The 72,089-nt window shown below is 39.1% G+C and overlaps 1 pseudogene; it reads right to left on the reverse strand.

The window, feature by feature from the left end:
- Positions 1-31,297: 31,297 nt before the first annotated feature.
- On the reverse strand, positions 31,298-57,046 carry LOC133752483 (ADP/ATP translocase 2-like; annotated as a pseudogene).
- Between the last annotated feature and the right edge of the window lie 15,043 nt (positions 57,047-72,089).

Here is a 72,089-nt window from a genome sequence, read left to right on the forward strand (position 1 = left end):
TGGATGCCAGCACTGCAAGTGGCGGTTTTATCCTCTATTCCACAGTGCCGGCCCCCCTGCAGTTTCTCTTGATGCCAGATGTTATTCTAGTCTTTTTCTAACAAATATAATAAATTTTATTTAATCTAAGTTGAATTCCTGTCATTTACAAACCCAAAACATGAACTAATATGATTACTAAATAAAATGTGTAAAAATTAAAAAATATATATACCAATGAATAGGTAAGACTGGGAACAATTCTATAGCTTATCAAAAGAGAACATGTGAAATAAGCTATGGCATGTACATTCCCACTGTATATAGGATGCATATCAGCTATAAGAATGAGGACACTTCCATTATACTGACCTAGAAAGTCTCCAAGTTCACTATTAAAGTAAAAAGCACATGCTACAGAACAGTATATGTAGTATGTCATTGTTTGTGTGATATATACTATGTTTGTGTATATCCATCCCATTCTTTCTTTTTTTTTTTTTTGACAGCCAGAGTGGATAGTGAGAGAGAGAGAGACAGAGCGAAAGGTCTTCATTTTGACGTTGGTTCACCCTCCAATGGCCGCCGCGACCGGCGCACTGTGGCCGGCGCATTGTGCTGATCCGAAGCCAGGAGCCAGGTGCTTCTCCTGGTCTCCCATGTGGGTGCAGGGCCCAAGGACTTAGGCTATCCTCCACTGCCCTCCTGGGCCATAGCAGAGAGCTGGCCTGGAAGAGGGACAACGGGGACAGAATCCGGCGCCCCGACTGGGACTAGAACCCGGTGTGCTGGCGCCGCAGGCGGAGGATTAGCCTATTGAGCCGCGGCACCAGCCTCCATCCCATTCTTATACAGCAACATACTGTATATTTACATTCATATGTTCTTGCATTTTCATAATGAATCACAGCCTATGGGGGAAAGGCGAGGGTAAAGGGTACTATGGGTGAGAATAATACTTTCATGTGGATCCCTTATTCTAACACTTTGACTTTTGAACCATATAAATAGGTTATCTATTCAAAACTATAATCATATCAAATTTATTCACAGATTCAAAGTTAGAGTTCTGTTTCCAACGATCTAGGAAATACATCCTCCTTGTACTTTACCCTAACATTCTTTTCTGCGGTCTATGTTTAGCACTTGGTATTTTTTTTTTTTTTAATTTTACAACTGAACATGGTTATCCACCTGAGAATGGCCAGGGAAGCTGGAAGCCTCAACAGGTTTTTCTCTTCTGAGAAATATTTGAATAAAACCATCCAGAAAGTAAATTATGTATGTTTTCAACCTTTTAGTTGGATTAGAGTATTTAGATAAAATTTGAATCCCACTATTCCAGTTATTATAGGAATAGTAGTACTAAATCTTTGGTTATGACATTTGAATAGGAAGAAGATACCTAAATATATTTCTACACTAAATCAACATTCCTGAAATAAGATAGATAATGGTTAAGTCTAAGTCACCTGTCATTATTTTGACATTACTCTTCTAGTTTTGTTGATCACTCAATATTTAAATGTTATGGATAAATCTTGTTTTGTTAATGATACCCCAGATCCAAATTTTACAATATTTTTATTCATCTGAATCTTTGAATTTCTCAACAGTAAGGACTCTCAACTTACAATTCATAGATATAATTCAGAGGAGCTATTAATTTGGATAGGTTTAAAAAATGACATATTTATTTCTACTAAGCTCTAAGTGAAATATGGCAGTTCTTTTCCATATGGTACAAATAATGGGCCAAATAACATCAGCAGCACCTGTGACTCAGTTACCAACAGAAATCACAAATCTTTTCAAGTCATATTCGATTTGTTATAGATATCTCCAAAATCATTAAATCTCCAGAATCACCACTATTTCAAAATTGCAGCAGCTACTAAACCCAATACTAGATATTGTTTACAAAGTTCATTAATACATACAAGCAAGTATACTTCAAAAAGTTCATGGAAAGATGGAACTGAAAGAGAAGCTTATTTTGGTACAAAAATATTTTTTTAAATTTTTTTAACTTTTATTTAAAGAATATAAATTTCCAGTGTACAGCTTATGGATTACAATGGCTTCCCCCTCCCATAACTTCCCTCCCACCCGCAACCCTCCCCACTCCCGCTCCCTCTCCCCTTCCATTCACATCAAGATTCATTTTCAATTCTCTTTATATACAGAAGATCAATTTAGTATAAAGATTTCAATAGTTTGCACCTACATAGAAACACAAAGTGAAACATACTGTTTGAGTACTAGTTATAGCATTAAATCAAAATGTACAGCACATTAAGGACAGAGATCCCACATGAGGAGCAAGTGCACAGTGACTCCTGTTGTTGACCCAACAAATTGACACTCTAGTTTATGGCGCCAGTAACCACCCTAGACTCTTGTCATGAGTTGCCAAGGCTATGGAAGCCTTCCAAGTTCGCTGACTCTGATCATATTTAGATAAGGTCATAAAAGACAGGGTGAGGATAGTAACCAATGATCCTAAGAGTGGCATTTACCAGGTTAGAACAATTATACAGCATTAAGTGGGGAAGAGGACCATCAGTACACACAGGTTGGGAGTAGAGCCATTGGTGGTAGAGTAGAGGTTATGATTACAAAGGAATGAGGCCCAAGTGCGCTAGACAGGGTCTAGAACAAAGGACAGAGTCATTAGAAGAGGAGCTAAGAAAGGTGCTGTCTAAGCTACAATTAAGTTTTCTGATTGAGAGGCAAATAGAACCTGACAGAAGGGGCTTGATAATAATCTGGTGGGCTTTAGGCCTTGTAAATTCAGAGGCCCAGGCCTATCTATCTCTTCACATGGGGTATATCCTAAGGGAGGTGTGAACCTCCTAGGGGAAGGCACTCTGTTGACTTTCATTACTTGGCTGGCCTGGGAGGAGAGCTGGCCAGGTAAAGGCAGGGGGCATCTCTAACAAGAAATTTACAGTTCTGCCTGCAATGTTGCTGACCCTACTTGGCTGTCCCCTCAGCTGCAGTGGTCACTTTGGAAGTTGGGCTGAGTGAAGGGCTTTTCAGCTTAGAGCCAATAAGATCTGTGGCTCTGACCTGGGCATCCTTCGACTCCAGGGCAGGTCCATTTCCAGTGATTCAACTCTTGGCAGAGCTGCCAGGGCTCTTCACAAGCTGACTTCTGCTGAAGCCCAGGCTTACCATATTGAAAGCCACTGCAGTGGACTGGCCTGATGGGTCTCCTTTAGGGCAGATCACTGTACAGATCAGCCATTAATAGGCCTGCCACCCATTGCTTCTGATGCCTAGCTTTCTTTTCCTCCTGGTTTGTGTTAAAGCAGACCAGAGGATGCAAGTCAAGGGAGTACCCAAGTCCCATCTCTAATCTTCAGTGGCCTGAACAACAAGTCCATAGTCACAGGCATGAAAAATATTTTTTTTGAAAGCCATGCATACAAGGAGTTTTCAAAGGGTACATAGGAAATGCATATTATGAAAACATTATTAATGGATTTCAAACATTTGTGGATCAAAATAAACTTATTCTGCTTTGCATAATTTTTTTAAAGTATCCTAACATATATCAAATACTTGGATGACTTTTTCCATGTCTGTCTCCTTGTTAATCCTATGTATTAATTATTTTAGACAATTAATTTTATTTTGATAAGGGATCCATAGGCCTCACGAGACTGCCAAAGTAGTGTCTACCATAAAAAGAGGCTAAGAAGCTCTATTAGTTTTCTCTTGGTGCATAACAAATTACCAAAACTTAAGGGCTTAAAACAATACAAAATTATTGGCTCACAGTTTCTGTGCTTCTCACAGTTTCCACTTTAGCTGGGTTGCCTGAACGTCGTCCCACAGGCTGAGACCCATGTGCTGACTGGAGCTATGGTCTCATCTGAGGCTTGAGGATCTCTTGAAAGCAAATACAGTTGTTGTCAGACTTCATTTCCTGTATGGTCAGCAACAGAGATAGCTCTTTTGTTTCTAGCCTCTAGATCTTTTCTTTTTTTTCATTTTGTTATCATTTTTAAAAATTAATTAGTTTTTAACAGTTCAATATCTTTATAGATACAATTCTTTTTTAAAACTTTTATTTAATAAATATAAATTTCCAAAGTACAGCTTTCGGATTACAGTGGCTTTCCCCTCCAGCCATAACTTCCCTCCCACTCGCAACCCTCCCATCTCCCGCTCCCTCTCCCATTCCATTCACATCAAGATTCATTTTCAATTATATAGATACAATTCTAAGAACATAATGATATTCTCTTTCTCCTTCCCTGCCTCCCTCCTTCTTCCTTTCTCCCTCCCACCCTCTATTCTTCTCCCTTTCTGTCTTTCTGTAGTTTTTGAGATAACATATTTTAAATATACATTGTAGTAAAAAGACTTAATATTTCACCAAATAAGAAGTTCAACTAGTAGACAGCAAGAAGATCCTAGTTTAGTGGGAATATAGACAACAGCTATAAACAATAATGACAACTGCAAAATTCCTTTACCTTTGATACATAAAGTAATATAATCATGGGAATGATATTCCATCACTTTCGCCATTTATATTGGCAAGAAGCAAGTCAGAGTTCCCACCTACATTCAAAGGGATGGAATTAAACAAGGGTATGACTCACTGGGGGACATTTTAGAATTCCTGATCTCCATGAAGGCAGCCTGGTAGAGAGGAAAGATACAGCCCATTAGAGACATGACTTGGGTTCCAACTGCTCCCATATAATGGGCACCTACTGTGCAAAGCACTCTGCCAGGTTCTGGACATATCTCTAAATCTCAGCGTAAGTCCTTAATAAGGTAGGCATTTTAAGCTGTTGCTTACAGTAAGGGAAATGGACATTTAGAGAGGTTAAATGATTCATCCCGGGTTACGTAACCAACAAAGACATAAGGCCAATTTTGAATCCAGGTTAGAAAACAGTACACGAAATTTCACATACAATTCTAATAGGTTGAAAGTTCTGAAATTCATCTATGCATCCTAGGTTAATACTTAAAGAAAGATGCAATTATGTGTATAGCCAAAAGGAAAGAGGAGAAGGGAATGGTAAAGAAAAAATAGAGTTAAGGGCACAGACTCTGTAGTGAGACTGAGTTAGCACAGTCAGATCCCAGCTTTGTCACTTACTAGTTTTTAAGATTTTGGACAATGGGGCCGTTGTTGTGGTATAATGGGTAAAGCCACCACCTGTGACGCTGGTGTCTCATAAAGGCACTGGTTCAATTCTGGGCTGCTCCACTTCAAATCTAGGTCCCTGTTAATGACCTGGGTAAGCAATGGAGGATGGGCTAAGTGCTTGGGCTCCTGTAAGCAAGTCAGAGACCTGGAAGAAGCTCCTGGTTCCTGGCTTTAGCCCAGGCCAACCCTGGCTGTTGTGGCCATCTAGGGAGTGAACCAGCAGATGGAAGACCCACCCCCCCCCCCCCCCAACATAACTGTCTTTAAAATAAATCTTTAAAAAAAGACTTTGGACAAGTCACCCCATCTCTTTGTTACTCAGTCTCATCATTTGTAAAATAGGAGTTGTCATAATAGTAATCTGATATAAATCTCTTAGAGCAAATAAATGTATTATTACATATGAAACATTTAGAACAGCATCATATACCTAAAAAATACTAGATAAATATAGATAACCTTTATTATCTGCAATAGACTTAATGTTTGTGTTGCCCTAATATTCAAATTTTGAAACCCTAATCACAATGTGATGGCATTAGGATGTGAGGTCTTTGGAAGGTAATAAGGTTATGAGGACGGAGCCCTCATGAATGGGATTAGCACCACTGTAAGAGGAAGTGAGAGTAACTCTCTACCATATAAGTATTTAGCAGAATTTGACAAGTCTGCATCTGGGAAGAGGTCTTTGTGGTCTTTTAATTCAGTTTATATGCACCCATCTGGGTCCAAGGGCAGTCTTCATGTAGGCAGTAAAAGATGGATACCTGATTCCATAGGTAGCAAAAGAAAACTTGTGCCAAGGAATACTTTTCTCACCGAGGTTTTCACAAAATAATAATGCAAATGTATTTCCTTCTCCCTCACACCCAGTTTGAAAATGTTTCAGGGAAGAATGTCTTCATGGGGGACACTTTCTGAAAATCCTGAAATACAAATGAACAAGTTGCTACAATCTGGGGTAAAAATTAACAGAACAGGGGCTGGCACTGTGGCGCAGCGGGTTAAAGCCCTGGCCTGAAGCGCCGACATCCTATATGGGCACCGGTTCTAGTCCTGGCTGCTCCTCTTCCTATCCAGCTCTCTGCTATGGCCTGGGAAAGCAGTAGAAGATGGCCCAAGTCCTTGGGCCCCTGAACCCACGTGGGAGACCTGGAAGAAGCTCCTGGCTCCTGGCTTTGGATGGGCACAGCTCCGGCCATTGCAGCCAATTGGGGAGTGAACCATCGGATGGAAGACTCTCTCTCTCTCTCTTTCTCTCTCTCTCTCTCTGCCTCTCCTTCTCTCTCTGTGCAACTCTGACTTTCAAATAAATAAATAATTCTTTAAAAAAAGAAAAGAAAATATGTTATGTGAAAAATGCCAGTCAAAAAGCTACATACCATTCTACTTGCAGGATAGGCATGTGTATAGAGACAGAAAATAGATGAATGGTTTCCTAGGACTGAGACAGGGTGAGAGTATGGGGATTTACTAATGAGACAAAGTGCTAATTGCTAATGAGTACAAAGTTTCTTTGGGGAATCGTGATACTATTTATAATAAAATAATGTTGATTCTTGCACATCAGTATAAATATACCAAAAAAACACTTATTGTATACTTTAAACAGGTGAACATTATGGTATGTAAAATATACATGAATTTTTTTTAACAAAACTAGAAAGCAAAATGAAAAAGTGTCATTATTTCCTGATGCTTTGGCTGTGATCAGGAAAGTTCAAGAAAACTAAAGGAAAAAAAATAGTATTAGAATGAATGAATACCAAAATAATGTATAAAAATAAATAAATTACTATATATAAGCAACAATCTCTTGGAAAGCATAGAGGAAATATGGATTTATTAATAAAAGAAGAAATGCAATATGACCTATGCATGATATTATCAAATAAAATGCAATATTTAGATGAAAAAATTATAAATGCTAGTACATAAAGGAATCTTTAAAATGGAAAGATACACTGTATTCTTGGTTCAGGAGAATCAATAATATAAAAATATCAATCCTCCCTAAATTTATCACTATAATTAAATCTCAATAAAGACACAAACAGGGGGCCTGTGCTATGGCATAGTGAGCTAAACCTCTGCCAGTGGTGCTGGCATTCCATATGGGCTGCTGTTTCGAGTTCCAGCTGCCCCTCTTCCGATCCAGCTCTCTAGTATAGCCTGGGAAAGCAGTAGAAGATGGTCCAAGTGCTTGGCCTCAGAACTCATGTGGGAGACCCAGAAGAAACTCCTGGCTCCTGGCTTTGGATCAGCCCAGCTCTGGCTGTGGTGGCTATCTAGAGAGTGAACCAGCAGATGGAAGACCTTTCTCTCTCTCTCTATCTCTCTCTCTCTCTCTCTCTCTCTCTCTGCCTCTGCCTGTCTGTAACTCTGCCTTTCAAATAAATACATTAATCTTTTTTAAAAAAATACACAAACAGGATTTGGGGATAAGAATGAACATGTGATGCTAAGTTTCTTACAAAAATTCAGATTCAGTAATAGCCCAAAGAATTCTGAAGAACAGTAATATGAGGGGGACCAATCTAGCTCCTACTAACACATATTACAAAGCTTTAGTAACTTAAGTTGTTTGGAACAGGCACATAATTAGATAGACAAATCCATGGAGAACAAACAGATTCAAGTATGTATGGGAACTGAGAAAACAATGTATTTATTATAAAAATCAAATATTTAGGAAAAAAGGTAACCAAATAAGTGAAAGATCTCTACAATGAAAATTATGAAATACTTATGATAGAAATCATCAAGGACATCCAAAACATGGAAAAATATTCCTTGTTCACAGATTAGAAGAATTAATATTGTTAAAATGTCCATACTGACTAAAGCAATCTACAGATTCAAAGAAATTCCTATCAATTATCTATTTAAAGAACCAGAAAACAATCCTAAAATTCATGTAGAACCACAAAAGGCTCACAACAGTCAAAGTGATTCTGAGAAATCAAGCTAGAGACATCATAATACCTGATTTCAGAGCTAACTACAAAGCTATAGTCATTAAAACAGCAAGGTATTGGTATAAAAATCAACACATAGATCAGTGAAACAGAACAGAGAACCCAGCAATTAATTTATGGAGATACACTCAGCTGACTTTTAAAAAGATTTATTTATTAACTTGGAAGGCAGAGTGACAGACACACACACACACACGTGTGTGTGCGCACACAGATATATATATATATATATATATATATATATATATATATATGGAGAGAGAGAGAGAGAGAGAGAGAGAGTGCACTACCTGCTGGCTTACACCCTAAATGCCTGCAAAAATTGGTGCTGAGCAGACTGAAACCAGGAGCCAAGAACTCCATCTGGGTTTTCCACATGGGAGACAGGAACCCAAGTACTTGGACCATCATCTGCTGCCTCCCAGGTTCATTAGCAGGAAGCTGGATTAGAAGCATATTGTTGCCAGAACTCAAAGAACTTTGATATCAAATCCAAGTATCTGTGCCAAGCAACAAGTTTATCTGCTGTGATACAATGCCTGCTCCACAGCCAAGAACACACATTGGAGGAAAGATAATCTTTTCAATAAATGGTGCTGGCAAAACTGGATATCTGAAAGAATGAAATTAGATCCCTACTTTTCTATACAAAAATCAACTTAAGATTGAATACCCAAATGTAAGACCTCAAACTATGAATTTGTTAGAAGAAAACATAGGGGAAATACTTCAAGACACTTGTGTAGGCAATGACTTGTTTTTCAAATGGGATTATATAAAACTCAGAAAGCTTCTGCATAGCAATGGAAGTAATCAATATAGTGAAGAGACATCTGACAGAATGGGAAAAACTATTTGCAGGCTACTTATCTGACAAATGATTAATATCCAGAACATATCAGGAATTAAAAAAACTCAACAGATTAAAATAAAAAAAACTGATCTAGATAAGAAATTGGCAAAGGATCTGGATAGTTCCCAAAAGAAGAAATACAAATGGTGAATAAAAATGTAAAAAAAATTCTCAGTAACACTATACATCAAGAAAAGACAAATCAAAATCATAATGAGATGTCACCTCTCTTCTGTTAGAATGGCTATTATCCAAAAGAGAGAAAGTAATAATTGCAGGTGAGGATGTAGAGAAGGGGAACACTTACCTACTATTCGTGGGAATGTAAATTAGTACAGCCACTATTAAGAGTATTATGGCGATTTCTTAAAAAACTAGTAATAGAACTGACATATCAAAGAGATGCTTGCTCCATCATGTTTAATATAGCACTGTTCACAATAGCAGCTATGGAATCAATCAAGGTATTAAACACTTTTAGCCAGTATATTGGGGTTAATAACTATATCTAATTCATAGCACTTACTACTCTGTTCCATGTATTAGTACTTTACAAATATTAACTCATTTAATCCCCACAATGAGCCTATAAGGTAATTAAATATATAATCTCCATTTTGCATATGCGTAAACTGAGGCACAAAGAAATCAACTAACTTTCATAAAACTACACAGCTATTCAGTGCAGAGCAAGAGTCCATATACTTTTTCTTTTTTAAAGATTTATTTATTTATTTGACAGGCAGAGTTACAGAGAGAGGTAGAGACAGAGAGAGAGGTCTTCCATCTGCTGATTCACTCCTTGGATAGCCACAACTGCCAGAGCTGTGCCGATCTGAAGCCAGGAGCCAGGTGCTTCTCCTGGTCTCCCACGTGGGTTCAGGGGCCCAAGGACTTGGGCCATCTTCTACTGCTTTCCCAGGCCATAGCAGAGAGCTGGATCGGAAGAGGAGCAGCTGGGACTAGAACTGGCACCCATATGGGATGTTGGTGCTTCAGGCCAGGGTGTTAACCCACTGAACCACAGCGCTGGCCCCATGAGTCCACACACTTGAATACTTTGTTATACCACTGAACAAACATTCATAGGTATTTATTTAAAAAGATTTATTGATTTATTTCAAAGTCAGAGTTAGAATGAGGAAGAGACAGAGATCTTCCATCTCTTGTTCACTCCCCAGATGTTGTGACCAGGCCAAAGCCAGGAGCCAGGAGCTTCTTCCAGATCCCCCACGAGGGTTGCAGGGGCCCAAGCACTTGGACCATCTGCAGTTTTTCCCAGGCCATTAGCAGGGAGCTGGATCAGAAGTGGAACAACACAAACCAGCACCCATATGGGATGCTGGTATTGTAAGCTGTAGCTTCACCTGCTATGCCAAAATGCTGGCCCCGTTTTACAGGTATTTTTAAAGAAAGTATAAACGAGTAGCACCTCACTGGAGGAAAAATTTTTAAGTACCAATAACAATTTAAATGAATTTTTGCATTTCCACCAGCAACGAATGAGAGTTCTGTTGTACCACATCCTCATTAGTGTTAGTTGTTGTCAGTGTTTTGTATTTAAGCTATTCTTCTCATTTTAACTTGTAGTTCCCTTAAGACAAATGATGTTGAATATCTTTTCATATGATTTTCCCATTTTTAATTGGGTTGTTTGTTTTCTTACTGTCAAGTTTTAAGACATTTTTTGTATATTCTGGGTACCAGTTCTTTATTAGATATGTATTTGGAAAATATTTTCTATAAGTCTGTTGATTGTCATTTCAATCTCTTAATAGTCTTTCAAGAGCAGAAGTTTATAATTTTTTAAAACAGTCCAATGTATCAATATTTCATAAATGGATTGTATTTATGATGTTGTATCTAAAGTGCTATTGTCAACCCCACAGTCACTTAAGAGTTTTCTCCTATGTTGTTTTCTAGAAGTTCTATGGTTTAGTGTTTTTCCTTTAAGTCTATGTTGCATTCAGAGTTAATTTTTTAAAATATTTTACTTATCTATTTGAGAGGTAGAGCTAGAGAGAGAGAGAGAGAGAGAGATCTTCCTTCCATTGGTTCACTCCCCAAATGGCCGCAATGGCCAAAGCTGTGCCCATCCAAAGCCAGGAGCCAGGAGCTTCTGCGCTGTTTAGATTACCCACTGAAGAACATTTAGGTTCTTTCAAGCGGCTGCAGGGGCCCAAGGACTTGGACCATCTTCTACTGCTTTCCCAGATCATAGCAGAGAGCTGGATAGGAAGAGGAGCAGCTGGGACTAGAACCGGTGCCCATATGGGATGCTGGCGCCGCAGGCAGAGGATTAACCTACCGCACCACGGTGCCGGCCATGCAGTTAATTTTTATGTAGGGTGTAAGGTCTGTGTCTACATGAAGATAATGATTATGAGGATGTCCAGTTGTTCCAGCACCATTTGTTGAAAAGATTATCTTTTGTGAATGCAATTTTCTTTGCTCCTTTGTCAAAGATCAGTTGGCTATATTCACATGGGTCTATTTCTGGACTATTTTGTTCCACTGATCTATTTGTCTATTTTTTACCCACACTGTACTGGGTGAATACCATATAATATCACACTGTAGTGATTATTATAGTTTTATAGTAAAACTTGATATCAGGTGGTTGTGGCCATATGACAAAATGTTCACAAAGTAACTTGATAAGATTATGATTAGAACTGTGTTCAGTCTATAGGTCATGATGGAAAAGATTGACACCTCAATGATACTGAGTCTTTCTATCCATGTACAATGATAACTTTATTTATTTAGAATCTTCTTTGATTTGTTTTATTAGAGTTTTATAGTAGATCTTATTTGAATTTTAAACCAAATTATATTTCTGTTTTTCATGGTGTCCCACTTCAAAACCTTGGAAATGACTTCAGTGTTTCTCATTCAGTCCTTAGGTCATTAGCTACCAAGTCCTGTATACACTCGTTCCTAAATAATTTGAATGCATCTAATTTTCTCCATCCTCACTTTAAACATATTAATTAAGACCACCGTCATGTCATGTGGAGGACTTTGACAGCCTTCTTACTTGTGTTTCTCTTTCCATTCATGGCATTTTCAAATCAATGTCTCTTGTGGTAAACAAAGTAATCACGTTTCTAAATTGAAATTTTCTGTTGAAATAATTGTTTCCCATGGATTTCTTACACAGAGATCTAATATATCCACTACCTAGGTTTTTTCCAAATGTAACATATACAAAACTGTAATATGATACCTCAACCAGGATATTGATATTGGTACAATCTACCAATCTTATTCAGATTTATCCAGTTTGACAATGCTCATTTGTGTATATAATTTAGTTATGTACAATTTTATCACCTGTAAGTTAGTGTACACACCACCATAATCAAGATAATGGATAGTCTTATTCCTTGTGGTGCCATTTAGTAATCACATCCACCTCTTTTTCTGCCTATCCCCCTCACTCCTAGACATTGGAATCACTAATCTGTTTTTCATTTCTAAAATTTTACCAATTCAAGAGCATCCTATAAACACACTGTTTCCTTTGGGATTGGCCTTTTTCACTTAGTGCAAACCCCTGGAGATTCATCTAAGTTGTGGTGTACATCAATAATTTATTCCTGTTTATTGCTTAGTAGTTTTCCATGGTATGAAATACCACAGTTTGTTTAGATTACCCACTGAAGAACATTTAGGTTCTTTCAAGTTTTTGGCTATTATGAATAAAGCTTCTGTAATCTTTTGTGTATAGGTATTGATGTGCATGAAAGATTTTTGTTTCTCTGGGATAAACCCTTAAGAGTCTTATTGTGTGCCACATGGTTTACATTTGAAAAAAAAATTTACAAACTGTTTTAAAGAGGTGCTGTACCATTTTAAAGTCCCAATAGCAATGAATGAAGTAGCTAGGTTATCCACATCCTCCCTAGAAACTGGTGTTGTCATTATTTTTTCTGTTTTAGTCATTTTGACAGGTGTGTAGAGATACTGAACTGTGGTTTGAATTTGCATTTCTTTCTTTTTTCAAAGATTCATTTATTTATTTGAAAGTCAGAGTTACACAGAGAGAGAGGAGAGGCAGAGAGAGAGCTCTTCCATCTGTTGGCTCACTCCCCAGTTGGCCACAACGGCCAGAGCTGTGCCGTTCCGAAGCCAGGAGCCAGGGGCTTCCTACGGGTCTCCCACATGGGTGCAGGGGCCCAAGGACTTGGGCCATCCTCCACTCCTATCCCAGGCCATAGCAGAGAGCTGGATTGGAAGAGGAGCAGCTGGGACTAGAACCGGCGCTCAAATGGGATGCCAGCGCTTCAGGCCTGGGCGTTAACCTGCTGTGCTACACGGCCACCCCCTGAATTTGCATTTCTTAAAGGCTAGAGATGTTCTCATGTGCTTTTTTGGGCTATCTGTATATCCTCTTCAGTGAAATGTTTCTTGCTCATTATCTAATTGCATTGTTCATATTTTTACTGTTGAGATTTGAGAGTTCTTTATATATTCTAGATGCATCCTTTGCTTGATAAGTGGTTTGAAAATATTTTCTCACAGATTGTAGTTCCCCTTTTTATTTTCTTAACAGGATATTCACAGAGACAAATTTTAAAAGTTTAATGAAGTCCGGGTCTCCCATGTGGGTGGCAGGGGTGCAAACACTTGGGCCATCATCTGCTGCTTCTCCAGGTGCATTAACAGGGAGCTGAATCAGAAGTGGAGAAGTCAGGACCTGAACTGATGCCCATATGGGATGCCAGCATTGCAGGCAGAGGCTTAACCCACTATACCACAATATCATCCCCTATCACTGTTTACTTTTAGAGATGGTATTTTTGGTTTCAAATCTAAGAATTCTTCACCAAGTTCTATTCCCAAAGATTTTTCTCCTATGTTTTCTTCTGAGATTGTGATAGTTTTACATTGTACCTTTAAATCTATGATCCTTTTTGAGTTAATCTTTGTATAATGTGTAAGGTTCAGATTGAAGTTTATTTTCTTTTCATTTGTCTATGACTGTCACATTTTTCTGGCATGATTTATCAAAAAGACTATCCTTCCTCTTTTGAAATGTGTATATCTGTATGACTCTATTTTTAGGTTTCTTATTCCCGTCCATTAATTTATATGCCTATCATTCTGTCAATCATGACAGTGTCATGATTTCTCTAACTATACAATGAACCTTAATATATGAGGTAGAATGATTTTGTCTATTTCTTCTTTTCCAAGGTCGTTTTAACTATTTAGGGACTGTGACTTTTCATATACATTTTTGAATAAGTAGATCTATGTCTACAATAAAATTTCACTGGGGTTTTGTTAGGAATTGCATTAAACCTTTAGATGAATCTAGGGGAAGTTAACATCTTTACAATGTTGAGACTTCCAATCCATAAATATAATGTATTCTTTCATTTATTTGTTCTTTTGATATATTCATTAGCATTTTGTAATGTTCAGTATATGGATCCTGTGTGTGTTTTGTTAAGTGTTTATGTAGTATTTCATTTTGTTTGGAGTGATTATATATGGTATTGTGTTTTCAATTTTAGCTTCCACATATTCAGTGTTAGCATTTAGAAATGTGATTGCTTTTTTCAAAAATTTTTATTTATTTATTTTATTTTAAAGTTAGAGAGAAAGAGAGGAGGAGATAGGGACTTGGGGCCGGCGCTGTGGCGCAGTGGGTTAATGCCCTGGCCTGAAGCGCCGGCATCCCATATGGGCACCGGTTCGAGACCCGGCTGCTCCACTTCCAATCCAGCTCTCTGCTATGGCCTGGGAAAGCAGAAGATGGCCCAAGTCCTTGGGCCTCTACACCCATGTGGGAGACCTGGAAGAAGCTCCTGGCTCCTGGCTTTGGATGGGCACAGCTCTGGCTGTTGCGGCCGTTTGGGGAGTGAACCAGCAGATGGAAGAGCTCTCTCTCTCTGCCTCTCCTCTCTCTCTGTGTAACTCTGAGTTTCAAATAAAAATAAATAAATCTTAAAAAAAGAAGAAGGATATAAGGACAGACAGAGAGAATGCTATTTTGCATCACTCCCCAAATGCCCTCAACAGACAGGACTGAGCCAGGCCCAAGTCAGGAGCCTGGAACATAATCCAGAGAGCTCACCTAAGTGGCAGGAACCAACTACTTGGGTCATCACCTGCTGTCTCCCCGGATGTGCCTCAGTAGGAAGCTGAAATTTGGAGTGGAGCTGAGATCATGAGCCCAGGCACTCTGATATACAATACAGGCATCCCAAGCAATGTTTTAACTAAGCTCTGCCTTTCAAGTAAATAAATCTTTTAAAAGAGGAAAAAACTCTTACCAAAAGCCATTCAGTGTAAAGAAGTCAGAATTTAAAGCCAAACATTTAAAAAGAAATACTAATAATAATAGTAAATAAAAAAGGGTGAGAAGAAACTTTTGGAGGCAATCAATATCTTTCTGGCATTGATTGAAATGATAGTTTCAGGGTGTATATCTTTCTCCAAACTCATCAAGTGATACACATTAAGTATGTACCATATTTTTTATGTCAACCATACCTCAATAAAGTGATTTTTTTAAATAGAGCCAAGCACTTGTAATTTCTATTGTCAGACTCTGAATACACATCACTACCTGTTAAGGTCAATATGTCTAAAACAAACATCCCCTCTAAATCCCACCAATTATTCCTCTATCTTCTCATATTTCTGCTCATGATGCCTTCATTGTCCCATTGGCCATACTGGATTTTGAAGTTATATGCAAATTCTTTCTTTTCTTCTCCATCAATGTCCAACCAGTGATCCTGTCTGGTATTGCCTTTACATTTTGTCTCACCTGCTCTTTTTCTTTGCAGATCAACTTCTGTCACCCTAATCTAAACATTGTAGTTTGCTACTGAAATAATATTCTGTTCTTTAGTCTCACCTTCCATCTTCACTGTCCAATCCATTTATTCATCTTCCTTTAAGACAAGTTTCATCAACCTCTAGCTTCTGTTACTTCATCTATAAATGAAAAGATTGAATGTATTACAACAGAAGCTTCTGACATTTTAATCACTGAAGACACTTTCTGTTTTGCTTTTGACCTGTGGGACCCTTGATTAGAAATTTTTTAATGTTAAAATTTTCCTTTGTTGAGGAAGAATCAACTTGTCTTCCTCTTCAAAAAAATCAGACTCCCAGAATTTCAAGTCTTGTAATCTAATCAATGACCCAGTTTGTTTAATCCTAGTCCAAAGCAAATAATATTGACGTAGTAGTTTATCTGTATACCCTTATTTTGGAGAAATGTGTGATTCTCTTTTGGCTTTCTGAAATCCTCACAATCCTTCAAGTACCCTCAGCTCCCTAGATGCTGACCACTGGGTGAGTAATCTCTAAGGAATCTTTTAGCCCTGCCAATCTGTGATTCCTAAAGTATAGCACTGATCATGTAACTCCCCGTTGATTATTCTGTAAGGGCTCCCCATTGCCTCCTAAATTAACTATAAACTGCTTAGCCTGGAATTCAAAGCCTGCCACGCTCCAGCCCTAACATAATGTGTTTTTTTTCCAAATTGTGAGCTGACAGCCGTGCTTGCATGAGCAACAAACTATTAAGCCCAAGCATACATGCAGAGTTTAGTGTTATAATCACAAATAAAACTGACAACAAAGTTAATCTGACACATACTTAATGATATACCTAATGGTTATTGTGTTGGGTGGTAATTAGTCATAAATGGTAAGCAGTTCGCATAAATGATTGTAATTAGTATTACTTCTCTACACTCAGACCAATTTTTCTAGTTTCCTTCCTTACTATTAGTTCTTCAGCATCCCTAATCAGCATCAGTCCTGACAATTTTCGCTGATACCATGTACCATTTAATCATCATCATCACATACATGCACACACTCTTCCATACATTATGAGACAAAAGGTCTTGGCTCTTCCTCTCTAGCAGCTGAGGTTTTTCTATGCCCCCACCCCCACTGCCTCCTGCTGCCTGGGACTGAGGCCCCCCATAATGTGTCGCATGTTTTGTCTCTTTCCTCTTGCCCAGCCCCCTCTTCTACTCATCCCTGTACTTGAAGGTACTCCAAGCAGCTCATCCTTATTCTAGTACCAGAAAGCTCAAGGTTATAGAAATTCAATCCCTTATGGGATTGTTTCAGAGAGATGAGTTATGGATGGTCATTGGGTAGCGTTGGGGAATCAGTAAGACAAGGGTCTTTCACGGTGGTCAATACTAGATAGAAAGTGTTATAAAGGGAAGGCAGACACAGGGAGGCCGAGGTCTCAGAAAGAGGAGGTATGAGTCCATTGCAATATGATCATGACTAAGATTTTATAATTCCAAACATAGGTATTCAAATGACTGTAACTAAGATCCCAATTAGGCAGTTGTCTGAAAGTATTCAAGTGATTTTTTTTTAAAGTCACTACTCATATTTGTTTTATTATATTTGTAGCCTCCTTCTTGAACCAGAAGTTAGAAAAAAAAAAGAGCATGGTCCTGAGCATATTTCTCTTTACCGGCCCATTGTGCTACAGTGCACAAGCAAATGGCTTTTCCATTTTTGCATCTGTAAATGGGTTTTAATCCCAATCATGGTGCTTTTTGCCCAGTCTCAAAACTCAGGAAATGTCATCAATGACTGTAACCAACTCTTATTTTCATTGACTATCAAGTCCTATACAAAGTGGCTCCTAAATGACAAATTCCTTTGCCTCTCTCTATCCCTTCTGCTGGTACTTTAATTCAGGCTACCATTATCTTTCTTCTGGACCACTGTGGTAGCCTTCTAATTGAACTTATTTCCATTTACATGATTTTTAAACCCATTCTTCTCATGGCAGCTAGGCTGATTCCTTTATTAATTGATGCAAAATTCACATAAACATTTTAAATGTGCAATTCAAAGGCATTCAGTACACTCTTGATGCTGTGAAACCATCACTTCTATTTAATTTCAAAATATTTTCATCAGTTCAAAAGAAAACATCATATATTAACAATCACTATCTAACGCCTCCTTTCCCACCAACCTCTGGAAACCACTAATCTGCTTTTTGTCTCTAAGTATTTGTCTATTCTAGATATTTTATATAAATGGAATGATATAACATGTGACCTTTACTGTCTGGTTTCATTTACTTAGTATAATGTTTTCAATGTTCATTCATGTTGTAACACGTATCAGTACATAAATATTTTTCATGCATGATTAATACACCACTGTTTTATTCCACATTTTGTTTATTCATCATTTAATAGACATTTAGTTTTTTCCACCTTAAGGCTTATGTGAATAGTGCTGCTATGAACATTCACATGCACATATCTGTTTAAAGAGCTGATTTAAATTTTGGCAGCTATATAGCTTAGTTTTGCTAAGTCTGTATGTTTAACTCTTTTTGTGGAAATGCCAAAATGCTTTTTTTTCTTTTTTTTAAGATTTATTTATTTTACTTGAAAGTCACAGTTACACAGAGAGACAAGGAGCTCTTTCATCCGCTGGTTCACTCCCCAGATGGCCGTAATGGACGGAGCTGCACCGATCCAAAGCCAGAAATCAGGGACTTCCTCCAGGTCTCCCACGTAAGTGCAGGGGCCCAAGAACTTGGGCCATCCTCTACTGCTTTCCCAGGCCATAGCAGAGAGCTGGATCAGAAGTGGAGCAGCTGGGACTTGAACTGGCACCCATATGGGATGCTGGCACTGCAGGTGGTGGCTTTACCTGCTACGCCACATCACTGGCCCCCAAAGTGTTTTCTAAAGTGGCTGTACCTTTTTACACCCCCCACTATCAACTTGTTGGCCATTTATATATATATATATATATATATATATATATATATATATATATTCTTTTCCTTCCCTCCCTGCCTGCCCCTCCCTCCCTTCTTTTTCACCTCCCTCCCTCTCTCTCTTCCTCCTTTCCTTCCTTCCTTCCTTCCTTCCTTTCTTCCTTCCTTCCTTCCTTCCACATATTGTTTGAAAGACAGAGAGACAGATAGAGAAACAGGGAGCGTTCTTCTATCCACTGGTTCACTCCCCACAAAAAAACCACAACAGCCAGGGCTGCATTGGACCAAAGCCATGAGCCTGGAACCCAGTCCAGGTCTCCCACATGAGTTGCAGGGACTCAGGTTCTTGAGCCATCACCTGCTGCCTCCCAGGATAAGCATTAGCTGTACTCAAACCCAGGCACTCTGACATGGGATGGGGTGTCACAAGTGGCATTTTAACCAGCACACTAAATGCCCATGTCAACTACTATTTAATTTTAAATCAGTTTGGTTAATTTTTTGCCTCCTAAGAATTTGTCCATTTCATATATGTTATATAATTTGTTGATATACAAGCATCATAGTATTCTTTTATAATTATTTTTGTTTCTTTAACATGTGTAGTAATAATGACACTTCTATTTTTCCTTTTACTAACTTGAATCTTCTTTTTTTATCCTGGTCAGTCAAGCCAGGGAAATTTACAGAAGATTCACACTAGTCTTTCTTAAACTCTTCCAATATATAGAAGTCATTCCAAACTCATTTTCTAAAACCAACATCACCTTGACACCAAAAGTAGGCCAAGACAATAGAAGAAAGCAAGATATAGGCTAACGTCCCTGAAAAACATAGATGTAAAAATATTTAATAAAATACTAGTAAGTCAAATTAAACAGCACATTTAAAGGATCATACACCCTGGAGAGTGGAATTTATTCTAGGAATGCAAGAATGGTCATTTCACATAAGTCAATCAACATAATAAAACAACACATTAACAAAATGAAAGGAAAAGCATATTATCATCTGTATTGTCTTATATCCTCTATTATTATCTACACTCTATCATTTCTTTTTTTATTTTTAAAGATTTTATTTATTTGAGAGGTAGAGTTACAGACAGTGAGAGGGAGAGACAGAAAGAAAGGTCGTCCTTCTGTTGGTTCACTCCCCAATGGCCTCAATGGCCAGAGCTGCACTGATCTGAAGCCAGGAGCCAGGAGCTAGGTGCTTCTTCGTGGTCTCCCATGTGGGTGAACAGGCCCAAGGACTTGGGCCATCCTCCACTGCCCTCCCTGGCCACAGCAGAGAGCCGGATTGGAAGAGGAGCAGCCGGGACTAGAACCGGCACCCATATAGGATGCCAACGCCGCAGGCGGATGATTAACCTACTGTGCCACAGCGCCAGCCCCTCTATTATTTTTTTCCTTTTCAATAACACACTCAACTTACTTTATAACCACAGACTTAATGCAACATTAACTATAATGTTCAACAAGCAAAAAGTAGAAAGACCACTTCACTGATTTGGCAAAATATTGTTTTCTTGCTTTCCTTCAGTTCATTTTCCATGGCTTCTTTTAGATCTTTGAGTATATTTAAGATAGTTAATTTAAAATCTTTATGTAGAAATTTAAATATTGGCCTTCTTCAGGGACAGTATCTTTTAATTTATTTTTTCCTGTAAATATAACCAGTAATCTGTTCATTTCCAAAATTTTATATTAATAATGGATTCATTGAAAATAGAACCTTTTATAAATGGTTTTTTACTTATTGGTTTTGTACTAAATAACTCGTCATTTTATATTATAATTCCCCAGAGAGTTATTCAAGTTTTCTATGTATTGGGAGTTTGTTATTATTTATTGTTGAGTTGTATTCCATATAATAGAATGAAAGAATTTTAAATCACAGGTTAAAGGATATCTTATGTCTCCCCAATTTTTTGCTATCATGAGTAAAGGTACTAGAAACTTTTGTAAATAGGTGTTTTGTGGATATAAGTTTTCATTCTCTGAGATAAATATTCAAGAATATAATTATGGATCATATGGTTTATGGGTTCTAGGAGTTCCTGAAGGCATGGAGAGGAAGAAAGGATTAGAAGGCATTTTCAGTGAGATAGTAGCAGAAAATTTCCCAGGTTTGGAGAAGGACAGAGGCATCTTAGTATAGGAAGCTTATAGAACCCCTAATAAACATGACCAAAAGAGATCCTCAACACGATATGTTGTAATCAAACTCATCACAGTGAAACATAAAGAAAAGATCCTAAAATGTGCAAGAGAGAAACGTCAGATTACTCTCAGAGGATCTCCAATTAGACTCACAGCAGACTTCTCATCAGAAACCCTACAAGCTAGAAGGGAATGGCAAGACATAGCCCAGGTACTAAGAGAGAAAAACTGCCAGCCCAGAATATTATATCCTGCAAAGCTCTCATTTGTGAATGAAGGTGAAATTAAGACTTTTCATAGCAAACAGAAACTGAAAGAATTTGTTGCCACTCATCCTGCCCTGCAAAAGATGCTTAAAGATGTGTTACACACAGACACACAGAAACATGGTCATCAATATGAAAGAAGGTAAAGGAAGGAAACCTCACAGCAAAAGATCACAGGAAGCTCAATTTCTCTTTGACATAGAATTAAACTCTGATGCTCTGTTAAAGCAATGTGTTAAAGTAATCTATTATGTTCTCTTGATGTCTGTTAAATTCTAATTGTTCAAAAACAGCTGAATTTTTATTAAGAGCTATGGGTTATTTAAATATGTGCTTATTTTCAAAGATTTGAATAATCACCTTGTAACAATGATCAGATTTGGTCTATGTTATGTCATGATTTTAAGGAATCTTATTTCAACCAGATATTTTGGATTCTGAGCCTTCTTGGCATTCTTGACAGGCATTCAAAAAATCAAAGTTTCAAACAATCTGGACTCTAAAATTTCCAGTAAATCCTGGACTTTGGTTTTTCCAGTTTGGGCCCAACTGAAAAAATCGAAGGACCTATGTCTCTCATCTTATAGAGACACCAACTAATCAGGCTATTTGGATTATATTAGAAGTACTGTCAAGATGTGATGTGGTACCAAACTTTAAGTTTCTATAATGGAAAATGCTATTAATACAAATGTTTGAAAATTAAAATGTCTAATGATTTTGTGTTACTAGACATGATAGTTATCTTAATGAGAAAGCCCCAGAGGCCTAAAGGGTTAAATACTTGTAAAATCCTACAGGTGCTTTCAAAAATACTGTGAAGTAAGCAAGTGCCTCTTGTTGGTTGATGAGTTTATAATTTTAAACATGGCGACTTAAAGTCTTTTGTCATCCATAGTTATATATGATTTGCTGCTCATAAAACTAAAGTGTTGTTGGTTCTGTGTTTAGCTGTCCTCCTATAGGTTCCTATGGACTTTTTTCCAGCCACTGCTATTGCATTCAGTACTTTGGGATGGCTCTGTAAACAGATGAAGCCAATAATGTATTAACAGTACCAACTGAGAGAAAGTATGGTTAACTGAGGTTACTAAAAACAAAAAGCAATTCAAATCAATGGGCAATCTACAAAAAGAGTTAAAGATTTTAAAAGCTATTATTAAAATTGCTATATTGGTCTATTAGGCTATGTTATATGTGTGTACATATTGTATGTCCACATGGGGAAATTTTATTAAGAGTTTTATTTTAAATGGCTTATTGATAAGATTGTCCATAAATTTAAGCTGTTAAAATCAATCAAAGATACATTTTAATTTGTGTGACCTGAATCTGTGTATCATATGTTTTAAACTTGTTGGTAGAAAGAAACTAAAAACATTTTATATGGTTGTGCTTAAGTTTACTGGTTAAACAAACTATACCATGTTAGATATTTAAGAGGTGTTTCCAAATACATGATTCTTAAAATTTATAGAAGGCATTGGACCTTCTGGTAAATGTTTTCTTAAGTTGTTATCTAATGGTTGAAACGGTTTGCTAAGTATTCATGTAATATTGCTATTGTCAGCAAGCGATCTAGGACTTGCTCCCTCATTTCTCTATTCTAAGCCCAACTTGTTCTTTCATTTCTCTATTCTCTTCAAGGTATGAAACTAATTCTATCATGAAGGAATCTGTAGGACGCACAATTTAATCTTTAGACCTTATAAAAGAGATGGCTAACATTTTTCTGTAATAGCATAGCCAAAATAAGAGCTTAAATAATAATCTCATAGCTAGATTCACTTCGCCATCAGCGAAGTATACAGTAAGTAGAACAAACCTCCCTTTCAGACCAAAGGGAAAGAAAGTTTTAAAGTGAGAATATAATTTTCCTCATGGGCATTGTCTACCTTAGAAAAACTACTACAGAACATGCCTGTGACTATAGACTTGTAGTTCAGGCCACCGAAGATTAGTGATGGGACTTGGGTACTCCCTTGACTTGCATCCTCTGGTCTGCTTTAACACAAACCAGGAGGAAAAGAAAGCTAGGCATCAGAAGCAATGGGTGGCAGGCCTATTAATGGCTGATCTGTACAGTGATCTGCCCTCAAGGAGACCCAACAGGCCAGTGCACTGCAGTGGCTTTCAATGTGGTAAGCCTGGGCTTCAGCAGAAGTCAGCTTGTGAAGAGCCCTGGCAGCTCTGCCAAGAGTTGGACCACTGGAAATGGACCTGCCCTGGAGTCGAAGGATGCCCAGGTCAGAGCCACAGATCTTATTGGCTCCAAGCTGAAAAGCCCTTCACTCAGCCCAACTTCCAAAGTGACCACTGCAGCTGAGGGGATGGTCAAGTAGGGTCAGCAACATTGCAGGCAGAACTGTAAATTTCTTGTTAGAGATGCCCCCTGCCTTTACCTGGCCAGCTCTCCTCCCAGGCCAGCCAAGTAATGAAAGTCAACAGAGTGCCTTCCCCTAGGAGGTTCACACCTCCCTTAGGATATACCCCATGTGAAGAGATAGATAGGTCTGGGCCTCTTAACTTACAAGGCCTAAAGCCCAACAGATTATTATCAAGCCCCTTCTATCAGGTTCTATTTGCCTCTCAATCAGAAAACTTAATTGTAGCTTAGACAGCACCTTTCTTAGCTCCTCTAATAATGACTCTGTCCTTTGTTCTAGACCCTGTCTAGCACACTTGGGCCTCATTCCTTTGTAATCATAACCTCTACTCTACCACCAATGGCTCTACTCCCAACCTGTGTGTACTGATGGTCCTCTTCCCCACTTAATGCTGTATAATTGTTCTGACCTGGTAAATGCCACTCTTAGGATCATTGGTTACTATCCTCACTCTGTCTTTTATGACCTTGTCTAAATATGGCAGAGTTGGCAAACTTGGAAGGCTTCCATAACCTTGGCAACTCATGACGGCAGCCTAGGGTGGTTACTGGCACCATAAACTAGAGAGTCAATTTGTTGGGTCAACAACAGGAGCCACTGTGCACTTGCTCCTCATGTGGGATCTCTGTCCTTAAAAAAAAAAAAGAAATAAAAAATATCACAAGCCATAATAAGGAGATGCCACTTCACATGCACTAGGTATGATGAAAAGAAACAGATAATGATGGCAAGTTTTGGCAAGGATGTGGAGAAATTGGAACACTTAAATATTTCTGATGGAAATGTAAAATGTTGTAATCATGTGAAAAACCTTTCTTTTTTGATTGATTGATTTATTCAAAAGTCAGAGTTACAGAGAGGAAGAGACAGAGAGAGGGAGAGATATCTTCCATCTGCTGGCTCACTCCCCAAATCGCCACAACAGCCAGGGCTTGGCCAGGTTGAAATCAGAAGCCAGGAGCTTCTTTTGGGTCTCCACCTGGGTGGAGGGGCTCAGGCACTTGGGCCATCTTCTGCTGCTTTCCCAGGCACATTAACAGGGAGATAGATCGGAAGGTGAGCAGCTGGATCTAGAATTGGCGCCCATATGGGATACTGACATCACAGGCAGTGGCTTTATCCACTATGCCATAATGCTGGCCCTGAAAAACCTTGCCTTAAACATATGATTCAGCAATTTTATTTTGAGTACATATCAAAGGAAAATGAAAGTGTATGTTTACACAAAAACTTGTACATAGATGTTCATACCAGCATTATTCATAATACCCCAAAATCATAAACAGCCCTGCTGTCCATAAACTGATGATGAGTATATATATATATATATATATATATATATATATAGCATATCCATATAATAGACTATTATTCTACAATAAAAATGAAAGACTGATACATGGTACAGCAATTTTGAATATTGAAAACATTATACTAAGTACAAGAAGTCAGTCACAAAAGACTGCTTATTATGTGACTCCATTACATAGAATAGAAAAACCTAGAGACAGAAAGTAGGTTAGTGGTTGCATAGGGCTTGTGGGGCTTCAGGAATAGTGAGTGATAGGTAAAGGGCACGTGCCTTACTTTGGAGTTAATGAAAATATTGTAAAATTGATTGCAGTTATTTTTCACAATTTCTACAGACTTAATTTTGTCCCCCTCAGTTAGACACATTGAAATGCTAACCCTCAATGTGGCTGTACTTGGAGAGCCAGTCTATAAGAAAATAAAGTCAATAAGGTCATAAGAATGGGGCTCTGAGCTAACAGGATTAATGTCCTTATAAGAAGAGTTACTAGACAGCTAAGAGCTGGACTGCTTCCTCTTTACCATGTGAAGACACAGTAGTAAGTGTACATCTGCACTCCATGAAGAGAGCACTCATCAGGCACTGAATGAGCTGGCCATTAGATCTTGAACTTCTAGCCTCAAAAACTATGAGAAAATAAATTTCTGTTGCTTAAGCCACCCCAGCCATGGTATTTTATTATGGCTTTCCAAGAAGACTAATACAACAACTCTGTAAATATACTAAAAACGTTGAATGGATGTATTGTTATCTGTGGCTACATCTGAATAAAGCCGTTATTAAAAACATAATACCATTGAGTGAATGATGGCTGAATTGAATGCTATAAAGGTCATCTGGAATATAAAGGTCATGTGGAATATAAAGGTCAAAGTATCCCTGAGAAGCCAAATTAAGTGATAAACTCACCAAATTGATGACAAGGAAGAGTGAAAAGTTATGGGAGAAAGACAGTGGTCACTGAGATGGGTGGAGAGATGGAATACTGATAGCAGACAATATACATAGAATAAATTTTCTGTGCCAGATGCTGGCCCGTGGGCTTTATGTTCATGGTTTCTTTCCTTCCTCATAACAACCCTGTATGTTCTATTATTGTCTATTATTTCAAAAATTAAGAAAATGAGTCCTATAGGGGTTAGGTAGTCTTCCCAGTGTTACACAGCTAGTAAGAGTCAGAGCCAAGATATTGAACCAGGTTTGTGTGACCATAGTTACTACCCTGGTATTGTAGGGGCTTGAATCAAGAATGAAGAAGGTCTTAAGACTTGTGTGGACTTCTGTAAGGAGTGCCATGAGTCAGATAGACAACCACCTAGAAACAGCATGGGAAGGCAAGAAAGGGACTCAATCTTTTAGGAGTGAAGTCTCTGTTATTAAGAATCTCTAGAGCCCTGGCAGCTCTGCCAAGAGTTGGATCACTGGAAATGGACCTGCCCTGGAGTCGAAGGATGCCCAGGTCAGAGCCACAGATCTTATTGGCTCCAAGCTGAAAAGCCCTTCACTCAGCCCAACTTCCAAAGTGACCACTGCAGTTGAGGGGACAGCCAAGTAGGGTCAGCAACATTGCAGGCAGAACTGTAAATTTCTTGTTAGAGATGCCCCCTGCCTTTACCTGGTCAGCTCTCCTCCCAGGCCAGCCAAGTAATGAAAGTCAACAGAGTGCCTTCCCCTAGGAGGTTCACACCTCCCTTAGGATATACCCCATGTGAAGAGATAGATAGGTCTGGGCCTCTTAACTTACAAGGCCTAAAGCCCAACAGATTATTATCAAGCCCCTTCTATCAGGTTCTATTTGCCTCTCAATCAGAAAAATTACTTGTAGCTTAGACAGCACCTTTCTTAGCTCCTCTAATAATGACTCTGTCCTTTGTTCTAGACCCTGTCTAGCGCACTTGGGCCTCATTCCTTTGTAATCATAACCTCTACTCTACCACCAATGGCTCTACTCCCAACCTGTGTGTACTGATGGTCCTCTTCCCCACTTAATGCTGTATAATTGTTCAGACCTGGTTAAGGCCACTCTTAGGATCATTGGTTACTATCCTCACTCTGTCTTTTATGACCTTGTGTAAATATGATCAGAGTCGGGGAACTTGGAAGGCTTCCATAGCCTTGGCAACTCATGACGACAGCCTAGGGTGGTTACTGGTGCCATAAACTAGAGTGTCAATTTGTTGGGTCAACAACAGGAGCCACTGTGCACTTGCTCCTGATGTGGGATCTATGTCCTTAATGTACTGTACATTTTGATTTAATGCTATAACTAGTACTCAAACAGTATGTTTCACTTTGTGTTTCTATGTGGGTGCAAACTGTTGAAGTATTTATATTAAATTGATCTTCTGTATATAAATAGAATTGAAAATGAATCTTGATGTGAATGGAAAGGGAGAGGGAGCGGGAGAGGGGAGGGTTGCGGGTGGGAGGGAAATTATGGGAAGGGGAAGCCATTGTAATCCATAAGCTGTATACTGGAAATTTATATTCATTAAATAAAAGTTAAAAAAAAAAAAAAGAATCTCTAGAGCAACTACGGCAGCAGAGCAACTGATCTCTCTGTGGTCATGATGGCCAGAGCACAACTTCTGATTTACATTAACCTAACTGCCAATCTGGGCCCTGCTACATTCTTATTGTATGACTTTGGGAATGTTAATTAAATTGCTTTGGGATTTTGTTTTCTCATCTGTAAAATGGAGAAGATGGAGATGATTATGGCAATGAGTATAACATAATAGTATTAATAATATAATGTATGCCTTAACAGAGTAAGATGGCTTTTTGGCCAGAACAGTCATCTTGCAGTGATTTGCCAAGATGACAAACACAAAGGGAAAGAGGAGAGATACCCCATACATGTTCTCCATGGCTTTAGAAAACATGGAGTTGTTTCTTTGTCCATATACATGCATATCTCATGATATTGTAGGCATCAAGGAAGTGGGCAGTGTTGAAAGAGGTATTCCCCATAAATGCTAACTGTGGCAAAACTGGGAAAGTCTACAATGTTACCCAGCATGGTTTGCTGTTTCCATAGTTGTAAACAAACAAGTTAAGGGCAGGATTATTGCCAAGAGAATTAATGTTCATATTATACACTCTAAGAGTCAAGATAGCTTCCTGAAATGTGTGAAGGAAAATGATCAGAAAAAAAGGAAACCAAAGAGAAAGATACCTGGATTCAGCTGAAGTGCCAGCCTGCTCTAGCCAGAAAAGCGCATTTTGTCAGAACCAATGGAAAGGAGCCTGAGCTGCTAAAACCCATTCGTTGTGAATTCATGGCATTTGAGATATTTCATCGTTAGTCACATTATAGTAAAAAGGCTTAATACTTCACCAAATAAGAACTTTAACAAGTAAAAAGCAAAAAGACTCTAGTTTAGTGAGTATATAGACAAAGGCTATAAACAATAATTCAGTGGGAAAATGGCAATTTCACCATATACAGTAAATTTTAAAGTAATCGTAGGTCATTAAAACTATAGTAGTATAACATTCTTAGCAACTGGTTTGACAAAGTTATAAAATAAAGTTTTACAAAACTATATTTGCAGCAAGACTAATACACACAGACATTTCTTTATTGTTCTTCTTTCTCTTTTGTTTATTTTTTAAATTTTAGCTCCCATATATAAGGGAGAATATGCAGTATTTATCTTGTCTAGCTTACTTCATTCAATATGATGTGGAGCAAAGCACATAATCCCTGTATCCTGCAACTATGGGAGTTTTGGGGCATTAGCCCCAGAGCTATGCTTATGCGTTCTATATGAGACAGAGGAATTCCCCTTAGCTTCTTGGGGACAGCACCAGAAGCAACCCATAAGAAATCTCCTTCCACCTGGGATAGCTGGGTAATGATCCACTATACCCTGCAACACCAAGTTGCAATTAGTTCTAAATTTCTCAATCCCACTGGAATCTACCTGGTATACCTAGGGAAGAACCTACATGCATTCCACCTCTCTTGAAAAATACTAGTCATAGCAAAATGTCCTGTATACCTTGTAGTCTCCCTGTAGGACTGGAGAAGGGTTTAGTTCACATGCCCTAGTCCTAATACTAGAACTGCTGGTATTATAAGTCGCAGCTCCAGTTGAACTCTCCTAACAGGACCTGAGAAAGAGCCCATCTGCATCACATAGTCTGAAAGGCAGCAATTCATGCCACAAGCTTCAGCATCACTCAGGTTTGCCAGTAGGACAAGGGAACAGCAATCCCTGTCTCCATCAGCATGTAGAACAAGGCCTTGGATGGATATCACAATCGTTAGGGGGACTGTCAGATACACACCCTAGGAAATGCATATTCATCTCATAGGTATACTTCTATCCCAATGAACTTCAGCAGACTAGACCACTGTGTCACTTATAGACAAAGCTGATATTGATTAATACAAAAGAAAGCAGTAAGAGACTATACTCTATGCTCACCTAGCACCAAAGCCATAGCAACAAGCCAGATGATAGCCTGCATTCAAGCCAAACCATAAACTCTCTTCCAAAAAACCTACTCCATAAAGAAGAGAGGAAGATTACATCAGATGCCCAGATGTCAACATAGGGATACAGGGGACATGAAGAAACAAGATAGCATGATGCCTCCAAATGAACACAATAACCCTCCAGAATTAGATCCTGAACAGAAGGAAACCCATGAAATGACAGCTATAGATTATAAAAACAATGGTTATAAGGAAACTCAATGTGATGCAAAAGAATACAGAAAGTCAGGTTAAAGAAATGACAAAATCAATGAGTGACATGAATGAAAATATTACTAAACAGATAGAACTCACTAAGAAGAAACAAATAGAAAGTATGGAAATGAAATATTCAATCAGTGAAAAAAAAGTATGACTGAGATCTATAACAGCAGAATAGACCAAGTGGAAGAAGAATTTCTGACTTCAAGGACAAGCCTTTTGAAATAAACCAATCAGACAAAAATAATAGAAAAGAATTGAAAATAATAGAAAAGAATAAAGAAAGTCTATATGAAATACAGAATACAATTAAATCACCAAATATTCATATTATAGGTATTTCTGAAGGAGAAGAAAAGGAAAAAAGGTATTAGGAGCATGCTCAATATTGTTTCAATAGTTGAAATTTTTTCAGGTCTTGAAAGAGACATGGACATCCAGATACAAGAAGCACAAAGGGGCTGGCACCGCGGCTCACTAGGCTAATCCTCCGCCTTGCGGCGCCGGCACACCGGGTTCTAGTCCCTGTCGGGGCACCAATCCTGTCCCGGTTGCCCCTCTTCCAGGCCAGCTCTCTGCTGTGGCCAGGGAGTGCAGTGGAGGATGGTCCAAGTCCTTGGGCCCTGCACCCCACGGGAGACCAGGAGAAGCACCTGTCTCCTGCCATCGGATCAGCGCGGTGCGCCAGCCGCAGCGTGCCTACCGCGGCGGCCATTGGAGGGTGAACCAACAGCAAAAGGAAGACCTTTCTCTCTGTCTCTCTCTCACTGTCCACTCTGCCTGTCAAAAAAAAAAAAAAAAAGAAGCACAAAGGACTCCAAGAAGACTCAACCAAAAAAGATCTTTTCCAAAGAATATTGTAGTCAAATTGCCAAAAGTTACATACAAGGAGAGAATCCTAAACATTAATCCTAAACATAAAAAACTTCCAAACAAGAATATTATATCTAGCGAGGCTATCCTTTAAAAATGAAGGAGAAATAAGATATTTCACTACTATAAGACTGGTCTCACAAGAAATTCTGAAAGGGGTCCTGCATTAGAAGCAAATATCATGAAAACACATGACACCATCAGCTTCATTAACAGAGCAGATGCAATCAGCATCCAAACAAAAAATCACAAGTGTTAGTCCTTATCTATCAATACTAATATTGAATGTAAATGGATTAAATTCTCCAGCCAAAAGACTTAGGTTGGCTTAATGCATAAAAAACCAAGACATCACTATATGCTGCCTATAAGAAACTCACTTCACAAGCAAACATACACAAAGACTGAAAGTGAACAGCTGGAAAAAAAAGATATACCAGACAATCCAAAACCAAAAATGAGTAGGTATAGCTATCTTGATAGCAGGCAAAACAGACTTTAAACCAAAAATTGTAGAAAGAGATTAAAAAGGACATTATATTTTAATATTTTGATAAAAGCTTCAATTCAGCAACAAGACATTACAGTCACAAATATATATGTACACAACACAAGACCACCCAGATACATACAGCAAACATTATTAGACCTAAAGGGAGAGATAGACTTCAATACAATAATATTGGGAGACTTCAAATACCTCTCTCATCAATGAACGGATCACACAGACAGAAAATCAATAAAGATACACCAGAGTTGAAACATACTATCAAGCAAATGGACCTAACAGATACTTTTTTTGTATTGTGTATATTTTTATTTCTTCAAATTATTTATCAGGAGTGACTGAAATAAAAAAAAATGTAATTGATTCCCATCATCATCATCATCATGGAAATAGCTTTAAGAGAAAACTGGTCAGAAGAGTATTATTGCTTCCCATTTTCAACCAGCACATAGTTGCTTTTGATAAGACAGACAGGAGCCTGTCAAGAATGCTCAAGATTATAATACAACATGCCTGTTTACAGGGGAACAAACCTAGGGAATAACTTATGTGAACTTCTTGATTTCATCCTACAAGACAAGCACAAAAGCACCACCCATGCCTCTGAGGACGTTGGACCACGCACCCTTGAAAAACGCTTTGCCTCCTTCATCACGAGCAATCTTCCTCCAGCAGTCAAGTGTGCCTGTGTACATGATATCAGTTCCTTTACGCCCCGACTGCATCATCATGCGCCGACAAACAGTGTCAAATGGATAGGAAGTCAACCCAGCAACAGCAGTGACAGACTGCACAATCACACAGCTGATGAAGATGTGCGTGTTCTTAGGATCTGGAAGCATTCCTTTTGCGGTGTCATAGATACCGAAGTAGGCAGCTCGGTAGATGATAATGCCCTGTACAGACATGTTAAAGCCTTGGTACAGGCCCCTAATCCCATCAGATTTGTAGATCTTAACCAGGCAGTCACCGAGGCCTCTGAATTCCCTTTCAGCTCCAGCTTTGCCCACGTCAGCTGCTAGACAGGTACAGGCAAAATCAAGAGGGTACACAAAACACAAGGATGTGGCTCAAGTAGCACCACCTGATGCCAGATTTCTTGCAAAGTAGCGCCAAAACTGGGTCCTCCTGTCCATGCCACCCAGAAAGATCTGCTTGTAGTTATCTTTGAAGGCAAAGTTGAGATCCTGGGTGGGGAAGTATCTGATGACATTGGCCAGGTTACCACTCCAGAAGGACAGGACTCCCTGCTCCTTGGGGATACGAACCACGCAGTCTATAATGTCCTTGTGTTGCTTATCGGCAGTGATTTGCTTGCTGGCATGCTGCACCTGCAGCAGCAGCTTGACCCTCTCGATGGGTGCTACCGCAGTCTTGGAGATGGCTGCAGCCACTCCACCTGTCAGGAAGTCCTTGGATGTAACTGACAGACATTATATTGAGTGAAATAAGCTGGACACAGAAAGACAAATACCACATGCTCTCACTTATATGTGGGAGCTAAAATTTAAAAAAAGAAAAGAAGAAAACAACAACAAAAAAGGAAATGCCTTTGTGTATCAGTATGCTGCAAATATAGTTTCGCAAAATTTTGTTTTATACCTTTGTCAAACCAATGGTTAGAAATGTTATAACTACCACAGTTTTAGTGGTCTGTGATTACTTTAAAATTTACTGTATATGGATGAAATGGTCATTTTTTTCTATTAATTATGGTTTATAGTGTTTTCCTATATTCTCATTAAGCTTGGGTCTCTTTGTTTTTACTTGTTAAACTTATTATTTGGTAAAGCATTAAGCTTTTTAATTTTAATGTAAATTTAAAATATGTTATATCAAAAACTAAAAAAAAGAAAGGGAAAGAGAGGAAAGATGGTAGGGATGGGAAGAGGGAGGGAAGAAAGGAATATCATCATATTCTTAGCATTATATCTATAAACTATATTGAATGTATTAAAAACTAATTGAACTTTTTAAGAATATAGAAATAAACTCCTCTAAAAAAACAACTTAAGACAGAAAGTTTAGACGTTGCAGTGTGGCACAAGATGAGCATAGGCCTTGAGGTTGGAATGTTATGAGTACTAGTTCTGGCTCAAGCATGTGTAATTCAGCCAGCTTCTCCATCCGTAAGATGTGAACACATAGAAGATAGCAGCTTAATAGATGACATATATATATTTAAAATCTCAAGACCAAGAAAAGATATTATAAAAGAATATGAAGACTAAAGTAAGAGAGCTAGGTGCATAACGGCAGCTCCAAAGATCTTAGATAAAGCTCAAGTTCAACTGTAGGGGGTAGGGGAGGTGGTAACTAAAGAAAGGGGATTTCCTTTTCAATGTAGCTTGATAATGTTTTATCTCTGTAATTTGCTGATCTTTTCTTGGTTTATGTTTATTTTTTTCTAACATAGAAAAAAGCATACTCTAAATCCAGGGTCAGCAAACTATGGCCTATGGGCAATATCAAGGCTACTGCTTATGTTTATAAATATAGTGTTTTTTTTTTAACATGTTAAAGCCCATGCTTCTTTTATTTATTTATTTATATAAAGGGAACAGATTTCATGTACTTCATATATATACTTTAATGAACAAATGATACTTTCTACCCTCCCTCACTCTCACCCTCTCTCTCTTACCTTTCTTATTTATCTTAATTTTTGTGATGATATACTTTAAATTTACTTGATAATCACAAGCTTCATCCTTCACTAAATAAAGAATTCAATAAGTACTAGGTAAAAAGAGCACTGTTCCTTGGGAGTTTATAAAAGGGTTATAAGCAATAATTAAATCCCAATATGTCAATTTCATTACATATTACATTTTTGTACTGTATATATTAGTTACCACAAATCAGAGAAAACACATATTTGTCTTTTTGTGACTAGCTTATTTCACTAATAAAAATCATTTCCAATTGAATCCATTTTGTTATGAAATACAGGATTTCATTCTTTTTTATGTCTGAGTAGTATTCCATGGTATATATATACACCATATTTTCTTTATCCAGTCATCAGTTAATGGATATCTGGGTTGATTCCATATCTTAGCTATTGTAAATTGAGCTGCAATAAACATGGGGGTACAGATAAACTCTTTCATATACTGATTTCGTTTCTTTTGGGTAAATTCCCAGGAGTGGGATGGCTGGGACGTATGGTAGATCTATTTTCAGATTTCTGAGGAATCTCCATACTGTCTTCCATAATGATTGTACTAGTTTACATTCCCATTTACAATGTATTAAGGGACCCTCTTCTCCATATCCTTGCCTGCATTTGCTATTTTTTTTTTTTTAAATTTTGGATGACACTATTCTACTAGGAACAAGATGAAACCTCATTGTAGTTTTTATTTGCATTCCCCCGATAGTTCATGATCCTAAGCATCTTTCCATGTATCTGTTGGCCATTTGCATTTCACCCTTTGAAAAATCCCTGTTCATGTCCTTTGTCCATTTCTTTTTTAAAAAATATTTATTTATGTATTTGAAAGGCACAGTTACAGAGAAGTAGAGAGAGGGAGAGGGAGAGAGAGAGAAAGAGAGAGAGAGAGAGGTTTTTCACCTGCTGGTTCATTCCCCAACTGGCCACAATGGCTGGAGCTGGGACAATCTGAAGCCAGGAGCCAGGAGCTTCTTCCTGGTCTCCTACATGGGCACAGGGGCTCAAGGATTTGAGCCATCTTCTACTGCTTTCCCAGGCCATAGCAGAGAGCTGGATCTGCCCATTTCTTAATGCATTGTTTGCTGAATTTCTTGAGATCCTATATTTTCTGGATATTAATCCTTTATTAGATATATAGTTTGAAAATATATTTTCTGTACTCTTTCAGTTGCCTCTGTTTTGAGTGTTTCCTTTGCTGGGCAGAAACTTCTTAGCTTGATATTATCTTATTTGTCTATTTTTGCCTGTGCTCCTGGGATCTTATTCAAGAAATCTTTGCCTAGGTCAATGTCTTGTAGTGCTTACCCCGTTTTCCTACGGTAATTTTATGGTTTCAGGTCTTAGGTTAATATCATTGATCCACTGTGAGCTGATTTTTGAATAGGGTGTAAAGTAGGTGTCTTAATACTTTTGTATGTAGAGATGCAATTTTCCCAACACAATTTGTTGAAGAGATTATCCCTTCTCCAGGGAGTGATTTTAGCTTATTTGTCAAAGATTAGCTGGTTGTAGATGTGTGCATTAATTTCTGGGGTTTCTCATCTGTCCCATTGGTCCACAAGTCTATGTTTTGTACCAGTACCAGGCTGTTTTGATTATAACTGCCATGTAGTATGTTTTGAAATCTGGTATTATGATGATTCCAGCTTTGTTTTTGTTGTTGAAGATTGCTTTAGCTATTTGGAGTCTCATGTTTCCATATGAATTTTAAGGTCATTTTTTTTCTAGATTTGAGAAGAATTAGATCCATTTGTTCAACAGTGTAGATCAGCTCTGCTGTTTCTTTGTTGATTTTTTTGTCTATTTTATCTGTCTATTGATAAAAGTGGGATTTTGTAGTCCTGAATTATTATTGCATTGGAGCCTATTTCTCCCTTTAGATCTATTAACATTTGTTTTAAATAGCCAGGTGCCCTGTAATTGACTGCATTTACATTTATTATAGGCACATATTCCTACTGAATTGACCTCTTAATCACTACATAATGTTCTTCTTTGAGTCAGAAACAGTTAAAAGACACAATGAAGTCCACGTCAGACTCAATGTCAGTGGGGACTACACATTTGTCCCTCAAACAAAATCCACCAGTTGTGCACAGTCTGCATCAACCTTCACTTACATTATTTTTGGAAGATGATGCTTCATCCCCTCTTGTTGCTGGGCACCTTGATGGAGGGAGGAGAGGAAATCAATGTTCCCTTCCTTCACAGGGTTAGGTGGGTACCCTGCTGACTGCACCTCTTCAGGCCAGGCTCAAAGTCAGTGGGGACTGTGAGGTTCTCCCTCAGAGATTACCAGTGGCATGCAGGGTGCTGCAGATTTCTCTCACCTCATTCTGAGAAGATGGCATCTCCACCAGCTGTACAAGTCACTGTTGCTGTATGGTTGTACATTCTTTGCTGCTCTATGGAGACTTCTTTCTGTAGACTTTCCACTGTAAATTTCTCTCCAATTGTCACCTGGGAATGTGTCTTCTCCCCTGTTTTTCCGGTATCTTTCTATGGTCAAATCAGTTTGTCTTTTCCCTATTCTGCCATCTTGGATCTCTCCCATATAAATATTATTTTATTGGAACACAGCCACACTCATTCATTTCTGTATTGTCTATGGTTGATTTTGTGTAACAACAGCTGTGTTGAGTCATATGGCCTGAAAGCCAAAATTATTTACTATCTAGCCCTCTCCCATTTTTCCCCCCAAAAGTGTTCCCAGCTCCTGGTCTAAAACCACTGGCAGAATGTGGTATTTCTCATGGCTCAGGACTAAGAAGGCATACTTAGGGAATTAGGGTTAGAAGTAGATCTCTAAGGCTATTACCTAAATAAAACATCCTTCCTCTTGCCTAGAAGAAGACAGGTGATAAGATCAAGATCATCTCTCTCTGTCTCTCTGTGTACCATTGTGTAATCTCAAACAATGGTTAACTTAGAAGTAAATCAGGATGGGAATTTGGCATAGTGGTTAAGACACTGTTTGGGATGTCAGCATCCCATATGAAAATTCCTGCATTTGAGTCCTGGCTCTGCTCTGGATTCCAGCTTCCAGCTTCCTTGGGAGGAAGCAGATGATGGCTCAAGTAGTTGAGTCCCTGCCATCCATGTGGGAGATCCAGATCTGAGGTCCAGGATCTCAGCTTCAGCCTGGCCCAGCTTTGGTTATGGTAGGCATTGAAGTGAATCAGTGGATGGGAGATCTCTGTCAGTCTATCACTATCTTTGTCTCTTTGCATTTCAACATTAATTTTTAAAACTTTTAAAAAACAAAGTGAAAGATTTAGATTTTCTTACAGTGTATTTGATATCAGATAGCACTAATTTTGTTTAGCATTAAGATTAATGGGCTTGTAAACTACTGACCTCATTTAATGCAACTAAACATCTGATGTTGACCAGAGTGTAAATTTTAATTGAAATCTATTTCACAACTGCTAAAGAGCTACCTCTTTGAAAATACTAGGCTCTGTTGTATTAAATGAATATGTCACTCAGTACACAGGAATGACTTCCAAATTGGACACAAATTATTTATGTTAAATGTCACTTTTGATGTACATGGACAATTTATTCTCTTCAGATTAAACTCTTCCTATACTTTCTTTACATTCCCTCTCTCCAAAGGATACTGTACTAATCAATCTTTTAATAAACAGCTCAGAGTCAGAGTAAAGGGACCCATAGACAAAATATCACCCAAATGATCGTGTGGACCATATTAGAAAGGTAAGATGATTGGGGTTAACCTAACTGGAAAGGAGAGCAACTAGATTCTGGTAAGTGTTGTAGGTAATGGTGAAATGAGGGGATGCCAGTTGGTAATACTCTTCAAAGAGGCTCTGGCAGGATGGATTTGACATAGTGAGACTGAGGGGCACAAAACCAGGATGACAGTTGTTACAATGAGATAAATGAAGACACCCAAGAGGGAGAGAATAACAATGTCTCCTGCCCAGGGTAGTTGTGGTCTGCTCACTGGACGGCAGAGTACCTGACTAATTACATCTCTGCCTCTCTCTATATAGTGTCGTTTGTTTATTGAAGGTCCCCTTCTTTGTCCTGAACAAATTGACCTATTTGCTTCACTTGTGCATTTAATTTTCATCTATACATTTGCAAAATACCCCATTGGTGTTCATTATGGTAAATTAATATTAGTGTTTCTGTAAGACAACCATCAGCCCTCATTTTCACTAACTCTTTCCAAGCTCTCCCCCCGTCTCTTGACTAATAGATATCATTTCAACTGTTTGACTAACTGCCGTGTTATAGAAAAGGCAGTAATTTATACTGATGTAATGGCCGTGATAAAAATCATTTGTGTGCTGATTTTATAAATTAGGGTGGAAATGTGAGTGCCTCTGAAAAATGAAGTGCTACCACATGGATTCCACTGTTGCTAATGCTTCATACCTTTCTGCTTCATTAAACCAATTTCACGGGGAGATGAGTTAGAGGAAGAAGCTGTGCTGCTTATGAGATGCAACAATGGTTTATTGAAAGAAATGGGGCTAAGATTAAATTAAGTGCTACTCAAGAAATATGGAAATACAAAAATATTCAGGCTTCTAGATGGGTAATTCAAAATATGATAAGTTAGCTCTTTCATACTCAAAAACTGGCTCAAAATAATTGCATAGAACTGAATTTGCAGTCTACTAATTAATATTGAAGAGTTTCTTGAAACTACTCTAATGGGTTGGAGAACCCCAGAATGAATTTATCCCATTTCCATTTGGAAAATCATGTCAACACAAAATTTTCTATTGCATCTCTTTTGATAGAGTTGGCTCTTTAAAATGCTCCTTTGATGGCATTTCCACTAAGATTGAGAGGTAAACACCAATCTTAGATGAAAGGAGAGAGGGCAAGATGAAGGCATGTGGTAGAAAGTAGTCAGGCTGTTCATGGGCAAATGGCAGCTACCAAACTTTTATTTGTTGTTCTGTTCCTTTGTTTTCAGATTTCAGGTGAGCAAAACAATAGCTGAATAGAGTTATGCTGGTCAGCATCTTGCTACTCCTCTTTTGGATGATGCCCTAAAATGGGAGGTGGAGACACTGAAAAGGATTGATTGGCATGCCTTTAGGTGCAGGTACAAGGAATTGAGATGGAGCCATTTCCACTGTTCATTTAAATTGCCTACTATTTCCCTCACTCTGATGAGCTTGAAGTTTTCACTTTCTAGCAACTAAACCCTATTTGTTCCCTGAATTGTGAAGGATGTAAACACAAAGGGATTCATTCATTAAATAAGAGGCTTATGAATACTTGATTTTTTTTAATGCAGAATTTCAAAGTGCAGCTGAGGAGTTGCCATTTTCCTCCCCCCTCACAATGAGATCTCTGTGTGTAACTGACCCAAGCCCTGGGGTTGAGTCCAGCTCTCAGATTAGCACAGAAAACACGTACAGGCACGACTTTCAACCCACCCCCTCTTACTGATGATAAAAAGAGCTCAGAAAAGTGCTCCTCTGGAATAGGGGGGAAGGATTTTGAGATTACAATTCTGATAACGATGTGCCAAGAATCAGAGAATACAAACTTACTCAAATGAGAAATCTATTAGTGTGTGATCTGCTACCACCATCCTGCAATCTGGAGCTCAACAGACTTAGTTCAAACAGCTAACAAAGCATGATTACAGTTATAACAAATACTTTTCATCACACTAGGGTAGAGGGGCTTACAGTAATTCTCTTCTGAGATTCATCATCACTATTAGCTATTAGGCATGTCCACCATCATCAGGAATGGAAAGTGCTGCCCAAATGCCCGTCAGCCTATTAGTGCCTTGCAAAGCCACTGTCATAATTTTGAACATTTTAGAAAGCATATATTTAGGTCAAAAGTAAAGAATGAAGTTAAAAAACAGAAATTTATGGAAGAATATCAGTACTTAGTTTAGATACATCTGGAACAGGGTATGGTTAAGAACTTGGCCTTCAATGAAATAGTGGCCTTAACCCTCAACTCCCTGACCATAAAGTGAAATCTCCAAGTTTTATTCTAGCTAGAAGTTTCTACCATCTACATCACCTTTTTGTATGAACTATCTTAGAAGAGGCTCACAATAAAGCAGATATGGTATTTTTTAAAGATTTATTTATTTTTTATTTGAAAGATAGAGTTACACACACACACACACACACACACGGGGAGAGGGAATGAGAGAGAGAAGGAGAGAGAGAAAGAGATCTTCCATCTACTGGTTCACTCCCCAAATGGCCTCAATGGTCCGAGCTGGGCCAGTCCAAAGCCAGGAGCCAGGAACTTCTTTTGGGTCTCCAACGTGGGTGGCAGGGGACCAATGCCCCTGGCCATCTTCCGCTGCTTTTGCAGGCACATTAGTAGGGAGCTGGATTGGAAGTGAAATAGCCAGGGCATGAACCTGAGCCCAAATGGGATGCCAACATTACAGGTGGCAGCTTTACGTGATCCATCACAAACTGGGCCCCTAGGTGGATATCAATAGAGAGGAGTTGTCCCTGCCATTGAGTCACAAAAATTGCATCTAAGTCTGAAGTGTTTCATGTAAATGTCACCAGATTTCAATGCTCTGTGTTACAAAGTTCAAGGAAAAAAAATACATTACATTGGGATGGGCAAAAAAACAGAGAGCCTTAAAAGTTAGAAATGCCTTACAAGATAGAGATGTCCTTGCTACGACTGTTCTCCTCACCATTGAAGAACATAAGATTCCCATAGCTGAAGAACCCTGCTCTTTTAGGTAGTAGTCCGTCTCTTGTTTCTACTGTGGTTAGAGTTCTGGGGAGGTTGGGGGGGTACTGGGAAGACACAGGAGAGATAAAAGAGACACATTTCCTTCACATATGCAATTTTTAGGAAAGCACAAGCACTTTAAGAGAAAAGCCTAAAAGCCATGCTATAAGTTGAGGAGGAAACAGTTGGGAAATAAGTTCTTCAATTCCTTCCTTCAAGCCTGGGTCTGGCCACAGAGGGCAACACGCATGAAATGGCTGACTCACTGATTAGCGGAAACTGATCCGGGCAGTCCTGGGCACAAATGTGACAATGCACCCACACCATGGTCATTCCGGTTGTTCTCAGCTCTTTTTTGTTCATCTTCTACAAGCATGACACTTTCTTGTGTCAGCTTTAACTTATTTCTGAGCATATACTTCAAACTAAACTTTCTATTAAGTCTTTACCTCTTCTATTCCCTTTTTACCTTTTTAACTTGCTACTCCTAGTCCAAGTGCAGGACATTTTTCTGTGTAAAAGTGAAACTATGGTCACAAAAATGCAGTGATGACATTTTATAAGCCTGCTATATTTTCTACACCTATTTCTCATAGTATGGTATGTGTAAACATCAGGTATTAACATCAGGTATGCTCATTTAATTCCTGACTATAAGAAAACAAATGTGCTGAGAAATGCTAAGAAGCTTTCTTTTTTTTTAACTTTTATTTAATGACTACAAATTTCCAAAGTATAGCTTATGGATTACAAGGGCTTCCCCCACTCCAACATCCCTGCCACCCACAACCCTCCCCTTTCGCGCTCCCTCTCCCATTCCATTCACATCAATATTCATTTTCAATTCTCTTTATATACAGAAGATCAATTTAGTATATATTAAGTAAAGATTTCAACAGTTTGCACCCACATGGAAACACAAAGTGAAAAATACTGTTTGAGTACTAGGTATATCATTAAATCACAATGTACAGCACATTAAGGACAGAGATCCTACATGAGGAGTAAGTGCACAGTGACTCCTATTGTTGATTTAACAAATTGACACTCTTGTTTAAGGTGTCAGTAATCTCCCTAGGCTCTAGTCATGAGTTGCCAAGGCTATGGAAGCCTTTTGAGTTCACTGATTCTGATCATATTTAGACAAGGTCATAGTCAAAGTGGAAGTTCTCTCCTCCCTTCAGAGAAAAGGTACCTCCTTCTTTGATGACCTGTTCTTTCCACTGGGATCTCACTCACAGAGATCTTTCATTTAGTTCTTTTATTTTTTTTTTGCCAGAGTGTCTTGGCTTTCCATGCCTAAAATACTCTCATGGGCTCTTCAGCCAGATCTGAATGCCTTAAGGGCTGATTCTGAGGCCAGAGTGCTGTTTAGGACATCCGCCATTCTATGAGTCTGCTGTGTATCTCGCTTCCCATGTTGGATCGTTCTCTCCCGTTTTTATTCTATCAGTTAGTACTAGCAGACACTAGTCTTGTTTCTGTGATCCCTTTGACTCTTAGACCTATCAGAGCCATCAATTGTGAACTGAAATTGATCACTTGGACTAGTGAGATGGTATTGGTACATGCCACCTTGATGGGATTGTATTGGAATCCTCTGGCACATTTCTAACTCCACCATTTGGGGCAAGTCTGATTGAGCATGTCCCAAATTGTACATCTCCTCCCTCTCTTATTCCCACTCTTATATTTAACAGGGATCACTTTTCAGTCAACTTTAAACACCTAAAAATAATTGTGTGTTAATTACAGAGTTCAACCAATAAAACTAGAATAAAAAAAATTAAAATGGATAAAGTATTAAATTGTACATCAACAGTCAGGACAAGGGCTGACCAAGTCACTGTTTCTCATAGTGTCCATTTCAGTTCAACAGGTTTCCCCTTTGGTCCTCAGTTAGTTGTTGCTGATCAGGGAGAACATATGATATTTGTCCCTTTGGGACTGGCTTAATTCACTCAGCATAATGTTTTCCAGATTCCTCCACTTTGTTCCAAATGACCGGATTTCATTGTTTTTGAATGCTGTATAGTATTCTATAGAGTACATGTCCCAAAATTTCTTTATCCAGTCTACTGTTGATGGGCATTTTGGTTGGTTCCAGGTCTTAGCTATTGTGAATTAGGCTGCAATATGCATTAAGGTGCAGACAGCTTTTTTGTTCGCCAATTTAATTTCCTTTGGGTAAATTCCAAGGAGTGGGATGGCTGGGTTGTATGGTAGGGTTATATTCAGGTTTCTGAGGAATCTCCAGACTGACTTCCATAGTGGCTTAACCAGTTTGCATTCTCACCAACAGTGGGTTAGTGTCCCTTTTTCCCCACATCCTCGCAGCATCTATTGTTGGTAGATTTCTAAATGTGAGCCATTCTAACCAGGGTGAGGCGAAACCTCATTGTGGTTTTGATTTGCATTTCCCTGATTGCTAGTGATCTTGAACATTTTTTCATGTGTCTGTTGGCCATTTGGATTTCCTCTTTTGAAAATTGTCTTTTGAGGTCCTTGGCCCATCTTGGTTTTGGATCCTTGATCAAATATAAGTAGGCTGTAGATGTTTAGATTAATTTCTGGTGTTTCTACTCTGTTCCATTGGTCTATCTATCTGTTTATGTACCAGTACCATGCTGATTTGATAACAACTGCCATGTAGTATGTCCTGAAATCTGGTATTGTGATGCTTCCAGCTTTGTTTTTGTTACACAAGATTGCTTTAGCTATGTCTCCATATGAATTTCATAGTCTCCATATGAATTTCAGTATCATTTTTTTCCATATTTGAGAAGAATGTCTTTGGTATTTTGATTGGTATTGCATTGAATCTATAAATTGCTTTTGGGAGAATGGATATTTTGATGATATTGATTCTTCCAATCCATGAGCATGGAAGATTTTTCCATTTTTGGTATCCTCTTCTATTTCTTTCTTTGAGGTTTTGTAATTTTCATTGTAGAGATTGCCTGTGTATACAAAGGCTGTTGATTTTTGTGCATTGATTTTATATCCTGCTACTTTGCCAAACTCTTCAATGAGTTCCAATAGTCACTTAGTAGAGTTCTTTGGATCCCCTAAGTAAAGAATCATATCATCTGCAAAGAGGGATAGTTTGACTTCTTCCTTCTCAATTTGTATCCCTTTAATTTCTTATTCTTGCCTAATAGCTCTGGCTAAGACTTCCAGAACTACATTGAATAGCAGTGGTGAGAGTGGGCATCCCTGTCTGGTACCAGATCTCAGTGGAAATGCTTCTAACTTTTCCCCATTCAATAGGATGTTAGCCGTGGGTTGTTCATAAATTGCTTTGATTGTATTGAGGAATGTTCCTTCCATACCTAGTTTGCTTAGAGTTTTCATCATGAAAGGGTGTTGTATTTTATCAAATGCTTTCTCTGTGTCTATTGAGATCATCATATGGGTTTTTTTTTTTCTGCAGTCTGTTAATGTGGTGTACAACATTGATTGTTTTGCCAACATTGAACCATCCCTGCATGCCAGAGAGTAATCCCACTTGGCATGGGTGGATGATCTTTCTGATGTGTTGTTGCATTCTATTGCCCAGAATTTTATTGAGGATATTTGAATCCATGTTCATCAGGGATATTGGTCTGTAATTCTCTTTCAATGCTGCATCTTTCTCTGGCTTAGGAATTAAGGTGATGCCGGCTTCATAGAATGAATTTGGGAGGATTCCCTCTTTTTCAATTGTTCTGAATAGTTTGAGGAGAATTGGAATTAGTTCTTCTTTAAATGTATGGTAGAATTCAGCAGTGAATCCATCTGGTCCTGGGCTTTTCTTTGTTGGGAGGGCCTTTATTACTGTTTCAATTTCTGTGTCAGTTATGGATCTGTTTAGGTTTTCTATGTCTTCCTGGCTCAATTTAGGTAGGTTGTATGTGTCCAAGAATCTATCCATTTCTGATAAATTTCCCTGTTTGTTGGCATACAAGTCCTTGTAGTAATTTCTGATGATTCTTTTTATTTCTGTGGTGTCTGTTGTTACGTTTCCTTTTTCATCTCTGATCCTATTGATTTGGGTCTTTTCTCTTCTTTTTTTAGTTAGTTGCACCGATGGGGTGTCAATTTTGTTTATTTTTCCAAAAAACCAGCTCCTCGTTTTGCTGATTTTTTTGTAATTTTTTTTTTTTGGATTCAGTTTGGTTGATTTCTTCTTTGATTTTAATTATTTCTCTTCTCCTACTAGATTTGGGTCTTGTTTGCTGCAGATTTTCTAGATCCTTGAGATGATTTGAAAGCTCATTTATTTGGTGCCTTTCCAGTTTCTTGATGTAGGCACCTATTGATATAAACTTTCCTCTTAACACTGCTTTTATTGTATCCCATAGGTTTTGGTATGTTGTGCTTTTATCTTCATTTATTTCCAGAAAGCTTTTGATTTCTATTTTGATTTCTTCTATGACCCAATGTTCATTCAGGAGCATGTTGTTCAATCTCCATGTGTTTGCATATGTTCTAGGGATTCCTGAGTTGCTAATTTCCAACTTCATTCTATGTTCTGAGAAGTTGCATCGTATGATTCTAATTCTTTTGAATTTGCTGAGACTTGCTTTATGGCCTAGTATGTGGTCAATCCTAGAGAAGGTTCCACGTACTGCTGAGAAGAATGTAAATGCTTTATGTGTAGGATGAAAAGTTCTGTAGATATCTGTTAGATCCATTCGGCTATAGTGTCATTTAAATCTACTGTCTCCTTGTTGATGTTCTGTCTGGTTGATCTGTCTATTTCTGAGAGTACAGTATTGAAGTCCCCCAGTACTATTGTATTGGAGTCTAAGTCTACATTTAAGTTTCCTTAACAAATCTTTTAAATAAACTGGTTCCCTGTAATTAGGTGCATATAGATTGATAATCGTTATATCTTCCTGTTGAATTGATCCCTTAATCATTATATAATGCCCCTCTTTGTCTCTCTTAACAGTTTTTTGTTAAAGTGTATGTTGTCCGATATTAAGATGGCTACGCCCACTCTTTTTTCATTTCAGTTGGCGTGGTATATCTTTTTCAGCCTTTCACTTTCAGTCTGTATGCATCTTTGTTGGAAAGATGTGTTTCTTGTAAGCAGCAAATACATGGGTTTTGTTCCTTAACCCAATCAGCCAGTCGGTGTCTTTTAACTGGACAGTTCTGGCCATTAATGTTCAATGTGACTATTAATAAGTAGTGACTTTGCCCTGCAATTTGCCAAAAATATTTTCTAATATATGCTTTGAGATTCCTGTGATCTGTTGCTGTGAGGTTTCCTTCCTTTACCTTCTTTCATATTGATGACCATGTTTCTGTGTTTCTGTGTGTAACACATCTTTACGCATCTTTTGCAGGGCTGGACGAGTGGCAACAAATTCTTTCAATTTCTGTTTGCTGTGAAAGGTCTTTATTTCACCTTCATTCACAAATGAGAGATTTGCAGGATATAATATTCTGGGCTGGCAATTTTTCTCTGTTTGTACCTGGGCTATGTCTCGCCATTCCCTTCTAGCCTGTAAGGTTTTTTATGAGAAATCTGCTGTGAGTCTAATTGGAGATCCTCTGAGAGTAATCTGACGTTTCTCTCTTGCACCTTTTAGATCCTTTTCTTTCTGTTTCACTGTGGTGAGTTTGATTACAACGTGTTGTGGTGAGGATCTCTTTTGGTCATGTTTACTAGGGGTTCTATGAGCTTCCTGTACTAGGATGTCTCTGTCCTTCTGACCCGGTAAGTTCTCTGCAAGTATCTCTCTAAAAAGGCCCTCTAATCCTTTCTCTCTCTCCATGCCTTCAGGAACTCCTAGAACCCGAATGTTGTTTTTTTTTTTTTTTTGATAGTATCCTGTAGATTCCAAACAATAGTCTTTAGATTTCCATTTTCCTCTTCTTTTCTTTGGTTTGACTGTATTCTTTCCTGTGCTCTGTCTTCTAAGTCCAATATTCTCTCTTCTGTTTCACTGACTCTGTTTTTAAGGCTCTCTAATTTGTTTGTCATTTGATATATTGAGTTCTTCATTTCATCTTGATTTCTCTTCACTATCACACTTTCCTGTTCTACCAGTTTCTGCGTTTCATTTTGATTCCCCCTTAAGATTTCATTTTCTCTAAGGAGATTTTCTATCCTGTCCAGTAAGGAATTCCGTAGCTCAAGCATTTGTTTTTGAAAACGTCTAAATGTTCTTATCATAATTTTTTGAAATCTATATCTTGCATTTCTTCCATCTCATCATCTTCATTATCTGGACTTGGGGTGTCTTGTTCATTTGGGGATGTCATATCGTCTTCCTTGTTCCTGTTTCCTCGGTTTCTGCGTTTGTTTCTTGGCATGGTGGAGATATTCTTTGGATTCTTCTTCCCTCACTGTGGTGTTTTTTTCTTGCTATACTATGACTGCATTAAGTGGACTATCTGCTTTTGATGGAGCCTTAGAGGCTTGAGATGGGTGTGGCCTGAGAGCTCTGTTTGGTTCCTCAGGGTTAAGGTGTGCCAAAGGTGACACTCCCAGGTTAGGTGTGGTAAAACTCTCTCTCTCTCTCTCTCTCTTTTTATTCAGAAGGGAAGTAGTTCTGCACAGATGAGTGGAATTGGAGGTAGTTAGCAGGCAAATGATATCCCCACAGGAGCCAGAGATTGGAAGCTCTTTCCCAAGGACCACATAGGGAATCTGTGCTACCCTCAGTGTGGGCTCAAATTCTCCTGCAGTCTCCCACTGGGTTGCCAAGGCTACTGAATTGTAGCGTCTCTGGAGAGTACTCACGTGAATTCCATGAGTTCTCTCCCCCACCATCTCTTTTTTCACAGTCTCAGTTCCTTAGCACCACACATTCACTAGGTCCTAATCTCCTGTTATTTCACCCCAACAGAGTCAGGTTTTTCTGCTTGGCCAAGGGCGGGTGCAGTCCTGAGGTCACGCCACTTTTACATATGTCCAAAATGGCGCCTGCTCTTTGTCTTGCTCGCCTTTGAGAGGTGAGTGCAGAGAGAGAAACTCATATCTGTACCGGTCCCTTTTTTTTTTTCCTCTCTCTCCTAGTTAACCTGATGAACTTTTCTCCACAGGGTTCAAGCTTGCTTTCTCTAGTCTCCTCTTTCCGCTGGTGTCCCGAGCTGTGGGCTCCCACACCCTCCCTGCAGGTCCACCATGAATCACTAGTTCCGGAAGAGTTTTCTCTGCTGTTTCTTCCCCTACTCTTCCTTGAACCTGCAGTTTCTCCACTGTTATTAAACTGTCTCTTCCCAGACTATCAGTGTGCTCCCTTGCTACTCCACCATCTTGCCACTCTCAAGAGGCTTTCTTTAAGATGCATATTTACCAACTCAGTCCTGAACTAGTAGTTCTCAGACTTGAGTGTGTATTGGAAGTACCTGATAATGTTATGAGAAAACAGGTGTTTTTCTCCCTTCTTATGATTCCTGATGCAGTAAGCCTGGTGGGGTAGGGCCCGAGATTTTGTATTTCCATCAAGTTTCCTGGTGATGCTGATGCTGTTAATCTTGTGAATACAAGAACAAGGTTCATTGTAGTACTTGGTCACTCTTAAATTTTAATCTTTTTTAAGACCCAAAATCCATTCTGCTCCTTAAATCAATTAAATTAAAATCTCTGCAGGTGGTATAAATAGTTCAATGTTGTTTACAGCCCCCAGTTGAGTCCAATGTATAGCTAAGTTTAAGCGACAATGCTGTAGAAAGCAAAGTAAGTTTATTATTTTGTTTTTCTGAACAAATGGGGACAATATAATAATCACTTTATGTTTACATATACTGTATTTTTTTAAAAATTTGAGAGTCAGAGAGACAGACATATAAAAAGAGTTCCCATTTGCTGGTTTACTTTAAAAAAGCCTGCAACAGCCGATGGTTAGGCCAGGCCAAAGCAGAGAACTGGGAGCTGGGAACTCAATCCAAGTCTCCCATATGGGTGGCAGCAACCCAATCTCTTGAGACACCACCACTGCCTCCCATGATCTGCATTAACAGGAAGCTTGAGTCAGGAGCAGCAGCTGGGAATCCAACCCATCACGTTCTCTATTGCAGGACATAGGTGTCTTAACTACTAGCCTATTCCCACCCCCAATTGTTTAAAATGTGCTTTACAAGTAATATTAATAGATTCAAATATTTATATTCAATGTTAGGTAAAAGTATGGGTGACAAGGACAATTAAAAAGTACAGGTATTCTGAGAGGGGTTAGAAAGTTCACAAATAAGCCAGTCCCAAAGGGACAAATATCATACATTATCCCTCATTGGTGACAACTAACTGAGCATCAAAAAGGAAACCTGATGAAGTGAAATGGACATTATGAGAAAAAATGAGTTGATCAGCCCTTGTCCTGACTGTTGATGTACAATTTAATACTATATCCCTTTTAGAATTTTTGTTTGTTCTACTTAATAGCATTGGTTGAGCTATGTAATTAACACACAATTATTCTTAGGTGTTTAAAGTTAACTGAAAAGTGATCTCTGTTAAATATAAGAGTGGGAATAAGAGAGGGAGGGGATGTACAATTGGGGACATGCTTAAGCTGACTTGCCCCAAATGGTGGAGTTAGAAATGTGCCAGAGGATTCCAATACAATCCCATCAAGGTGGCATGTACCAATGCCATCTCACTAGTCCAAGTGATCAATTTCAGTTCACAATTGATGGCTCTGATAGGTCTAAGAGTCAAAGGGATCACAGAAACAAGACTAGTGTCTGCTAGTACTAACTGATAGAATAAAAACGGGAGAGAACGATCCAACATGGGAAGCGAGATACACAGCAGACTCATAGAATGGTGGATGTCCTAAACAGCACTCTGGCCTCAGAATCAGCCCTTAAGGCATTCGGATCTGGCTGAAGAGCCCATGAGAGTATTTTAGGCATGGAAAGCCAAGACACTCTGGCAAAAAAAATAAAAGAACTAAATGAAAGATCTCTGTGAGTGAGATCCCAGTGGAAAGAACAGGTCATCAAAGAAGGAGGTACCTTTTCTCTGAAGGGAGGAGAGAACTTCCACTTTGACTATGACCTTGTCTAAATATGATCAGAGTCAGTGAACTCAAAAGGCTTCCATAGCCTTGGCAACTCATGACTAGAGCCTAGGGAGATTACTGACACCTTAAACAAGAGTGTCAATTTGTTAAGCCAACAACAGGAGTCACCGTGCACTTACTCCCCACGTAGGATCTCTGTCCTTAATGTGTAGTTCAATGTTAATTAATGATATGACTAGTGGTCAAACAGTATTTTACACTTTGTGTTTCTATGTGGGTGCAAACTGTTGAAATCTTTACTTAACATATACTAAACTGATCTTCTGTATATAAAGATAATCGAAAATGAATCTTGATGTGAATGGAATGGGAGAGGGAGCGGGAAAGGGGAGGATTGTGGGTGGGAGGGAAGTTATGGGGGGGGAAAAGCCATTGTAATCCATAAATTGTACTTTGGAAATTTGTATCTACTAAATAAAAGTTAAAAAAAAAAGAATGAAAAACGTAAGCCACAGAATGGGAGAAAATAGCAAAGATACACCTGAAAAAATACTGTTATCCAACATGTACAAAAAAAATCACAAAATGCAACAACAAGAAAACAAATAACCTGATCAAAAAAATAGCACAAATACCTTAACAGACATATTATAAAAGGTTCTCCACATCACATGTCATCAGATAAATGGAAATTAAAACAAAAAAGAGATACTACTCTATACCTATTAGAATGATCAGTATCAAGAACATTGACAATCCTAAATACTGCTGAGGATATAGAGCAATAGGAACTCATATTCATTGCTGGTTGAAATGTATAATTGTGGACACACTGGAAGACAATTTGACAGCTTCTCATGAAGCTAAACATCCTCTTATCATATTATCCAGTAATCTTGCTTCTATATTCCCAAAAGACCTAACTTGGGTTCACACAAAAAGTTTCACACAGTAGCTTGATGCATAATTGTCTAAAGGTGGAAGCAATCAACATGTCCTTCAGTAGGTGAATAGATAAACAAACCACGGAACACTGAGACAATAGAATAATATTCAGAGCTAAAAAATGAGTTATCATGGTGTGAAAAAACATGGGGGAAACATAAATGCATATTATATTTTAAAACATTTTATTTATTCATTTGAAAGGTAGAGTTACAGACAGTAAGAGGGAGAAACAGAGAGAAAGGTCTTCCGTCCGTAGGTTCACTCCCCAAATGGCCGCAACGGCTGGAGCTGCAAGGAGCCAGGTGCTTCTTCCCGGTCTCCCACATGGGTGCAGGGGCCCAAACTCTTGGGCCATCTTCTACTGCTTTCCCAGGTCATAGCAGAGAGCTGGATTGGAAGAGGAGCAGCTGGGACTAGAACTGGCATCCACATGGGAAGCCGGTGCCACAGGCAGAGGATTAACCTACTGCACCATGGCGCCGGCCCCTAAATGCGAATTATTAAAAGAAAGAAATCATTCTGAAAAGTCTAAATTCTGTGTGAGTCCAACATTCTGGAGAAAGAAAACCATGGAGACAGTAAAAAGGTGAGAGTTTGCTAGGGGTTTAGGGAAGAAAGGGATGAAGGTAACACAAAGAAGATTTTTGGGGAAGTGAAATTATTCTGTATGATACCATAACAATGGATACACTTCATTATAAGCTTAACCAATCACAGAGAATACGTATTACCAAGAGTGAACTATAACTATGGATTTAGGTGACAATGATGTCACTGAAGGCTCATCAGTTGTTAACAAATGTGCCACTCTGGTAAGGGATATTGGTAATGGGGAAGACCGTGCATGTGTTGGAGCAGGGGAATATGGAAAATCTCTGTACTTCTGATTAATTAAGAAGACATAAACTCTATTAAATTTCTAAGGGAAAAATACAACATATCAAAATATATGGAATGGGACTACAGCAGTGAAGAAAGGGACTTACACTAAATGCCTACTACTGAAATAAAGACAGGTTCGAATGAATAATCTAAATTATCTCAAGAAACTAGAAAAATAAGAATAAAGGCTGGTGCCGCGGCTTAATAGGCTAATCCTCCGCCTTGCGGCGCCGGCACACCGGGTTCTAGTCCTGGTGGGGGCGCCGGATTCTGTCCCGGTTGCCCCTCTTCCAGGCCAGTTCTCTGCTGTGGCCCGGGAGTGCAGTGGAGGATGGCCCAAGTCCTTGGGCCCTGCACCGCATGGGAGACCAGGAGAAGCACCTGGCTCCTGGCTTCGGATCAGCAGAGTGCGCAGGCCATTGGAGGGTGAACCAAAGGCAAAGGAAGACCTTTCTCTCTGTCTCTCTCACTGTCCACTCTGCCTGCCAAAAAAAAAAAAAAAAAAAAAAAAAAAAAGAAAGAAAAGAAAAGAAAAATAAGAATAAAATAAACCCAAACAAGCAGAAGAAAAGAAATGGCAAAAGTACAAGAAGAAATAAATAAAACTGGAAATAGAAAAACAAGAACAGAACACTGATTCTTTGAGGAAAAATCAGTAAAACTGAAAGATCTATCACAAGACTGACAAAGATAAAAAGAGAGAAGATACAAGAAAACAACATCAGGAATGAAGCAGAGTATATCATTACACAGCATGTATCCACTAAAAGTAAAATAAGAGAATACTACAAATAGCTTTAGGCCCATAAATTTTAAAATTCAGGCAAAAAAAAAAGACTCATTCTTTAAAACTCACAAAATACTAAAACTCAATCAAGATGAAATAGACATCCTGAATGGTCCTGTGACTATTCAAGTAATTGCATTTGTAATTTAAAACCCCCCTCAAAATAAAATAGCCAAGTTCATATTGTTTGACTGGAGAATTCTACCAAACATTTAAAAAAGAATGAACAGCAATCTTAAGAAAGTCTTCCACAAAATAAAAGAACTATACATGATAGTTATCTTAATGAGAAAGCCCCAGAGGCCTAAAGGATTAAATACTTGTAAAATCCTACAGGTGCTTTCAAAAATACTGTGAAGGAAGCAAGTGCCTCTTGTTGGTTGATGAGTTTATAATTTTAAACATGGCGACTTAAAGTCTTTTGTCATCCACAGTTATATAGGATTTGCTGCTCATAAAACTAAAGCGTTGTTGGTTCTGTGTTTAGCTGTCCTCCTATAGGTTCTTATGGACTTTTCCCAGCCACTTTTATTGTATTCAGTACTTTGGGATGGCTCTGTAAACAGATGAAGCCAATAATGTATTAACAGTACCAACTGAGAGAAAGTATGGTTAACTGAGGTTACTAAAAACAAAAAGCAATTCAAATCAATTGGCAATCTACAAAAAGAGTTAAAGATTTTAAAAGCTATTATTAAAATTGCTATATTGGCCTATTATGCTATGTTATATGTGTGTACATATTGTATGTCCACATGGGGAAATTTTATTAAGAGTTTTATTTTAAATGGCTTATAGATAAGATTGTCCATAAATTTAAGCTGCTAAAATCAATCAAAGATACATTTTAATTTGTGTGACCTGAATCTGTGTATCATATGTTTTAAACTTGTTGGTAGAAAGAAACTAAAAACATTTTACATGGTTGTGCTTAAGTTTACTGGTTAAACAAACTATACCATGTTAGATATTTAAGAGGTGTTTTCAAATACATGATTCTTAAAATTTATAGAAGGAATTGGACCTTCTGGTAAATGTTTTTTAAGTTGTTATCTAATGGTTGAAACTGTTTGCTAAGTATTCATGTAATATTGCTATTGTCAGCAAGCGATCCAGGACTTGCTCCCTCATTTCTCTATTCTAAGCTCAACATGTTCTTTCATTTCTCTATTCTCTTCAAGGTAGGAAACTAATTCTATTATGAAGGAATCTGTAGGACGCACAATTTAATCTTTAGACCTTATAAAAGAGATGGCTAACATTTTTCTGTAATAGCATAGCCAAAATAAGATCTTAAATAATAATCTCATAGCTAGATTCACTTCGCCATCAGCGAAGTATACAGTAAGTAGAACAAACCTCCCTTTCAGACCAAAGGGAAAGAAAGTTTTTAAGTGAGAATATAATTTTCCTCATGGTCATTGTCTACCTTAGAAAAACTACTACAGAACATGCCTGTGACTATAGACTTGTAGTTCAGGCCACCGAAGATTAGAGATGGGACACGGGCACTCCCTTGACTTGCATCCTCTGGTCTGCTTTAACACAAACCAGGAAGAAAAGAAAGCTAGGCATCAGAAGCAATGGGTGGCAGGCCTATTAATGGCTGATCTGTACAGTGATCTGCCCTCAAGGAGACCCAACAGGCCAGTCCACTGCAGTGGCTTTTAATGTGGTAAGCCTGGGCTTCAGCAGAAGTCAGCTTGTGAAGAGCCCTGGCAGCTCTGTCAAGAGTTGGATCACTGGAAATGGACCTGCCCTGGAGTCGAAGGATGCCCAGGTCAGAGCCACAGATCTTATTGGCTCTAAGCTGAAAAGCCCTTCACTCAGCCCAGCTTCCAAAGTGACCACTGCAGCTGAGGGTATGGTCAAGTAGGGTCAGCAACATTGCAGGCAGAACTGTTAAATTTCTTGTTAGAGATGCCACTTGCCTTTACCTGGCCAGCTCTCCTCCCAGGCCAGCCAAGTAATGAAAGTCAACAGAGTGCCTTCCCCTAGGAGGTTCACACCTCCCTTAGGATATACCCCATGTGAAGAGATAGATAGGTGTGGGCCTCTTAACTTACAAGGCCTAAAGCCCAACAGATTATTATCAAGCCCCTTCTATCAGGTTCTATTTGCCCCTCAATCAGAAAACTTAATTGTAGCTTAGACAGCACCTTTCTTAGCTCCTCTACTAATGACTCTGTCCTTTGTTCTAGACCCTGTCTAGCGCACTTGGGCCTCATTCCTTTGTAATCATAACCTCTACTCTACCTCCAATGGCTCTACTCCCAACCTGTGTGTACTGATGGTCCTCTTCCCCACTTCATGCTGTATAATTGTTCTGACCTGGTAAATGCCACTCTTAGGATCATTGGTTACTATCCTCACTCTGTCTTTTATGACCTTGTGTAAATATGATCAGAGTCGGCAAACTTGGAAGGCTTCCATAGCCTTGGCAACTCATGACGACAGCCTAGGATGGTTACTGGTGCCATAAACTAGAGTGTCAATTTGTTGGGTCAACAACAGGAGCCACTGTGCACTTGCTCCTCATGTGGGATCTCTATCCTTAATGTGCTGTGCATTTTGATTTAATGCTATAACTAGTACTCAAACAGTATGTTTCACTTTGTGTTTCTATGTGGGTGCAAACTGTTGCAATCTTTATACTAAATTGATCTTCTGTATATAAAGAGAATTGAAAATGAATCTTGATGTGAATGGAAGGGAAGAGGGAGAGGGGAGGGTTGCGGGTGGGAGGGAAGTTATGGGAGGGGGAAGCCATTGTAATCCATAAGCTGTACACTGGAAATTTATATTCATTAAATAAAAGTTAAAAAAAAAAAGAAAAGAAAAAAAAGAGGTCAATTGTCTCCAAAATCATCTGTGAGTTTAACACAATACCTATCTAAATACCAGTATGGATTTTGGTAGTTATAAACAGGTTTAAGCTAAAATGTATATGGAAATTAAAGGCCCTAGAGTAGCTAACAATCTTCAAAGAGAAGAATTAAGTGAGAGCAATCACTGTACCTGTTTATGAAGGGTTGCTATATAGCTGTGGTAATCAACCCATTGTGGTACTGGCCAAGGAACAGACCTTGATCAATGTATCAAGGGAATAGAGCAGAGAGCCTCAGAACAGATCCATACCAATATATCCAACTGATGTTTAAAAGGTATACAGTCTTTCCAACAAGTGATGACAGAGGAATTGGACATACTCTGGCAAAAAAAAATTTTTGACCTAAGTCTCACAGCTATTACAAAAATTAACTCAAAATGTATCACAGACTTAATACAAAATGTAAGGCTTTCAGTGGAAAATTTAAAAAAATGTAAATAAAAACCTTTAGGATCAGGGGTTTTTAGATTTGTCATCAGAAGCACAAGTGATAAAAGAAAAAATAAACTAGACCTCATCAAAATTAATATCTTTTGCTCAGAAAATGCTATGAGCTATTTTAAACATTACTCTTGTGTTTAAAATATGAAATGCTATCATGATCAGATGTTTCCAAGTGTAGCACAGTAGAGACTATGTTTCACTTAGTTTATGTGGGATGTTGAGTCCCCTGATCAATTTTCCTTGGAGGCCTGGCTAAGTGAGCAGGATATGTGCTATTGTAATGCCTGAGTCACTTCCAAGGAATGCATTTCCTGTTACTATGGCTTTTCTAAAGGGTAAATCAGCTGGAAACAACATATAAAGGACATGCACATAGGATGCTAGATTTTGAAAAAATAAATACATTTGGGCAAAAGTAAATAAAGGATACAGGAACCTCACTTTTTGCAATTCTTTGTTTTTTTTTTTTTTTTTTTTTTTTTTAACAGGCAGAGTGGACAGTGAGAGAGAGAGAGAGAAAGGTCTTCCTTTGCCGTTGGTTCACCCTCCAATGGCCGCCGCGGTAGGCGCGCTGCGGCCGGCGCACCGCGCTGATCCGGTGGCAGGAGCCAGGTGCTTCTCCTGGTCTCCCCTGGGGTGCAGGGCCCAAGCACTTGGGCCATCCTCCACTGCACTCCCTGGCCACAGCAGAGAGCTGGCCTGGAAGAGGGGCAACCGGGACAGGATTGGTGCCCCGACAGGGACTAGAACCCGGTGTGCCGGCGCCGCAAGGCGGAGGATTAGCCTAGTGAGCCGCCGTGCCGGCTACTTTTTGCAATTCTTACCTGATGCTTGGTTGTGGTTTCAAATCATGGATAAGAATGTCCCTGGGCTTATAGACCTCAGTGATATGAAGAAGACAGAACTGGCTTTGATTCCACATTCACTTAAAACTCTCCACACTGAAGGAAAGAAGCAACACTCTGTGGCAGCATCTGAAACCAAGGCTTTCCTCTTTATGACAAAGTTGACTGCAATAAGAGTTCTTGGTACCAAACCAAAGAGTTTTCAGTTTCTAGGTCCTTAAAGGAAAAATTCTTTCAAACGCCTTTCATCTACTGATGGGTTGAGGTGCAGGGGTGACCAGGGAGGGGTGGTGGCAGGTGTGGAGTTGGTCATAACTAACATTCATCTAATCTGCTATGGCAAGTGTCATAACTAGTATTCATATATAGTCTTTATCACAGTATAGGAAAAAAGTAGACTAAAGGATTATTCAGAACTCCGAGAAGGGAACTCACACTTACTGAGTGCTTATTTTATGTGTTAGGTACTCTGCCATGCACTTTAGTCCTTAGAACAATGCTATAGTAGATACTATTATCATCCTCCCTTTACAGATGAGATGAAGGCTCAGCTGCATAGGACTGACAGAAGAGACAAAAGTCCCTTCACCTCTCTGAGCAAATATTCAGTCAGAAAGCTGTCTGAGCAACAATTAAGTGCCCACCAAGGACAGGCAGCAAGAATCTGTGGTAATCTCAGGAAGCCCAGCAACAGGGATTGCTGCAGCTTGGAGACAGGGAAAGCAGTGTGGAGATTGGTACAATGTCAAGGGGTGAGGGATGTGGGACAGAACTAGAGCCCTAACTAACATTTTGGTGCCTGGGGCATGCAGTGTGAAACTGGCCTTCTCATCAATGGAAGCTGCTCTTTGGCAGGGGGAGGGGTGGCCCTGTGCACAAAAGGTCCCCTGGCTGGTGCGCTCTCAGTCCTTGACCTCGGGCCTCTTGCTCCATCCATCTCTACGACTGCCAAGGGGGCTGGCCTGGGGCCAGGGTGAGGCTTCCAAATGAGAGTAGAGAGGTGGTGGGAGAAAAATGTGGTGCCCTCTAGATTTCTGTGCCCCAGTGACCCCACTCTAGCCAAGACTCTGGAAAGAACAGAGTAGAATGTTAGGCTGAGAAGGGAGGTGGGTGAGGGAAGTTAGGGGGATTGACTCAAGAATAAAGAGAGGTCAGTGGGTCATCAGTTATAGCCATGAAGTAGAACAAGTCCTTCAGAAAATTGAAAGTTTTGGTAACCAGAAGTCATTTCAGAGTTCAAGATCAGAGAGGTGAAGTAGACAAGTGCTAGTGATAGCAGTGGCTGCTGAAGTAGACAGGAGGCCCAAATCATAGGATCAAAGAGGTCAAGGAAATGGGAGGGCTATTGTTGATTCCACAAGCTTCTGTTGAAGCTACTATGTGCCAGGCCCTGTGCCAGACACTTGGGATACAGTGGAGAATAAAACACATTCCCATCTTGCTTCAAATGGAGACAGAGGGCAAGTGAGGAGATGGGAGAAATACAAGCAGACAAATACAATATGAAGTGTGAAAGTGCTGCCAGGCTTTCCCAGATGCTGTAAGACCGAGCTGTTAGGCTTAAGAAACTTAGTTTGCAGAGACCTACTCTACTTTTAACAAGAGAGATGAACTCAATGTAAGGAAACAAGGACAAGTAAATGCTTTAGGAATTTGAAAGAGAAAACAATTAGTTTTGATTTCCGAAGGTGAAAGTGGGAGAAGAAACATCAGAAAGGATGTCATAAAGTCAATATATGTGAAAATGAATAGAAATTAAAAGATGAAAATTTAGGAGGAGAGGGGTCTAGGAAGAATGGGGGTCCATGGCAACATAGGAAAGCATAGAAGATATTTGGGGAATGGGGAGTAAGTGAGCGTGTTTAGAGGGGAAGCTGCTCCTGGGTAGCAAGAGTAGGAAGGTGTATGGGAGAAGTGGAAGAGAGTTGAGTTTTAGGAACTAGACAGGAGGCTGGAAAGGGTCACTTGAGATCAGAGGACAGAGAGTCTTGAATTATACTTTCCAAGTTTGGTTAGGATCCTATAATTTTTGTAGGTTCATATAGGATTTTGTCTTAAAGAAGGACATGGCATGATTGTTTTCTGTGCTTTAGAAGGAACTACCTGTTTCAAAGTTTGGTTAATGGCAGTTGGAAGAAAAGAGGCAGAAAGACCTATTTCAAAGCTATCATGGATGTTCAAGTGCAAGCTGAGGTCCAAATGTAGGGCAATTGGCATCAAAAAGGAAGGGCAATGGGGGATATAAGAGATGCAGTAACTGGAGCTTTCGGGACTTGTCAACCAAAAACGTGTGGGAGGAACTAAAGAGAACAATGAATGCATCTATGACACACCCTTTTATTTAGCTTAGCATTTTTTCTTACTGACTTTGGGTTACAGTGGAAATCACCTTCTCCATGTCAATTCATAAGAAAACACAGATAAAGAGATGCAGAGAAATTAAAAACCAGCAAGACATTTCATCTGCCATGGCTGTGGCAGAGTTGTCCTTAAAGTTCTGAAACAGGACAGTTGGGCCAGGAGGGAAGAAGTTACTCCTGGGTAATAACAATTTTTGAGATAATAAAATCATACTTAGCATTTATTGAGCTTTTGCTTTGTGTTATCAGAGAGGTACTTCACATGCAGCATCCTAATTAAGCTTTTTAATAATCCTTTGTAATAGCTACTATTTCCATTACTCATTGAGGAAATAGGTTCAGTGAGATTTCCTTAACACAGACCTAGATCACACAGCCAAGACAAAAATCTCAGGACACATTTTTATGCCACCAAGATTGATTTTGAAACAAGCTTTCACAATGATATGATGTCAGAGACAAGAGTCCACCTCCAATGCAGAAGATGGCAGGCAACAGTCTTTCTGAGGTATCCAGGGCTTTTTTTTTTTTTTTTTTTTTTTTTTTTGACAGACAGAGTGGATAGTGAGAGAGAGACAGAGAGAAAGGTCTTCCTTTTTGCAGGGCTTTTTTTCACACAACTATTCCATGTAAAATCAAAAGCCATGTTTTCCAGTGGACAGGCACCAAACCAATCAGGAACCTATTAGAAATAATGAGAGCTGGGGCTGGTGCTGTGGCTGCTGCTGTGGCGCAGTGGGTTAACGCCCTGGCCTGAAGCACCGGCATCCCACATGGGTGCCGGTTCGAGACCCGGCTGCTCTACTTCCAATCCAGCTTTCTGCTATGGCCTTGGAAAGCAGTAGAAGATGGCCCAGGCCCTAGGGCCCTTGCACCCACGTGGGAGACCTGGAAGAAGCTCCTGCCTGCTGGCTTCAGATCAGCATAGCTCCGGCTGTTGTGGCCGATTGGGGAGTGAACCATCAGATGGAAGACTCTCTCTCTGCCCCTGCTCTCTCTGTGTAACTCTGACTTTCAAATAAATAAATCTTAAAAAAAAAAAAGAAATAATGAGAGCCTAACAAACTATTCAGACACTAAGTATATACACAAGAAACAAGAACTTTTTTACATATCAATGCAAACCTGCTAGAAAACAACAAAAAAATCCTAAGAATAATCTTATTAAGAAACTTGTGCATGGAATGAGCATATGAAGAAAACTATAATAGAAGCAAAGTAGTACAGAACAGTAGTACAAAGACCATGCCAACCAGTCTTAATAATCAATGGGGGAATATTTCAATTATTTAATGGCCATTAAAATTTTAATCAAAATGATTAAATACTCTTATTGTTTATTCCATTACCAATACAGAGTGGAATGAAAAAACAGTAAAATTAATATTCATTTAGCACACCATAATTTAAACATTAGAAATGTTGAAAGTTAAAGTTTTATTATTTTAAAAAATAAACAATGATACCTTGAAGAATGTTTTCTCTTCTACACAAGAGATCAAATTTTCTATCCCTTAACAATTTGTCAGTTGTGTTTTAAGGTTGTGTTTTCAATGTCATGAAGTATCTAAGAGTTCCTTCAATGTGTAGTTTTTTGCTGGCATTACTGCGTCTGAGACATCTTCATCCTTTCTATCACAACCACTTTCCACATGTGTATTGATAATTTTAGCTCTACTCTCTGGTTGCATGTCTAGGGCTCTTCCAATGGTAACAGTGCCAACATTCCCACAGTTAGCTATTTCTTCTGTAACATCATTTATGTTTGATTCTAATTGCACTTCTAGCATCACTTTTTGTTCCTTTGTGGTATTTTCATCTTAGTTGGACAATTCACTCTCTCAATTACCATTTTTGTAAAATGTCATAAGAGTTTACTGCTGAGGACCAAATAACACAACTGCATGCCTTCACAGTGACCAATAACCAACAAATAGAAAGAAGTGATACCATTAGTCACTCATCATGATGTGTTTCTGTTATTTACATAAGCAATTTGTACCAAAGAGTACTGAAGTTTGTACTTTAATACAGTTACTCATAGATAATATTCTGTGATGACTGAAATTTGAATGTTGCTAGGAAATTCGGTGTTATTTCGTGAAACCATCATAACTGAAATTCAACATGAGTGTTGGAACCATGCAATAAAGGAAAAGGACTGCATGTATTTAACATAAGGGCCTCAAAATACTGTCATAAACAGAAACACAGCATACTTAAGTCAGTGTTTACTATGTGCCACATGCTGTTCCAAGGTCCTCTTCATATATGTTCATTTATTTATTTTATAAACAAACCCTATGAAGTAGTTACTATTAGTATCCCCACTTCACAGATAGAGAAACTGGGGTGCATAATGATTAGTAACTTACAAATCAGATGGCATGGAAGTGGCAACATTTGAACCCAAGCAGTCTGGCTCGCAAGGTTGAACATTTTATCAATACTGTGTTGCCTCACATACCATGGTGCCAAGATGCTCATTTTCTCAATAGTAAGCTCCAGAAGAAATTTTGTAAGTAGAACTTGATATACTTTTCTAATTCACTTATAAAGCAATGGGCTAAAGAAACTAAGAATTATCTTCTTACATTAAAACACAATTTACAGCTTCACTAATTCATCTAGTATAGTGCTGGAACTATAGTTTAAAATTAGTGGATTGGAGTAGGGGCTCATATCTGTAAATATTTTTCAGTAAATTTTATTCCAAATCAGAGAGAATATGAACTATAATATACAAATGATGTTGGGTGAATTGATTAACTATTGCAAAATAAACTTGGATCCATTTTTATATTTCACATCTAAATAAATTTCAAGTGTTTTTTTTAAAGATTTTATTTATTTATTTGAGAAGTAGAGTTATAGACAGAGAAACAGAGAGACAGAGAGAGAGGTCCTCCTTCTGCTGGTTCATTCCCCAAATGGCTGCAATAGCCAGAGCCATGCCGATCTGAAGCCAGGAGCCAGGAGCTTCTTCCTGGTCTCCCATGCAGGTGCAGGGGCCCAAGCACTCGGGCCATTTTCCACTGCTTTCCCAGGCCACAGCAGAGAGCTGGATTGAAAGAGGAGCAGCCAGGACTAGAACCGGTGCCCATATGGAATGCTGGCACCGCAGGCGGAGGATTAACCTAATGCGCCACAGTGCCGGCCCCTGAAGTGGTTAAAAAAGTTAATGATGAGGCTGCTGTTGTGGCACAGTGGGTCAAGCTGCTACCTGAAATGCCAGCATCCTATATGAGTTCCAGTTTGAATCCTGACTGCTCCACTTCCAATCCAGCTCTCTGCTAATGCACATGGGAAAGTAGCAAAAGATGACCCAGTCCTTGGGCCCATGCCATCCACATGGGCGACAGAGATGGAGTTCCAGGCTCTTGGTTTCACCTTGGCCTAGCCCTGGCCGTTGCAGCTATTTGGGGAGTGAACCAGCAGATGAGATCTCTCTCTGTGTCTTTTTGCAACTGCCTTTCAAATAAATAAATACATCTTTATAAAAAGAGATAATGGGAAAAATTAAACCATAAATTGATCGATAAAAGTAAAAGTGAATATTTAAAATATCTCAGGGCTACAGAAGGAAAACTGAAAAGATAAAAAAGGAAAGATAAAAAGATAAAAAAAGGAAAACTGAAAAGATAAAAATGTAATAGGCAATCATCAGTATTCTGACTATGCAAAGAAATCATAGAAAAACAGTGGGAAAAATCTACAGCCTAACAAAAAATTAGAAAAGTCTATAATAGATAGCAGAAAATGAAATATAAATATAATCAAGATATTCTTGGCAGGCGCCAAGGCTCAATAGGCTAATCCTCCACCTGCGGTGCTGGCACACTGGGTTCTAGTCCCGGTCGGGGCGCTAGATTCTGTCCCGGTTGCTCCTCTTCCAGTCCAGCTCCCTGCTGGGGCCCGGGAGGGCAGTGGAGGATGGCCCAAGTCCTTGGGCCCTGCACCCGCATGGGAGACCAGGAGAAGCACCTGGCTCCTGGCTTCAGATCAGTGCGGTGCGCTGGCCGCAGCGTGCAGGCCACAGCGGCCATTGTGGGGTGAACCAACGGAAGGAAGACCTTTCTCTCTGTCTCTCTCTCTCACTGTCCTCCTTCCTGTAAAAAAAAAGATATTCTAAATATTCTACTTCATACATAATAATAGGAGCACAAATTTTAAAAATATACATTGTTTGGCATAGAAATTAGGAAGATGCTTTTTAAAAAGTTTTTATTTGAGAGACAGAGTTACAGACAGAGAGGGAGAGACGGAGGGAAAGGTCTTCTATCCACTGGTTCATTCCCCAAATGGCTGTCAATGGCTGGAGCTGAGCCAATCCAAAACCAGGAGCCAGAAGCTTCTTCTGGTTCTCGCACAAGGGTGCAGGGGCCAAGCACGTGGGCAATCTTCCACTGTTTTCCCAGGCCATGGCAGAGAGCTAGATTGGAAGAGGAGCAGCTGGGACTCAAACCAGCACCCATAGGGGATGCCGGCGCCTCAAGTGGAGGCTTAGCCCACTATGCCACAGCACTGGCCTCTAGAAAGCTGTTTTTGTTGTTTGTTTTATTATAAGATCACACTGGCGAGGGAAGGATGAAACAGTGACTCTTCATTCTGCCACTGGGAGTATACATTGATATACCTTTTCTGGAAAGCAGTCTAATAATTTTTTAATTCACAATTTTACCTGATATTTATCTTCTGTAAATCCTCTTTAAGAATGGTAGTGTCATTTACAATGTTGATACATAGGTGTAACAGGAATGCTCACCAAGACAAAAAGAGCTGAACAAATGTGCCACAGTATTGCAATTGGCTAGCCATTAGTAGTGATGTAAAGTATACACATGTAAATAGGGAAATGTTCAAATACATGAAACAAAAGCCAGAAAGAGAGCATTCAAAATTATACACTATGATCTAAACTTTTTAGGGTAAAAGTATATATATGCATTTAAAACTAATTGGGTTGGCTATCCTTGGATGATGGGACTGCAGGCAACTTTCATCTTCTTTTTAACTTTCTGTATTTTCCTTTGTCTACAACAGAGATGTATTATGTTTATATTTTGAAGAAAATATAAACATTAAATGTTTTTCTTTGCATCGTTCCATCTACCCACCCCTCCATCTACCCATCCCTCTTTTCCTCTCCTTCTCTCATGCATTACAGAAAACTGTGTTTCTTTCCCCATTTTGTGCTCACTTCCCTTGCAGACAAGGGGCAACACTATCAACTGTCTCCTTTTTAAAGCTCTATCTCTCCCTTCCCATGGACTCCTTTCTCTATGTCCTTCCACAAGGTCACACTCTTACTAAGTCCCAGATCACGTTCATTTAACCCTGCTCTCTTTGTGCCACCCCCACTTTTCATCATGAACATGTTTTAAGTGTAGTCTAGATTTACTTTACGTTCAGCTTCAGCAACTACTCCTTACACATTGCAAATGATGAGTAGCTAACAGGCACATGTCTCACATTGGAGCCTCTCTTTTCTCCTTTCTCTAGACACTCTCAGGGCTTCAGTTTCCATCTTCACCTTTCACAGACCTTAACTCTGTAATAAATTCCAGTATTTTTTAAAGATTTATTTATTTATTTGAGAGGCAGAGTTACAGACAGAGAGAGGAGAGAAGGAGAGAGAGAGAGAGAGAGAGGTCTTTCATCTGCTGGTTCACTCCCTACATGGCCACGATGGCCAGAGTGGAGCTGTGCAGATCTGAAGCCAGGAACCAGGAGCTTCCTCCTGCACCAACATGGGTGCAGGGGCCCAAGCACCTGGGCCATCTTCTACTGCTTTCCCAGGCCATTAGCAGGGAGCTGGATTGAAAGTGGAGTAGCCAGGAATCAAACGGCACCCATAAGGGATGTCAGCACCGCAGGTGGAAGCTTAACCTACTGAGCCACAGCTCTGGCCCCTAAATTCAAGTCTTGCACTTCCAAGTACCTGCTCCATCTTTCCACCCCAATGCCTGGCTTGTATCTCAAACTCCATCTGTAGACAGTCAAATATATCTTACCTCCTCAAAAGTGCTCTACTTCTAGACTTACCTATTTCTATAAATGGCACCATCTAAGCTCCCCTTCAAAATATTTACAAGTCTTGGAGAAGCAGATTTTTTTTCAATAGCCATTGCCAAAGCCTCAGTTCAAGCTCTTGGCATTTTTTTCCCAGAGAGATGGAAAAGGCTACGTCTTCCACTGTTGTTTTGGGTTGATTCTCCGTTGGAGAGGCCCTCTTTCTTGGCTGTGGGAACTGTGAGTGACAAATTTCTTGTATTCTATCATAAGTGACATGTTGGCAGAACAGAAATCTTAGAAGTCTTCCAGAATCTATTTCCTTACTCGATTTCCTCTTAAAAGAGAGCCTACCTGGTTTCCAAAAGCCTGTCACTAAGATGGAATGTGGTTAGCTGGAGGAAATCTGAGGAAACAGAATGCTAAAAGAGCGATTTTGGAAGAGAGAGCAGCAGAGAGGAACAATCAAATCAATTCCATAATTCAGAAATGTGAATTCAGAAATGGGATCCCCTGCAAAATGTGACATCAGGAAGCTTCCCATTAGGCTAATAATTCTTAGAATTAGGAAATAAGCTGTGAAAAATATTACTTAACATTGATGCACCCTCTAAGTTGTCATGATCTTGGACAAGGCCATGGCCTCTGCTCTCTGGTAAAGATTTTGACTTCAGAGTAATTGGAATTTTCTTCCCCAGCAATGTGAGCTTGTCTTGTACACATGCTCACAGATGCATTCACCAGCATTAGACCTAACGATGACTACCTTCTTTGGCATTGCACAGAAAATAAGTTGAAATAAAAATTCCAAGATTTTTCTTACAGAAGGAAAAATAGGGGCAGTTGGTTGAGCTGCCATTTGGGATACCCACATTCCATATTGGAGTGCCAATTCAAGTCCTGGCTCCTCTGCTTCCTATCCAGATTCCTGCTAATGCATTATGGGAGGTAGCAAGTAATGGCTCAAGTATTTGGGCCCCTGCTATCCACATGGGAGATCAGGATGGAGTTCTGAGCTCCTGGCTTCTGCCTGGCCCAGCCTTGGCTGTTGTGGGCATTTGATGAGTAAACCAGTGGGTAGAAGATGTATCTATCTCTGTCTTTGCCTCTCCCTGTCTCTCTGCCTTTCAGGTAGATGAAAATAAATAAATAAATATTCTTAATAAAAAGAAGAAAGAAGAAAAATATACACACATGCATGGTATTTTTCTTTAGTACAAAATTTGTGTTTTCCCCTTTTCACATAATTCACTTCTCTTCTCATCCACATCATTTACTCCACCATGATTCATGCCACTCTTACCCTTCAAACCTACAGTAACAACTCAGTAAACATTCTATGATATTTTTCCTTACAGCCAAATAATTATATACAATTTATGCATACCTTAAAGTATGTACACATACTTTATTTAACATGTTTTTCTGCATTGTATTTTCATACTTAACAATCCCTCATAAAAATACTACCAAATCACCTAATACACCTCTATCTTATTCTTTTGGATGTCTGCATATTTCACTGCATTGAAGAACTACCCATTTATTTAAGTATCCTCTCTATTAGCAGCATTCACTTTGCTTCATTTGCATATATGGCCGTGATTACAGAAAATACTGTAATAAACATGCTTGTATTGGTCTTCTGCATTGATGCTTTTATTTCTGTGGGGCATATGAGGTAAAGCATATAACATGATCATTCAGCATCTCTTCAACAAGAGTCAGTATCACTTTTTAAAAACTTTGACATGGATCCAAAATTGTGGTACATAGGTTAAGCTGCTACCTGCAACACTGGCATCCCATTTGTGTGTCAGTTTGAATCCTAGCAGCTCCACTTCCTATCCAACTCCCTGCTAATGCTCCTGGGAAAGCGGCAGAAGATGGCCCAAGTGCTTGGGCCCCTGACACCCACATGGGTGTCCTGGATGGAATTCTGGGCTACTAGCTTCAGCCTGAACCAGCCCAGATCATTGCAGCCATGTAGGGAGTGAACCAGCGAATGAGGGATCTCTCTCTCTTTCTCACTCTCTCTCCCCCTCTTTTTCTCTCTCTCTCTGTAACTCTCTGTATCTCTGCTTTTCCAATAAGTGAATCTTTAAAAAAATTTGCCTAATAGCTGTAAGTTTATATCAATATCATATTATTGCTTTGATTTGAACCACTTTGACCATTAGTGAACTTGAGCATTATTTTACAACTTTGTTTAATCTGTTGTATATTATTCTGTGAACATGACTCTTCATGTCCTTTCTTGATTTTTCTTCTATGTTGCTTATCCCCTTCTACTTAATTTACAAGAACTCTTTGTATATTATAGATATACTTTCTGTCTGTCCTTTGTAGTACAAATAATTTTCTAAATCTATTGTTTGTAGACTTTGCAGTTTCTTTTGCCATGCAGAAATCTCAAATTCACATAATGTGTAGCAGGCCCCTCTTTTTTTCATATCTTCTTAGTATCCTGTCTTGTCTCCTGTATTGTAGATATAATACAGAATTTTTCTGCAAGATTTCAATTTTGTTTTATTTAAGTCTTCATCTGGAATTTATTTTATTATGTGATAAAAGATAGTACTTATGCAATGTTATTTTCCTCCCAAAGGAAAATCAGGCATATTATCATTTATTAAATCACTCATATTTTCTCTGACAGATTGAAATACTCTTTTGTAGTACCAGATATCCAAATACAATATAAAGTCACTGTAATCAAATCAAACCAATATACTATGGGCATTTTTTTAGATAAACAGATCAGTGGGATAGAAAGAAAAACACATACTTGCTGCATTTGGATTCATAGGCCTTGTCAGAGGGGCTTATCTGCCTTTTCAGATCCCCCAAAGAAGTACATGGTGGCTTAGCACCCAAGGTCACAGATCTGGATTTGAATTTAGGCTCCACTACTTGGTCTTGTTGAGCAAGTCAAATTACCTTGCTTATGCTCAGTTTCTTCAAGTGAGAATGGGTTATCCTCACAGGGATGTTGTGGGGATACAGGAAACAAGGCATGAAAAACACTTAGCACAGTGCCTGGTGCAAAGTAAACATGTAATAGAGCAGCTGCTATTATATCTGCTCTGTCAGTACCTACTCTGTCTTGTGAGCACTACATCTGTTTTTGTAACTGCACTGAGAGTTCCTGGAGGGTACCCGCCTTATCTTAGCTCCCTCAGCTGCCAGACTAACCAAAACTGATCCTAATGGACAATATTTTGTTTTTTATCAGTTTTAACTTTCCTTACTGTGTAGCATCTAGGCAGAGTGGTCCTCTGTCCTCAGGCATGGCACCCTACCACTGGTTGCAGGTGTCTGCTCCAGTGTCTTGCACCTCTGTAGGACATGCCCACAGTCAGCTACAGTTGTTACATGGAGTCTCCTTGCATTTGGGCACTTTTCATGAGTACACTTGTCTCTGCTTTGTCTCTCTAATGCCTAGCAGTCCGTGGTACACTGTAGGATATAGCTAATTATTGTGTGTAATTTCTCTTCATTTTAACTATATCAATCAACTAGTGGGCTGAGAATGTTTATAAGTTTTTTTATTTTTAATTGCTTTTGGTTTAGCTCTTTTCATAATTTACTTTAACACATAACTTTTGAAAGTATTCTATGTCATCTGTTGAACAAAAATAAGAAAGAGGGTCCCTCTAAATTATTTAGAAAAGCTTCATCTTACAAGGAAAAGTAAGTAAGTTTTTATTAAGTTAACCCTACTAATTAAGCCATGGGTGAATCAACTCCTCTTGAGTCTAAGCTTTGCCAGTGAGGGGGAAAGTAATAGACAGCAATATCAACAATGCAAAGGTCACATCAAGAATTCCTTTTAAAAGTAGGGTTTCCAGATATAATATAGGACTCAAAGTTATATTTGAGTTTCAAATAAACAGCATAATTTTTATACATATGTCCCAAATACAGAACAATTATTTGTTATTTTTCTGAAATTCAAATTTAAGTGAATGTCCTATATTTTTATTTGTTAAATCGGCAACCCTATTAAAAATCTATTTCAGGAGATATTTGGGGACTCATAACTGATTCACTGTGATACCCCAAGTGAAAGCCCTGGAGATTGTCTCTGTACACAGTTGATGTTCAATAAATGTTTGTTAAGCTGATTGCAAGATAGTGACTATTAGTAGTTACTTTTTGGTCATTGATTATTTAGATGTATGAAAATGGACTGATGTAGGCTTAAAAAAAATTTTGACAATAAGCCAATCACAAAAAAGGGTTTTCTGATTAAGTTACTACTAACCAAAAAGGAAAATCACACCCAACTGGGAGGGTATCTCATGGTGCTTCTGGAAGGCACTTAAAATTCTCCATATATGTGTCTGTGTATGTGCATTAAGATATATACATATATGTTATATACATTCTAATATTTTGACTTAGTGCTTGCCTATCACAACTTGTATGTGTGTCTCTGTGTATGTGCTTGTGTGCATGTGCAGGAATGGTTAGAGGTGGGGCAGGAGAGGCAAGACAAGAAATGTAATGGAAATTTACAGAAATGAATGGAAAACAAAACACTTGAAAACTTTTCTTCCTGTTACATTTCATGGAGAGTTAATGACTTTTTTAAAGTACTTTCAAAATCAGAATTGGTCACTGCAGAGTAGCAGGCACAAATATGGCCTCTAGTGTTCTATTAAAGGTGAGATCAAACGAAGAAGCTCTTCTACATGCTATTTATGAAAGGGAAGGAGAACCAATGTGATGTTTAGTTTCTTGGAGGAAACTGAAAAAAAAAATAATCCCATATTACCACAATACAGCATGAGTTCAATGCAAATGGAAAAGACTGGTGGCTTATTAATAGGCTCTCCCTGTAGCAAGCTGGCCTTCCTGGCTTCAGTTTGAAATTGATTATTTTAATACAGAATTCCTGAATGAAAGAGGTTCTTGGCCTTTTCCTGGGCTGTTGAATAATGTATGTGGGAGAAAGCAAATAGCAGCAGAGGGTCTCAGCTGCGGGAACAATGGCGCACACCCAGAGCTGAGGGGGCACGTTAGTTTATCATCGCCTTGTCAATCCTCCTAGCCTGGGAATCGCAGGGCAGCCTGGAAAGCAGCAGCTGCCCGACGTGTGGTGAACTGACCGGGGCACTTTAAAGAGACGACTCCATTTACCCATCTGAAAACAAGATATTGATTTTCCTCCAGCGCTGGAGAGAAAAGAGCCGTCCTGAAAATATATGGAGACCACCATTTATCCAGGCTCCTCCCCCACCAATCACACCACCCCAACTGTTTTCTTGGCTTCCTCTCCACAGAGTTCCATTTTTTCCTTCTTCACCTGGAGCGGGAAGAAAGCCACCCCCCTTTTCTGCCTTCTGTGAATATATCACTCAGAGCACTTTCAAGCTGCAACTGGAAAAGTACGTAATGACTGGCATCGGGGGATGTATTTTATGAATTAGAAATCAATTTTTTCCATCCACATGGAAACAACATATTACAGTAAACTTCTAGCTGGCACTTTACAGCTCTCACCTCAAGCTGTGTGCATCTTAAGTCGTTAAGGCTAAGCTTGTAGCACCCTAGAACAATAACAACCTTCAACTCCTGAGATGGCTTTATCATGACATTTTTTCCTTCATACATAAAAGCCCAGAAGATCTGAGGACCCAGATCCGACGGGGGAAAAATGTAGCTTCTTTTTCCATAGTAAGGATCTATAAGTACTCCTCAGAACGGCAGGAGTTTCAAATCAACATGCTAAGAGCATGGGGAGAAGTAGAGCTTTGAATTGAGACAGCCGGAAGGCCAGGCACCCAGGAGGTGACCTGAACTACTCCACAGGCTTCAAGAGACTGGAAGTGGGTTATTTGAGGTCAATTCTGATTTCTGTAATTGCTCCTATCCTCATGCGTTCAAAATGCCTATCATCCTGAGGAGGCTGGTTGATGTGGCACATCTTTCTTTAGAGACAGAAAAAGAGCAAGTAGATGAAGAATACCCCTCCAATCCTTACCAAGACTCAGTCACCAGAAACAGATTAGGCAGGGGATCTTCTGGATTTTCAGTATGGCATTTGTTTTTCTGGAAAATTCTCTGTCCCCACCACCACCACGGAAGTCTCAAGAAATCTAGGGAAGATCAAAGAAAAGAAATGGTGGGGGATGGAATTAAGCAAAGAGGAAAAAATAATCTTTCAAAAGCAAATAGGAAAACCTTTCCTTAGCTGCTGTGAAGGCAGCTCTGAGATGGCAAATGCTGGCCTTAACCCTGCATGTTTACCTCACCAGGATCCAGTAATGCAAGCTGAACCTTGGGAGCAGGGCCCTAGTTGTTGAACTCTCTGTTATGCTAAACAAGCACCGGAGGTGGACTGGCCCAACCATCTGCTAGAGACATGCATAAATCGAGGGAAGGTAGAGCAGTACAGCATGTGTATAATACAGAGTACATGGGAAAAAGCAAAAGCGCGTAATTAAAAAGCAGCAGAAAGCGACCGGAGAACAGAACGTGGTGGGCAGAGATTAGTGTTCCAATTATTATTAATGTTAATAACCACACGCAGGGAACTCCAGGTTCTCTTGTTATTCAACAGACACTGAAGCCTCCAACAGTGCCATGATGGGAAGGCTGGCTCAGCCACTAGAATTTTTACCATTCATTTGACTTCATGACATCATGCCCACCTGGACAAGTACTGGATGGCACAGCACTCTCCTTTCAAGTGTATAGTGTATACTTTCCTCTATTACAATTACATGTAGAAACTAGAGAGGAAAAATCCACCAGACAAAATCCCCGTTAACATTTTGATATATGATTTTCAGATCATTCCCCTGCCTTTAATATTTTTACAAGTTATTCTCCTTTTTTTCACTTAACATATCAAATAGTCTTTGAAATTTGTTCAGTTGAATAATATATATGTATAAACTTAATGAGGCAACACTAATTTTATGCTTTAAGATAGCATAAGATGTCTTGACTGTTTAGATGCATTCTTATTTTGAAGGCAGGAGGAAAGGAGAGGAGAGGAGAGGAGAAGAGAGGGGAGGGGAGGGGAGGGGAGGAGAGGAGAGGGGAGGAGAGGGGAGGGGAGGGGAGGGGAGGAGAAATTGGGATGGGGGAAATCACTGGTCCAGATGAGGAGAGCATATTCCAGCGTTAAACCATCTTGAGTTACAGCTTATATTTTCAGCTCCAAACTGGCAGCCAATTTCAGTCCTCACAGAGCTTTTGTTGAACGTTGATTTGGGGGGCCAGCACTGTGGTGTAGCAGGTAAAGCCGCCACTTGTAGTGCTGGCATCCCATATGGGTGCTGGTTCGAGTCCCAGCTGCTCCACTTCCAATCCAACTCTCTGCTATGGCCTGGGAAAGCAGTGGAAGATGGCCCAAGTCCTTGGGCCCCTGCACCCACATAGGAGACCTGGAAGAAGCTCCTGGCTCCTGGCTTTGGATCGGCACAGCTCCGGCTGTTGCGGCCATTTGGGGAGTGAACCATCAGATGGAAGACCTCTCTCTCTCTCTCTGCCTCTCTGTGTAACTCTTTCAAATAAATAAATAAATTTGGCAGTGCATTTAGACAGAGCATATACTTCCATTTTGCCACAAGCACCCACCACTCCTTATTGTAC

This window comes from Lepus europaeus, chromosome X, assembly GCF_033115175.1.
Source record: "Lepus europaeus isolate LE1 chromosome X, mLepTim1.pri, whole genome shotgun sequence".
NCBI classification, from domain to species: domain Eukaryota; kingdom Metazoa; phylum Chordata; class Mammalia; order Lagomorpha; family Leporidae; genus Lepus; species Lepus europaeus.